This window comes from Scardinius erythrophthalmus, assembly GCF_964197995.2.
Source record: "Scardinius erythrophthalmus genome assembly, chromosome: 9".
NCBI classification, from domain to species: Eukaryota; Metazoa; Chordata; class Actinopteri; order Cypriniformes; family Leuciscidae; genus Scardinius; species Scardinius erythrophthalmus.
In genome coordinates, this window is record NC_138229.1 from 19,553,005 (window position 1) to 19,625,093 (window position 72,089).

Genomic DNA, 72,089 nt, shown 5'->3' on the forward strand with positions numbered 1-72,089 from the left:
TCATATGCTCATTGTGGGTTTTGTTTTCACCATCCAATGCAGTGGTAATTGCAAAAGCCAATTTTTTATGGTCTCTCTGTTTCATTTGATTTATACCTGGTTTAAGTTGTCTATGTAAGTTGGTGGGTCCCTTCCTAAATACTAAAGTACTCTTTATATTCTGCATAGAAAGTCTGACACACATTATTTAAAATTTTTGATATCTCTCATACATAAAAAGGAAAGCCTTATACGTGCATTTGTAGCTCCACAAAGTCTCTGCCCTCTTGTTGAAATGGTTTCTAGAGAGAGCTCATTGTTCTTAGCGGAAAAGCGGTAGACAAACAAGTCTCGCACTAGAGCACAATATATGTCTCGGAAAGGGCATTTAGGTCCCGGGAAGTAATTACCCTCAATCTACGCACAAAAAGGCTGTGTGTCATCTATGGGCCAGTAATGAAATGGTCAATTATGTAGTTCATTATTTTTAATGCAAGCTGCCATGTTGAACAGGGGCGTGGAGAATCCACCAGCGTTAGCTCCTGCGCCATAAAAGTAGTCATCAAAGGCAGCGTGGGAAATTGCTGCACACTAGCAAGCTCTGTGTCGTACAGCTCATCACGGTTTGATTCCCCAAGCAATTTATGCAGACGGGATCAAATACATTTGACATTGCGGGACTCATTCAAGGTCTATTTTTGTGGCAATAGTACATCTGAGGAAGACAAACAAAGAGGGCAAAAAAGGAATATGACAAAAGAAGCACTTAAAAAAAAAATCTAATACTTGCAGGGTTTCGCATGTATAATTATGAATGTGAAAACATTTTCAAATGTAAACTATTAATTCAAGATACTTTGGCCTGTTGTCACTTTGATATGGATATTTTCCCATCTTAAATTAGGATATTCACTACAGGTAAAAAGTTTGGGGATGTACTTTTTTTTTTTAAGATGCCCCCTCTCACCAAAGTTGCATGTATTTTTGTCAAAATACAGTAAAAACAGGAATACTGTGAAGTATTATTACAATTTAAATGAACTATTTTCTATTTTAATACACTTAAAGTGTAATTTATTCCTGTGATATTAAAGCTGCATTTTCAGCATTCCAGTCTCCAGTTCAAAAGAATGATATTTATTTGGAATAGAAATTCCAAACCATTATTATAAATGCATTTTATTAACAATTAGAACCATTACGTTTTTCTATATCTTTTTTTAATCCTTTAGAATACATTACAATGATTCACAGATCAGAAATGAGTTCATCTGATAGGTCCAAACATTAAGTGTGCGACTGTGGAACAGAACTGGGCCACTCGCCTCAGCCACGGCATTGATGAGTTCCTCTAACACTAATTGGACTGTATAATTAGAACAGTGCAGGCAAAACGAAAAAGCTGAGGGATATTAAAGGAGAATCCTGTCAACAAAATCTGTTGATTAGGATTTTTTTCTCTCTGAGGCACGGATATGAAATTGAACTGAAAGTCTATACTAATAGCCTGGAAACAGATGAGGTCAGGTCCGTTAGGGTGCCTGTCTTTTCAGTGCCATTCTATTTTCTTTATTCAAGGAATAAAAGGTGAAAACAAAAAACGAGGACATGAAATTTTACCCTGTTGATGTGAAAATATCATTGTGAGCAGTAAGAGTATTACAAATCTGTTAGAACAGAATAAAACAGTTCTTAGATAATCGCATAATGACAATAACAACAAAAAATGATGATGATGATACATGCGCAGGCAGGAAAGAACTTAAAAAAGATCATATCAACAATAGCTTTCACAGATGAATTTAATGCATTTGACTATTTATTTTTAAATGTATGAATACCTGAATACATCTTGTGTAATCCAGTGTCATTTGTAAGTCAAGGTTTACAGGCTTACAAGGTTTAAGTTGAGTTCTTTTAAAGTTGTCAGTTCCTAATAATAAACAATAACGTGTTATATAATTTTATAACTCAGTCAGCTCTAATGAAAAACATTAATAAAGAAATGTCTTGCTATATGGCTATAGTGGTTGATTTGTTCAATTCAGCGAATTGCCATTTTGCTTTCATAATGTGATGTTTTTTTCTGGCACAGGATGCAGGATATTCAACCAGAAAAAAATAATTTGAAGCTTATCCATGAATAACTGATTGGATTAAAATGACGATAATAATAAAAATAATATAAAAAAAGAATTGATTGTGAATTTTGGGTCCATGACATGCAAAGGTTTTAAATAAAATGCATTTCATTTATTTGAAAAAACACCATTCCAAAACATCCAAGTTAAAGGGATAGTTCACCCAAAAATGAAAATTCTGTCAGTAATTACTCACCCTCATGTTGATCCAACCCCGTAAGACCTTTGTTCATCTTCGGAACACAAATTAAGATATTTTTGATTAAATCTGAGCGCTGTCTCACTCCTCCATAGACTTCTAAGGGACTGAAACTTGCCGGCCCAGAAAAGTTATTAAAGAGATCGTTAATATAGTCCAAGTGACTAACGCCAACACAGACGCGCTACGCTTAAACACTACGCGAAAAGACTCGACGCCCAAGGAGAAGGAAATGAAAAGTCGAATAAAGTCGTTATTTTTGTTTGTTTTAGCGCACAAAAAGTATTCTCATCACTTTATAAATTTAGGATTAAGCCACTGGAGTCACTTGGACTATATTAACGATCTCTTTAATAACTTTTCTGGGCCAGCAAGTTTCAGTCCCTTAGAAGTCTATGGAGGAGTGAGACAGCGCTCAGATTTAATAAAAAATATCTTAATTTGTGTTCCGAAGATGAACGAAGGTCTTACGGGGTTGGAACAACATGAGGGTGAGTAATTACTGACAGAATTTTCATTTTTGGGTGAACTATCCCTTTAACTACAGCAATCATATCGTATCTTTTGCTAAAAGCAATTAATTAATTACTCTATTCTTTTGTCACTGATCACAGTTTCATTACAGGGACTTCTGGGATATTTTGCTCAATATGCGATTCATTAAAGAATTTGCAGCTACATCCATCAGACAAGCAGGTCAAAACTAGTCTGTGAAGAGTCACCAGATCGAGTCTAAATCACATGTAATTGTCACAAAATCAAGTCTCTCAAATCATCAAAATTGTTATAGTCCAATTATTAAATCCCCAATCTGTTTTTTTTTTTTTATATTATCGTACAATTTGAGTAGACTGGTCTTATACAATACCTGAATGATTTCCTTTCATGCTTTGAACAATAATTGGTGAATTGCTACATGCCAATTCGCTTTGAATTCAAATACAATTAAGAAAAGAAAAAACTAAAATCAAAAAAATCAAAAGAAGAATGAAAAGCGACATGGCAATCAATGTGTACTTCATCCAGCGTCAATCACTTGAATTGAACAGGTCAGTTACTATAAACCCAATTTGTGTTAAAACATTTGATCTGCTTTTGGTCGCATGATAATGATGTATTCGGCTCACGATAATCAGGGTCAGAGAGTTGATGAGCTGCCAGATTGTATAGGAAAAGTCCATGTCTGTGATGAGGCTAATCAACAGTCTAGATCATCGTCCCCCACCACCACCATCATCATTAACAGCAAAATAGCCACTTCACTTCAAACAAAAACAACAAATTATCAATCAACACTGAAGGCTGAAACAGGAGGAAAAATGCACTGGTGTGCGTGAGTAGGTTTTATTCTGTGTTTGGTTCATGGAGGCAGAGATATATAACAAATAAAAAAATATATATATATAATTGAAATTATATTAAAATATACATTTAAATTATATAGTATACATTTAAAGTATTATATTACAATTTCTTTAAATATTTTTATACACTATAGTAGCCTCTAATTTTTCAATACCTTTCATGTTTCAGTTTTAACTAAGAGTTCATAAGCAGTCAGATCAGTCAAGAAGGATGCCTGGGGCACTCTGGCCTGATTAGAGAGGTATGAGACAAAAATAAGAGCATTGATGCCATTATTATCATTGCAATTATGTTTTGCCAATTAAATGTCAGGGTCTTAAATACCATGACTCTTTGCTGGCTGTGCTGTTGTGTTCATGGCCAGAATGTAACACTTATAATGTACCCAGTCAGAGGACCAACAACCACATGGTCATGTAATAGATGTGATGTGAGCACTTGCATCATCCTTGCTATATTAAAGTTTGAGCTAAACCTTGCATAATTGTCTTACTCTTAAAGGGATAGTTCAACCTAAAATGAAAATTAAAACACAAATTACTCACCCTGGTGTGATTGTGATTAGAAGTAGGTTGGATTAGCTCAATACAGCGCCTACTAACTAGGGTCACATAATTCGGTGGGTCACAGAGTTTGGCACAACACTGTTCTGTAGATATTAACTCAGTGAAGAAAGTAAATGGATTTTTTTGGATTTCTTGGCATTGTATTTCATGTTGTGTTTTTATTAATCTTGATTTCTCAAAACTTGTATGCTTTTTCTGGCTGAGATGGAGTGAACTGCATTGCTAATGGAACGCGGACGTCGCATTGCCGTTGCACAGACCAACAGCCAAGGTCAGGATTTTCATTAAATAATACATTCAATTTCATATCATATACTTCCAGAACTCTTGGAATATTCAACACGTGTAGCATCATTCTGTGATACTTTTGTGTCCTTTTTTAAAAAGCTTGATGCAGGTCGCTATTTACTGCCATTATATGGACGAGCACAAACAAGATATATATTTTTTTTAATTCTCCTTTTGTGGTCCATAAATGAAAGAAGGGCATATATGGCATTAGAACAACACCAGGGTAATTTATAACTTAATTTTCGTTTTAGGGTGAACTTAAGATCAATTACAATGTTCAATGACACTCAAATGTATTCAATTAAAATGTATATTCTACACAGTAAACTCTTAATGAGTTTGTCCTTATTAAATGTAACTTGACATGGCATATTTTGAAATTATGCCTTACATATTTACATTTCTTTTCAACTTCTTCAGAATTTAAAGCTTAATAACTCAAAACAATCAAGTATAAAACCAAGCCTATGGGAATACCCATAAGCCCTTGTGCTTGAATAATTTAATTATGCATACTTGGTCAAAGCATAGGAGATTATGCGGACATGAAGTAGTTGTTTAATTATGTTAATGTTGTTCGTTACAGTTGATAGTCATGTTTTGTGACAATTTGCCGTTAGGATGATTAGTTTTCCTCTGGTGAACTTGAATCCTGTTGAATTCAAGCCTTGTCTCCCTATATACATTAGAAAAAGAATAAGAATAAGAATAAGAATATATATATATATATATATATATATATATATATATATATATATATATATATATATATATATATATATATATATATATATATATATATATATATATATATATATATATATATATATATATATATATATATATATATATATATATATTTCAAGATTTCAATAACATAATAAAAATATTGTTAGTTTACACATATGTATATATATATATATATATATATATATATATTTATATATATTTCAAGATTTCAATAACATAATAAAAATATTGTTAGTTTACACATATGTATATGTGTGTGTGTGTGTACATATAATGTACACTTATACACTAACAATATTTCTATTATATTTTATATTCTCATTCATCACATGAATAAACAAGAATAAAAAATATATATATATAAAATAGTTTAGTTTAGTTGTATCCTGTACACTTAAATGGTTAATTTCACTAATAGAGACTATTAAAATACCACATTAGGTAAACTTGATTATATGAGCCTTGATAGACTTAATTAATTTGGGGGGATTAGTTACCTGAAATCATTTGTGTACATTAAACCCATTAGGTCAACAGTGTATAAAAATATAGTCTTGACTCTTGAGGAATCAAGACTGTTTGTACAATTAACAATCCAGTACGTTAACCTGTCAAAAACAAGGTCCTCATCTTATCATTTTAACCAACTTAAAATCATTGATTTTGCTGTCAGCAGGTATGTTTCCGGAATTGGCTTACTAATTAGCTAATGCTGCTGTCAGAGGAAATGATCCCATTTTTGAAACTCCCTCAGTATTCAAAAAGTCGTCATCCTAAACAATCAAACACTACTAGTGACAGCCGAGCGCATTTAGATCAGTAAAAGCAGCCGTTGTGTTGTCATCATCATCATCACGCTGGCTATTAAAACAGTCTGTAGGCTATTTATCTGCATGTTGTGAGGCTCGTGGGAATTGATCAGGACTGGATTGCAACACAGACTTTTCACAGTTGATTTATAAGTCCTAGGAAAGTAATAAAAGGTGCCCACTCAAGCATTTGAATCCAATTATCTTTCACAGAATGCCGTTGTTATCCAATTAAAACTCTCTCTGCTCATGAGAATTATAATACGTTATTTTTTTGCTTTTCACAGAGGTGATTTATACTAAATGTTGCACACTATGTTCAGTGTCGATCTAGTATAGAAAGGCACATCATATTGGGTGAAAAATGAAAACTTAAACACTAGGCTGTGAAAACAGAAATCTAATTTCTATTTTGAGAGGGAAAATGATCAGCGCAGTATGAAAGATGTCATCACAAATCAGTCGGGATATTGAATTGGACGCTTTTGTAGCTGGAAAAGGAGGAATATACAATAGAGGCATGTTTTACTTATCTGGAATCATGAATTTTATTAAGCAATAGAAAATATACACCAGGGAAAATAGCTTCCTTTACGAGTTCTCTTTTTTTTTTCTCAATTTTAAACTTTTTCTTCAAAAATCAACTTACTTCCATTTGTAGAGGCCAGTGAAAAACAACAGTCAAATAATCCAACAGCAAAACTGGATGACAAAAAACTTCAGTCTTCACTGCAGTCCCCTTTGACCCGACATCAGGGAAACGACACACTACTTCTGGTTTACAAAACATGCGCAGCCATTAGGGGGAGTGCTGCTGGCCTTTCTCTTGATAGACTCTGCTAAGTATTTGTACCTCAGGGCCCCAGCTGTCTACCTTACTGAGGTCCAGCTCCGACTGAAGCTCCGGCAGGTCCAGAGAGCTGATGGAACCAGACGGGGAGCCGCGGCCCTCGTAAGCGTACGTCTGAAGAGAATCGTACGGCGGGCCGCTCGTGTCCCGGTCTGCCTTGACCACCTTGAGCTTAATCACCTCATGGATGTCCTCATCCGGTAAGGTCAACGATGGACTGAGAGCCTCCGTACCCATTGCCCTCCACTCCAACTGCAGGTCCTTCCTTATTCTCATCTCCTCCGCTGCCTCGGGGTTCCTCAGCGCCGCTATGTCAAAGGCCTCTGTGTCTTCCTCGCCTCCCCCCTCGTCGTCGTACGTGACTACGTTCTCTCTGATATCCTCCGATGAGATGATCAGGGGCTCCTTTTTGCTTTTCTTGCTACGCAGAGTGACAAACAGAACCACGATGGCTACAAGAGAGGAGACACAAGCACAGTTTGCTTGTCCATGTAAATGGTGATGTGAATTAGCTTTACAACTATTGTGAGTTAGTGACATATCAAATGGGAGTGCAGTCATCTGCCCGCTGACATTTTCATACAAGGAAAAGCTTTGTCTGGGTAAATAATCACCTTATAATTTATGTACTGGTGTGAAATCAATGAAGTTTTTTTTTTATAAATAGCCATGAGCCTCTTCTTTTGAACAGATTAGCCCTGTTCTAAAACCTAGTTAGCTGCAACATTAATATAATTATTGTTAAAGTCCCCCTGTGGTGAAAATCAAGTTTTTAATATTGTTTTTATGTCTATGTGGTGTTTTCAATGTGCTTTAAGTCAACACCAGTGCACCAACACCAGCAACACAACTGCTGTGAAAAAAAGTCTCAAAAATGCGGTTTGAAATTGCTGGTGTTCCTGACGTCTCAAACTACCTTGCAATCACATCAACGTGCCGGCGGGCTTTAGCATATCATTTACACCAAATTAGCAAGGGAGTCTCGAGAGATGCCAGGTCATCCCAAGATATTCTTTTGTTAAGAAAAATCGGGTAAATTTAGCAATATACTGTGTATACTGAGAGCCTCAGTATACACAGTTTACTGTGATAAACTATATGCCTTTCTCCACTGACGTTCTGAGTTGTTCAAGCATTTATGATGATTGTTTGAAGGCAGACTGAGATGGCGAACAGGAACATAGTTTGTGTAGCAATAGCAACACATTATTAGCTGTTTGATAACACAATTTGAGTGTCAGCAAAAGGCAAATCATATTAATTACCATTATGTGTCCGACGTTGTAAAGAGCGACACCATTGTGCACCGTTTACCCCAGTAAGTTGGCCGAGTGAATCTGTGAGCTGGCATGAGTGGAGGCAGGGCTAATTAGCATATTTATAGATCTGCTTATACTAAATGAAGCAAGGTGTAGAGTTGCATTCAAGCTATTTTAAGGGATGAATAATTTTTTTTTCCAGGGAAAAACTTACATACAGTATGTCATTTTGGTGATCAAAGTTGAGTTATAAGGGATTCAATTATTGACTACAGGGGGACTTTAATATAACCATAGAATCCATACTAAATAACACTGCTCATAAGTGATTGATTTGGAATGATTAGAAGTGATTAAATCAATGTGCCACAAAAAATAAAATAAATAAACCTCATGTGAAGGGCTCTGCTGTAGCATGTTGCTAACAACAAAATAGTTTAATATATTTACCCCCAGTTTCACAGAAAAGGCTTAAAGGGTTAGTTCACCCAAAAATGATAATTCTGTCAGTAATTACTCACCCTCATGTTGTTCCAACCCCGTAAGACCTTCGTTCATCTTAGGAACACAAATTAAGATATTTTTGATTAAATCTGAGAGCTGGCTCACTCCTCCATAGGCTTCTAAGACACTATAACTTGCTGGCCCAGAAAAGTTATTAAAGACATCGTTAATATAGTCCAAGTGACTCCAGTGGGCCAATCTTAAGTTTATAAAGCGACGAGAATACTTTTTTTTGTGCGCAAAACAAACAAAAATAACGACTTTATTCCACTTTTCATTTCCTTCTCTCTGGGCCTCGAGTCTTTTCACGTAGTGTTTAAGCGTAGCGCGTCTGTGCACGTGCTACAGCACTACAGCAACAGATTTAATAAAAAATATCTTAATTTGTGTTCCGAAGATGAACGAAGGTCTTACGGGGTTGGAACAACATGAGGGTGAGTAATTACTGACAGAATTTTCATTTTTGGGTGAACTAACCCTTTAAGCCTAGTCCAAGACTAAAATTAATGTTTGAGCTATAATTTAACTAAAATCATCTTGCACTGACATATCTTAAAATGTCACTGTCATTGTTTTATCTCAAGATGCACAACAGTAATGTGTGGGATTTTTTTTTAAGGAATGTTTATAAAAGATACGTAAATGTACTTATTGAACTAATGCCTAATCCTGGCTTAATCTAAGCCCTGCCTGTGAAACCAGGCCTTAGAATTACATAGCATACACATATTAGGTAAACTAGTCAACGTTCATTAGATGAAACATAACTATATTACAGACATTTCTCTCAACTGGATGAATGTTTTCACTGAGTTCCATGAAGGATATATGCAATAACTCAACCCTGTTGAAAACACCCAACCAGCCTAAGCTGGTTTTTTTTCTAACCAGCTTGCATAATGCTATCTTCAGAAAGGTAGGTAGGCAGCTCACTAGACTTTGGAATGGAGCTATTGTTTTAGAGTATTATGCACTGCTCAGACAAAATCATCTGTATTGTGTTTTGCCATAAATGGTAATGAGCATCTAAATTCAGGAAGACAAAAAGACTGTTTTGACCAATATTTGAATGTCTGTTCAGGTATGTGCATGTTACGATTGTTGTTCCTGGTTTCAGCCTACACAGTTGTGCAGCATTCCTGAGTAGTATCTATATTTGGTGTCTTTGTCAGTGGACCTGAGTGAGAGAGGGGGATTTCACATGTACTGCAAGGTGAAATTTCTCATCTACAACCAGTGAATTTCAAGCAGTGTTTCTTAGGATGTCAGATAAAATAAATAAGCAGAGGAGAACAACTTGGATATACTGTACATCCTCCCACGATTCCTTGGATCTTTATAACAAATGATCTGCAACAATGTAAAGTTCATATTTGCTTGGTTATCCTGCAGTATAAATCCATCCATCCATCCATCCATCCATCCATCCATCCATCCATCAAGAAAGAAAGAAAGAAAGAAAGAAAGAAAGAAAGAAAGAAAGAAAGAAAGAAAGAAAGAAAGAAAGAAAGAAAGAAAGAAAGAAAGAAAGAAAGCAAGAAAGAAAGAATGTCATGCTGATCATTTAATTTATAAATAAAATATAAAATAAAAATAAAAATATCTTGGCCCTATAGTTTTCACTCTTACCCAAGAGGATGATTACACATAGCAGGATGGCAATGAGGGCTCCAGTGCTGAGACCAGCTGAGGATAGGAAGGCTTGAGCCCTGCACACTGGTGTTCTGGCGCCGCGTTGGCACGGACACACCCTGAGCGTAAGTGTGCTGGTGCTGCTGAGGAGGGGCTCTCCTCCATCCCACACAACCACGGGCAGCTGGTACAGCTCCTGTTCTGCCTGGCTGAAGCCCTGCCTGCGCGCCAACACGCTCACGCTGCTATCTGTCAGAGAGAGCAGAGGTTTATTCTCGCTGGCTGCATGCATGACGACGCCGTGCAACAGAAGCCAACAAAACAATTCGCTCCCCATCTTCGGCAGTTGCCTCCAAGAATGGAGAACAGCTTTTCAAATATTGCATTCTGTTACTTCATTTTCAAGCTGTCTGATGTGATTTCGGATTTCTCACTGTTGAAATGACAACAGATATAAAACAGCATCCACAGCACTATGATAGACAACAATGTTTAATAAACAGTTACATTTATTAATAATGTGATTGTTGAATGTTGTTGGTTCGAGGCCAATATATTTAGGCTAATAAATGATTGCCAAATGACCATGGGACCCCATCATTTTCTAGTAGGCCTATCCACCTGATTTTGGCATGAGGAAGTAAGCTATTTTCTGTGAATGTGCGAGACTTATTAGCCGATATAACTAGAATATCAAAGTGCAGTAAACTGTAAAACTTTTTGTGCTACAAATCAGTGTGTTTATAATTATGACAATACATTAAAATAATATGTAAGAAATACCAGTTTGCATATCAAACAGCATAACAAGCTGTTTTGTACAGAAAATTTACTGGGAGTGGATTACACCGGAAGCCGGACACATTCAATTTATAAATGGACAAAAATAAGGTGGATACACAAATAAAATAAAATGTTTAATCAAGATTATTTTAAGCATGTGTATTGCACTGTACGGAATTTGTGGTGTCAATTTAATCAAATCATCAAAAGTGACAGTATAAGGTTCTTCTGAACTTTCTATTAATCAAAAAATCCTGAAAAAATATATCATGATTTGCACAAAAATATTAAGCAGCACAACTGTTTTCAACATAAGAATATTGAAATGTTTCTTTAGCTCCAAATCAGCATATTAAAATTAATTCTGACGGATAATTTGGCACTACTGAAAGTTCAGCTTCGCCATCACAGGAACAAATTATTTTAAAATATATTAAAATAAAAAAGTAATTTAAAATTGTAATAAAATTTGAAAATATTACAGTTTTACTCTATTTTGATCAAATATATGCAGCAATGGGGATCATAAGAGACTCCTTTCAAAAATATTTTAAAATATTAACAACCCCAAACTTTTGAACAGAAGCAGTCGGATCATCCAGTCAGAATTTAGAGTCAGAACTACATGTAGGCTATGTGTTTTCTAAATGCATTTTAAGATGGGTACACCAGAAAATAATGCAGTAAATAATCATATACATGTAGTTTTCTGATTCACATTGGTCCATTTTAGTTGTGTATGATTTAAAAAAACAAAAAACAAGTAAACAACTGTTTGCTTTTCTGCTGTAGCTCCCAAACAGGAGTATTGAAGCGCTGGTGTGCTGACAGACTGTAGCCTACTCCCTACGGTGCTCCAACTTTTCTCATTTTTTGAGAGGCTTGTGCAAGGTTTTTCACCTTCTCTCTAGCTGTCGCTAGCTTTCTTTCTTACATATGCATGCACCCACTGACAGGCAGGTCTTAAGCACCTCAGTGTATGCATGGTCATGCAGCTTCTTCACTTTGTAATTGTGGTTTGAGCTAGTGTCTTCTGACTCTGCAGCCTGGGAGGGTTTGAGGGGGATTGGGATGCAAGAAGATCCCTGTCTCCCTCTGAAATATTAGCTACCGGGAGAGCAAGAGCGTGGGTTTGGGTTTAACATTGGTAGGGACATTTTAATGTCAATCATGCTGTACAAATGCACTATGTTTAGAGAAATTGCCTGTTTCAGCTTATCAGGTGTATAGGAGTATTTACTGTACATAAGTATTTAGCCACAATCTTTTGAATACTAATAAAATCCAATAATACCAACAATACAATTATTATTATTATTTTTTTTAAAATGATCAAACCTCAAGAATTATTATTAGGCTGTAACTGGGAACCAATAAAGGGAACCAATAAATGACCAACATTGGTATTCTATGGCCTGGTTTCACAGACAAGGCTTAGATTAAGTAAGGATAAGGCCTTAGTTTAATTGGGACATTTAAAGAGATAGTTCTCCCAAACATGAAAATCCTGTAATTATTTACTCACCCTCATGTCATTCCAAAAGACTTCGTTCATCTTTGGAACACAATCTTTTTAATGAAATCTGAGAGCTTTCTGTCACTCCATTGACAGCTACGCAACTACCACTTTGACACTTAAAAAAAAAAAGAGATCGTAAAACTAATCTATATGAATCGAGCGGTTTATTCCAAATTTTCTGAAGAGACACAATCACTTTATACACTGAACAGATTTAATTTAGGCTTTTATATTCACATATAAACTTTCATCAACTCACACATCAGTTGTGGAAAGAGGAAGCTCAACCATGTTCGCTTGACGTGTGAGAACCAATGAGGCTCATTCTCGTGTGTTATGCAGCATGGTTGAGATTCAGCAAGAACTAATGAGGTTCATTCTCATGTATTACGCAGCACATTTGAGATTCAGCAAGAACCAATGAGGTTTATTCTCGCCATCAAACAGGTTCAGTTGAGCTTCTGTTTATGTTCGCTGATCAATGTTTATATTTGAATAAAAGCCTAAATTCAATCTGTTCATCATATAAAGCAATTGAGTCTCTTTAGAAAATTTTGACTAAACCGCTCAATTCATATGGATTAGTTTTTCGATATCTTTATGAACTTTTTGAAGCGTCAACGTGGTAGCTGCGTAGCTGTCAATGGAGAGTACAGAAAGCTCTCAGATTTCATCAAAAAGATCTTCATTTGAGTTCCGAAGTTGAGGTTTGGAATGACATGGGAACAAGTAAATAATGACTTCTTTTTTTTTGGGTGAACTATCCCTTTAAGTAGCTTGTATAAACATGCCTTAAAAAAAAAAACTGGTGTGCATCTTGAGACAGAACAATGGCACTGACATATTTTAAGATATGTCAGTGATAGTTACTTTCAGTTTAAACAGCTCAAACATGCATTTTAGTCTAGTACTAGGATTAAGCCTTGTCTATGACACCAGGGGCAAAAGAAAACACTAAAAACTAAAATCAGTCAATTGAATTATAATGTACATTATAATGTACAGTACAAAAATGGATATTCATTTTGAGATAAAGATATTTATGTGTTATTAAATGATTAGTGCTTTTAAAGATTCATTTTAATTGAGTGTTAGAGCTTGAAGGTAATCTAAATGTAAGAACAGAGAAATATGATTGCACAATAATAATAATAATAATAATAAAAAACTGCTAATATCTGCTTATAACTGATTTAGTACTGAAATATCATGCATGCAGAACCAGCAACTATTGTGCGTGCATTAGATACTACAGGAAGTAAGATTTTCAAACTCAAGGTTAGTTAACACTACCAAAATTAGCATCTCTGAAATATTTATTCATAAATCAGCCTTTCATGTAGTGACCCCTAGGTTTATCGCGTTTGTGTTTGATTTTGTGTTTTATGAAATGGCCTGCAGGTAGACTCCATTTAATCTGCCCAAACACTATTAAAAAATTAACATGAAATAACAGAGGGTGGAACGATCATTAGCGCATCTTTACAAACAACATAGAAAACGTGGTCTGTAATTATACATGGATGGGAAATTCACAGTTATGCTTTGATTTATGTAGCAGTGAATCGTAAACACTTTCCCTGTGAAAATACATGAGAGCAATTCATGCATGTACTGCGGATAATTAATCATCACTGTGAGATGTGTAGTGCAAAAAAAATATTCAAAAAATAAATAAATAAATAAGAAATAGCAACAACAACAACATCAACAACAACATATACTGCCAATACTGCAGTTCTGGCATGAGTCCTGATCACTCTGTTATAACTTAATGTGAGTGTTTAAATGGCGGAGATAAATGGCCTGAGAGAGAACTGCAGTAAATTGGCCCAGGAGGGATCCTCTCGATGTAATGTGTCCCATCCCAGATGACACAAACACAAACACTCTTGCCAAAGCCGTGGCATGCTGTCAAACTTGATGTAGGCTATCTGTGCGGATTCCCTCACCCATTCTACTGAAGCAGTGGAGAGCTTCATTACAAATGCTTCCTAGATTCAGAATATGAACTATGTCGAAAAACATAACAGGCAAGATGATTTTTATCCAGTTGAACTCGCTGCCATTTCCCAGGGGGAAAATAAGTGCACCTCCGGAGGGAATTTCCATCATATTTTTTTTCCGCCTCACCCTGGCAAGCACTATGGTCATGTGGACGCTGACATAATGACTGAAGTGCCAGGAGAGCACTACGTGAACATCTACGTGATCAAAGATGACAGCCTTACACACCCACCCAATCACAGGAAGCTCAACAAGGCGCTCCTCAAGTGTGTTCTGAGGAGTGCGCCAACCCCCAATGTGTAAAATTGTCTGTAATGGTAAATCCGCTGGGATATTATATAAGGATGGAGTGGCCTGGGGGGAGGGTAGGGGGCTTGGCTAGGATACAAATTCAAATAAAGCTCTGAAGCACTGGATCCTCTGAACTCTGGGCTTTTAGCATCTGCCTCTTATCTCCCTGATTGCCCTGTTAAACCCCGACCGGTCCACCTGTAGCCCCGATTCATTGAAGCAGCAGTCTGACATTAGAAGGAAATCATTACAGCCCGGCCGTCTCCACAAGGGAGCCTTGAGCTAACATAAACACAGACCTGGTTTCCAGGGAAACCTTGGCCTTGCAATGATTTAAAAAAAAGAGCAAGAAGATGAGGGGAAGGCAGAAAATGAAGGTGATCTGTGTGACACCATGTGGTACTAAATATGTTTGTGGAGAGGCACTGAGGGTTTGCCCTGAGCAAACATCAGGAAATCAGTTGGAAAACATTAGAAAGATTCCATTACAGAGATGCCATCGGAGAGGCTCTTTAGATCAGTCAGATCTTATTTGACTTTCATGAGAGCCTGTGCACAACTTAAGTACTGAATATGGAATTTGCTTTTGTAACCAACTCCTAAATTACAGGCTTGCCTCATCAAACTATTTCTAATTAGATGTTATACCAAGCCAAAACAAATCCTATGGGAGCGGTTTTGTTATTGTTTGTATTTTACCTTCATTGTCCTTCAGAGTGAAGTTTGGATTCTCTGGAAGGTCTTCTGGTAGAGCAAAGGTGAACCGTCCATTGGCAAAGTTGTCCTTGTCTGTGGCCCTGATGGTCTGAATGACCTACAAAGAGAAAGAAACCGAACAGAACAAGAGAAAACAAGCTCAAGCTTAGTTCTTTCTTACTCCAAAATTAATGTTGAATGATAAGCAGCACTAAAAATATCTAAAAGAGATGATTTTGCTTCACTGAGAGGCGGGTTGTGTCGCTCTTTATAACCCAGAAATGCAATTAGACCACCTGGGCTTCTTCTTCCTCTCCAATTTTGAAAGACATTAACTTCAGACTGCTGACCCGAAGCCCCTTGGCCAGTTGGGTGTTTAGATTACAGTCATTGAACAGATAGCTGGTTTGAAGCATTGCTCAGCCTCATGATGTTTTGTCAGCTTGTTAACCTAATTGGCTCCTGCTAGCACATCAGCTGCAAGAGGGAATTTCCTTATGCAGTGTCTGGACCAATTATTGAAGCCTTTCACCTGTCTGTGCTGCATGACCCATGTTAGACCAGGGGTTTCTCTCTCTAGGGCACTTTTACATCAGACCATCTTGTGTGGATTCGAGTTGGTTTTATGTAAGAGTTTGGACAGTTTGTTTGATGTTTCGGTAGTTCGGTTTATGTTTGTAATTGATATGAAATCAACCGGTTCTAATATCAGAATTGAACAGATATTCTTTAAATATAATGACACACCTGTGCAAGCTACTGTTCACTCTTATTCAAATATAATGCAAATTTTAAGCTACCCGTTTCTCAATAAACTGAATCTGGGAACAGCTCGCATTTGTTGCCGTTTTGGTGGTTAATCCAAAGGGATGATTCAGGACTAAACAATAAGATTTTTACCTGCCCTGTCAACATTTTTACTGGCTGCATCTTGTAAAAAATAGTAACAGCAGAAAAATATTACATTTTTAAATATTAAAATAGTAAAAGTAATTTAAATTGTAATAATAATTCATAATATTACTGTTTCACTGTATCAAATAATCAAATAAATGCAGCCTGTGTGAGCATAAGAAACTTCCCTCAGAATTTTTTTTACAAAAATTGGAAACACTTTAGGGTCCAATTCTCACTATTAACTAGTTGCTTATTAGCATGCATATTACTAGGATATTGGCTGTTTATTAGTACTTATAAAGCACATATTAATGCCTTAATCTGCATGACCATATCTACATCTCTTAATCCTACCCCATACCTAAACTTAACAACTACCATACTAACTATACGCAGCAATTAGGAGTTTATTGAGGCAAAGTCGTAGTTAATAGTTAGATTCTGATTCTGATTCTGAGAAAATAGTGAGAATAAGACCATAGACCATAATCTAAAGTGTGACCAAAAATTCTACTGACCACAAACTTAAATCTGCAAATTCAACACACTTTAGCTGTGAAGTCATGGCATATAATGCAAAACATACGGATTTCTCTGTTTTAATCACATTCTTACTGATTCTTTCAAGACTATCACATGTAATTTTTGCAATTTCAATGGTGCAAACATAGTACACATCACACATCTAAAAGTAAAATGTGAAATAAATGATGCTGTTACATGCAGAAGGGAGTAGAAAAAAACTTGGGTTCGGACCAAGCAAGAGTATGAAAACCACCAGTGTCACTGCATTACAGCTTTCTTCCCAAATTACAATGCATGGTTTCATGCAGCGTACTGTTGTGGATCAGTGCAGTGCAAATCAAAAGGAAAGAGCTTCCTGTGAGTTGATGCCAGTACAAGCAATGTGGTTCTGCCTTATCTCTGTGGAAACACTTAATCAAGGGCCACAGCATGACAGCAATCCCTGATTATCTTACAAAGTTACAATCACAAATTTCAGTAATTGGGAGGAGGATTTTATTTAGATGTTAGATGGACCGATTTGAGCAAAGCAGACCAAAAGTCATAATAAATGAGAGCCAATTTCTATGCTTATGAATGGACCTCTGCCTTATAAAAGACAGCAAATGGGTTACTGGGCTTGAATGAAACAGAATATGTATAAAAAAGCTCCATGGTGCTTTAAAAGCAGCCTTTAATTAAGCAAGACTCCAAAATAAAAACACAACTATCTATATTAATCACACACTTTCTTTCAGGCAGAATAATTGAACTTTATAGAATAACACCTTTAGACTTCGATTACCCATGCATATGTTTTCATTTTATGACCTTTTTGGATCTTCAAAGTTTTGGTTACCTGAACAATTAATAGAGGGACATAAACCTCTCAGGTTTCATGAAAAGTATATGTTAATGGCTTTGGAACGTGATGGTGAGTAAATGATGACCGAATTTTCATCATTTACCCTTCAAATACCCTTTATGGTTTAGCAGACACAAATGTCTGGAGTGGACCTTTGCTATTTAATCACCCCAAAAAAAGAAGTATTGTCGCCTACTGTGTGTGAATTGTGTGTGTTCAACCGCTTAAATCGTAATCTCATTCAAGGGTAAAGTTATAACGGCTATGCCGCGGCACATGGGCCTAGATTTCAACGTGCAATGATTAACATTTCCTGTGAGCCATTCTTAGTGCGCTTGATGCTGACTCCTATCTGCCGGTGAATACATTGGTACACGCTGAATTATGTATAGGTTTAAAAGCCTCCAAAATCTGTCGAGCCACAGATAAATCCATCCTTGATGGTGTCAGACATATCAAAAAGGAAGCGTATGTGTTTCTCATTTATGCATTATATATGTATCCATAGTATTTGTGTACATGGGAGTGTGTGGGTTCATACATATGTGAGAACTGAATGGCAGAATTAAAGTATGAAAAAAGATGGTTTGAGAAAATAATAGGGCAGGAGAAAAGGACAGGAGAAAAGTGCAGATAGGAAAAACAAGAGTTTCAAGGGTTCAGATGGGAGCTGACAGGTCGGAAAAGAGTGATAGGGACACACTGAGAAAAGGAATGAGAGGCGATAACTAACCTGGCCTGCCTTGGAGCCTTCACACACAACCAGAGTGCTGTCTGTGGCAATATAGGGGGCATTGTCATTAACATCCAAGACCTGGATTGTGACTGGTACATAGCTCACCAGATTTGGATTGTCTGGAAAAAAAATATGACAAATATTCAATCATGGATATTTTCTGTCTGGACAGTTAAAAAATAACCGGCAAAACAACGATGAATGATTGATGTATGAGGGATTTCACATGATTGAAGTCATGCCATATCAGGACACACTGGCGTGAAGTTTAATTGACTCAGCAATATTTGCTGATGAATACCACGTTTTATTTACAATATAGAGATATTGTAACCCTTTTTCGGGTGTTCTTTAACTGTGAGAACCTACTAGTTTATTTGTCCAACAGCAATATCCAACAACATACATCGGCGTTCTCACTGGTTCGCGTTTTTGAAGTTTGCGCAGAAAGAACTTAAGAGTTTTCTGCTAAAACGGTGTCGTGTTAGCAGCCCCTAAGTTAATAACTAATGTTAATACAAATACAACTGTTCATTGTTGGTTAATGTTGGCTCAGCTTCATTTAATAATATTAAAATATTATCAACTTTTGTTTTAATAATGTATTAGTAAATGTCCAAATTAAGCTTTACACTTTAAGGTGGCGTTCACATATCGCGCCTACAAACGCATAGAAAACGCTAGGCGCGCCGTGTTCTCCTTTTTCCAAAGCGCTCGGGTGGTTGCGCTCCGGAGGCGTCTGTCGTTGCTAAGCTTGGTTCTTGTCACGTGACCTGCGGTGCGCTTGCGGCATTCTGAAAAGTTGAGATGTTTTTATCTCGATGCGGCGCGGACGCGCTTGGAAAAAAACGAGCGCGTCGCACCGCGACCGCGTCGCTTCCATTATGAGCGCGCATACCGCGCACCTACATTTGAAATAACGAACTTGCGCGCGCAAAAGACGCGATATGTGAACAGGCCCTAAGGGTCCTATTTTAACGATCTAAGCACATGATCTAAAGCGCACGACGCAAGTTCACTTGTCTTATGGCGTGTCCGAATCCACTTTTGCTAGTTTAACGACGGGAAAAATGGTTGGCGTGCCAGGCACATGGTCTAAAAGGGTTGTCCCAATTCTCATAATGAGTAATGGATGTGTTTTGGGATTTACGTGCGTTAAACCAGAGTCTCATCTCCTATTCCCTTTAAATACATTTGCTTTTTTACAACGTGGCACAGGACGTGAAAATGATAACTGCGTCGGACTGAAACTAACAAAATACACTTGTGTCGCGCTTGCTACTGCATTGCGCCGGGTGTAAGATAGGGCCCTAAGTATTTTCCATAGTTTGTTGATGTTAACTATAGTGAACAATTAATGAAAGTAAAGTGTTACCAAAGTGTTGGGATGGAAATGACACCATTACACCATAATAATTTTCACACAATACATTTTGAGAAGAATCATTAAAGTTTTCAACATGCAATTGCTTCCTGTCAAGCCTCTGTCCTTCACACTAAAGGCAAAAAATGTGAAAAATAAATCCTGAAAAGCCTGAAGTTGAAAAAAATATATTTTCATGATATAACATTATAGTTATTACATTTACCATGTTGAAAACCTTACAGTGAAAAATAAATAATTCATGCTTCTCTCATGGGATTCACTGAAGCATGACGAGAATTTAAAATTGGTGTGGGAAACGTTAGACCCATTTTGGAGTTATGTGCGAGGAATGTCGTTCAGTATGATGGAACTGAGATTAACTAGTGACCTAACATTATCAGTTCACTATCAGCAATAACAGAGGGCAGTTTCAGCCCATTAGCTGAACACCATTGTGAAGAAAAGTGTAGAGGAAATATAATTGCTTAGATAAGCATCTGTAAAAAAGAAGAAGAAACAAATAGGAAAAAGAGAAGAAAATTGATTGACCCTGTCCACCTTCAAAGCCACACCAGCATGCTTTGCAGCAGCCTCAGCATCAATCCCACAATGCAACACTCCTTCAAGGAGACATTTGTTTTGGTCAGTATCGATGATTCAGACTTCAGGGCCTATGATTCCCTCTTAGACAAGGTGTTCCCTCTCCAAACTTCAAGAAGAATGCTTTATTCAAAATGAAGTTATCATTGGTAAAATGGTTCCCTGTGTTTTCCTCAGAAACCAACATAAAAACAAAAATCAATATATACAGACAGGATTCTGGCCCGAGAGCAGTACATACCAATCTCTGAAGCCATCACTGTGATGTTGTGCCAGGCTACCTCCTCTCGGTCTAGACTCCTGGTGGTTGTAATCAGTCCACTGTCAACATCAATGCTGAAAAGTGCATCACCTTCTGAATTTTGGTCAATGGAATACCTAAAATTGCAATACAGAAAAGTTAAACTTAAAGATATTGTTCAAGTTATGATGATATGTATTTTAGATTCATTTCTGAAGAGTATATAGTCATTTTAATGCTGAAAAAAAGTGTCCTTGAGTTAAAAAAAAACTAAAAAAACAAACAAAAAAACTAATTCTGTTAACCAATGATTATCAAAAAGCAGATTATTATAAGCCTCTAACACAATTTCTGGTTAGACAGGACTTCAAGATGCTTTGTCACACTTAACCAATTGATGATTAGTGAATAGTTTATGCATTTAGCTATAGCTGCAGAAGAAAATCCTCAGATCTCTTTGTACAGTGACCTAGAGGGGACATTATTGATATTTACTGATAATAACACACTTCATTTGAATGCTGTCTATAGGAAACATTGCGTGAGATATAATAGGCAATATGTTTAGAACCATTTCTTAATTCCGCATTTTTTCTTAATTAAAAATATATATTATTAAGGGTTTTTAATTATTATTAAGGGTATTATTAATTATTAAATCCATTTCTGATAATTTCCAGTTGCTATGGTCACGCAGGTTGTTTATGCATTTAACTCGTGGCCACGAGAAATACATTTCGTTCCCTGAACAATATGAAGTTGTGGGCACAAGCAAAATATGTCATTCTCTCAACATCTCGAGGCCACGACTTTACATCGCGTGGCCACGACATAAGGATGACGTTACCTCGAAAAAATTATCTCGTTGATATGAAGTTCCCACAAATTAATATTTCATGGTCACAACAAAACTAATTGAGCCAAACATGTCCCCTCCCGGTCACCGTAATAAACCTTCAACCTTTTTTTTTTTACAAAATTTTAAGATGAAGCTTGAAGGCTTAAATGTTTATATACCGCAGAGATCTGAGGGTTTTCTTCTGCAGCTAAATGCATCCATAAAAACTATTTACTAATCATCAACTGTTCAGGTTAATACATGTTTACAATAGTTGATAATATATATTATAATATAATAAGTTGTAATCAGCAGTAATTAGAAATATGACAGGAAGAGCTTGCCACTACTACAGTTTTCTATGGGAGAATATTCAACCCACATAGCACAGATTTTAGATTTTAACGCAATTTTAACGCAATTGCATGCTTTTCTCTCTCTCTCTTTTTTTAATTAATTTTGAATGTACGTCCTTAAAATCAAATTGCAATTCTGCATCCTATTTACTACCTCCATTTGAATTCAGTTATTGAATTAGAATTTAAAAGGCTTTCTCAATTTAATACTGAATGGTGGACAATATTACTGATTGTACATACTGCCAGAGGCAGGCAATGACATTTGCTATTATAGCCATTTAAAATATAGCTCACGGCCGTATATACCAGCATTATTCTCTCAGAAAACTCACATGACTTTGCTTCTAGTGCTGTCCGGGTCTTGAGCAGTTACCATGCCAACCTCTGTCCGAGCCGGAGCGTTTTCGTACACGTCCATTATATAGTAGTCCATAGTAAACACTGGAGCCTCATCAACATCCCCGATGATGAGCTTGAGCGTGGTGGTGTCTTTGAAAGGGCCCAGGTAAGAAAAACGAGGATCCAGATGGGTGTTGACACCTTCAATGTTCAAAGAGTATGCCTTCTTCTTCTCGTAGTCCAGAGGCTAGAAAGGACATCAGTAATAAGATCAAGGGAGAAGCAGAAATGACATTTTGGCCAGCATGGGAAAAGACAGGGCATGGCTGAATGAGCAGACATGGATTTACATGAAGCATCGGTTTTGTGTGAACATCTAGATCAGACCTTTCTGAGGGAGATGATTCCTTCTCTCTTGTCATTGTCTGTAGAGATGGAAAACATGGTAGCTCCTTCTTCATTCGTAATTCTGTATGTCATCTCAGCGTTGACGCCAAGGTCTTCATCGTTCGCTTTGATTTTACCAACTGCTTTCCCTACCTCAGCAGATTCTGGCACATAAAGCTGATAGTTCTCTGAAGTGGAGAATAAACACAAACAGAACAGATGTGATTTTATTAAGCATTTAAAAGCTTTTGATGCAAATATTAAAAAGTGTTGCTTGCGCTCAGCTAATTTGTAGGGTTTATATGGGATAAACCTGAGCAAGCTCAATAAAAGTTGTTTTTTTCACAAAATAAAGCTCAAACGAATTTGGGATAAATTCAAAGTACATTCACAGGGATTTAGGGATTAGATGGTCCCTGCTGAAGGGCCGTGCCTAAAATCTTATGTATGTATCTTATCTCAATGGTGAAAGAGACTGAGTGAAGCAGAGACTCATACTTTGAGGGAATCGTGGTGGATTGTCATTGACGTCTGTCAGTGAGATGTTGACTGTGGTAGATCCGGACAGACCACCAACAGAGCCGGCCATGTCTTTGGCTTGGATGATGATGGAGTACATCTCTCTAGTTTCTCTGTCCATGTTCGGCAAAGCCGTCCTTATGACACCTGTGACCCAGAGGGTAGAAAGCATAAATTTAGCTGCCACTGACCTAAATACCCCATATCCCATTGTTGGACGTTAAAAATTGTGTTCCCATATTCTGCAAATTAAGGTGTTAAAGTACAAATATTAAATGTAAAACAGCCTCTATTTTGGGGTTGCTTTATTCACATTATTTATATTATTGATCTGCCTTCATTGACACCATTATATGAGAACTGAACTGAGCTGGACGATGACATCACTGTTTTCTCCAGAGCGGCTATATACGTAAATTAACTAATTTAATAACTTTTTTACAACAAAACTGAACCATCACTGAACTTATTTAAGCTAGACTATGACACCATTTTCTTCTAGATCTGCAGTATGGCAGAAACAAACTTTGTTGCATTATTTCGCCAGCAGCCATATCACCCTGTAGCCCAAGACTGGTTGCCCACTGAAGCTAAGCAGGGCTGAGCCTGGTCAGTACCTGGATGGGAGACCTCCTGGGAAAAAACAGGTTGCTGCTGGAAGAGGTGTTAGTGAGGCCAGCAGGGGGTGCTCACCCTGTGGTCTGTGTGGGTCCTAACGCCCCAGTATAGTGACGGGGACACTATACTGCCAAAAGAGCACCGTCCTTCGGATGAGACGTTAAACCGAGGTCCTGACTCTCTGTGGTCATTAAAAATCCCAGGATGCCCTTCGAAAAAGAGTAGGGGTGTAACCCCGGCATCCTGGCCAAATTTGCCCCTTGGCCTCTATCCATCATGGCCTCCTAACCATCCCCATATACTGATTGGCTTCATCACTGTCTCCTCTCCACCAGTAAGCTGGTGTGTGGTGGGCGTTCTGGCGCAATATGGCTGCCGTCGCATCATCCAGGTGGATGCTGCACATCGGTGGTGGTTGAGGAGATTCCCCCCTTCTATGTAAAGCGCTTTGAGGTCTCAGATAAAGCGCTATATAAATGTAACGAATTATTATTATTATTATTATTATTTCCTGTTATCACTGTAAAGCTGCTTTGAAACAATCTGTATTGTAAAAAGCGCTATATAAATAAAAGTGACTTGACTTGACAGTAATTATGAATCTGTATATAGGCCTAGTAGTTATTATTCCTCCAGGAGGTATGTAAAAAAAGAAGTTACTGATTAGCTAATAGTGAACTACCAAATTCAACTGAGGACTTTTACGTACTAATTCATTAATCAGTTTCTTGTTAGTTAGTAGTAATTACTAGAATGTTAATATTGCGGCACTCATTTGTTCCTGTGTTGTTATTCATTAATGATGGAACAGTACTCTAAAGTGTTACCTATTATTTTATATTAGACTTGCACTGCTATTCAAAGGTTTAGAGTCATTAAGGTTTTTTTATTTGTTTGTTTGTTTGTTTGTTTGTTTGTTTGTTTTTAGAAAGTAATGAATACTTTTGTCAAGGATGTATTAATTTAATCAAAAGACAAAGACATTTAAAATGTAACAAAGATTTCTATCTCAAATAAATGCTTTTCTTTTGAACTTTCACAGTATCTACAACATATTAAGCAGCAACAATAAAAGTAACCTACAAGTCATCCACACAACTTGAGCACTATATTTTAAGTCCTTTTAAGCTATATTAGCCTATATCTCTGTGTGAGGATTAGGTTGATAAGAATTCATTATTCACAGAACATCTTGCTTGATAGCCATGGCCACCTTTCACATTCCTTATATGGAAAAGAGCTGCTTGAACATTCAGCCTAACATCTCCTTTTATTTTCCACAGATGAAAGGAAGTGAAATGGATTTCAAAAGACATTAGGGTGAGTAAATTCATTTTGGGGTGAACTATCCCTTTAAATCAAACTTCTAATCGTTTGATGGCATTTCCAGCAATAAGAGCCCTGTTCACTGGAAGAGTACGTGTCCAGAATATCACTGCAGATATTTGACCCCTATAGTTATTCAGGTGGTGAGCTCACAACGGTTATCCTCTGATTTGCCACAGCTCTGACCTGGTCCAGGTTCTTTTTGAGATTGACAACACGCCAGCAGGCGAGTGCTGACCCCTTACCTCTATGCACTGTTCTTCATGTGTCAACATGAACCCTACTGTCCAGATGTGCGCGCACACACATGTGCAAAAAGCATGCTGGTGATCATCTCCTGCATACTCCACAACTCTAAAGAAAAGTATGCCATCTGCTCCAAGTGTTCCCTCAGGAGATAGAGGATAAGACAGGGATGAAGGGAAGGCTGCAAAGCAGAACAGCTTGGGTTTGCCATGTGAACTTGCATTTGAGCCCCGTTACGCCATGCGATCCCATGGTGATATTTACTGTGAAATGAGCACCAACTGACAAGACACACTCAGGCACCAGTGCACCAACACAGCAAACAAAGGGTGTCTTTAAAAACAAATGGAAATCGAGTGCATCATTTTAAAAATCACAAACTCTGTCAATACATAGCACTAGGTACATTTTATTTACTTGTTAATGAATATAGCAGTATAGGATACTTCTTGACGGTTTAATCAAATAACTGTATGAAATGCCTTGAAATAGTCACACTCAAGGTTAGCCATACAGCTTCAAATGTAAGACACATACCATTCTTTTGTATTGGTGTTTTACAATTATGTAACCTGATGATGTACTGATACATTGTGTTTTTTTTTTTTTTTTTGACACACACACACACACACACACACACACACACACACACACACACACACACACACACACACACACACACACACACACACACACACACACACACACACACACACACACACACACACACACACACACACACACACACACACACACACACACACACACACACACAAATATATTTACTGTATTAATAAATCTAATTCTGCATCATTTTATTGCTTTCAGCTTCACAACAGTTAATTATTATTTAATTGTTTGCATATAAATGTCTTTGTGGTGTGTGGACACAACCACCATACAATGAAAAAAAATCCATTCACTCCTTTTTTTAATCCTCAAAAAGTCTAAACACTCTCAATAATCTGGCCGTTTGGATTTTCTGAGCAATATGATGTCATAATGCTCATGCTCCGCCCACGACCACTGACGGACTGTCCCATATTAGCATATTTCTGCCCTCAGCCATTTGACACCCTCCCATGGAAGAGAGGGGTGGGTGAGCAGTTGCTCATTAGCATTTAAAGAGGAAACAGGTCACAGGAACAGGAACAAAGCTGTTTTTGAGGAGGTAAAAAGGCTGTTGTTTAACACAACCATTGAGGAATTTTAACCACAGTATATTACAAACTGTACATGAACACCCTAAAGAATCATACCAACTTGTGGAAAATGAGCATCCAATGACCCCTTTAAATAAACTAAAATGGAAATAAAAACAAACTTCTCTGTGACTTCTTTTATAATTGCCATGGGTTTACCTGCACATAGCAATAAAGACGCTAGGGTGCTTTTTGCCCAATTGTCGTGGACATGCGACATTTATGAGAACTGGTTAGAGAAAGTGGTCTCTTAATTGTCTCCAAGGGCTGGTGGAGCATTAACCGGTCGCACAGTAGACACTAACATCTCACAGGCAGGAGCTGTGTTTGAAATCGCCCCCTGTACTCTCATTCACTATTCCCTACATTACTCCACTAATATACTTGAAGGAGTGAATGGAAATAAGTGGGTGAATTCGGACACTGAGTATGCTGAAAGGGCTGAGCTTTTGTATAGTTTGTGCTTGCTAATAATCATTTGAAACTGGCAGCTCCAGTAGTAATGAAGAGATTTATTGAATTATGTCATGGAAACACACCAGTCATGTCATTCTGTACTCGCATTCTCAAGTTCAAGGCGGCGGTCCAAAACAGTGAATCTAATCACAATACAGGCAAAAGTTCACTTCAAGAACGATCAGTCAATAAAAGTGGTGTCAATGAGTTTGAATTAAGGTATTTGGAAAAAAAACAGTATGAACGGAAAGAGAAAGTGCAATCTATGTTATTTCTCTAGGAAGCATATTTATTCAAGCCACAAAAACAAACATGCCTAATGAAAAATGCACAGTACACAATCATAGGGTGAGGTCAAAATGTACATTTGTCCTAAGTCGTTGTATTTTAATGGAAAACTATTTGAGTGATGCTGTGGTGCGGTTTTAAAAACACAGCGTTTCACTCAGAGTGCAACCCTCGTTGTTTACTCGTTGTTTTGCTAATGTTTGAGGCTCCTTTTAGCGGAAGGGGCCTGATAGCGATGCCATGCAAAGTGACAGAACATAATCCAAATTGGCTAGTGTGTTGGTATGCATTACCCACCACAGTGGATTTTCACCTACAATTGGCTGGTTGGTGGGTGTTAATTTCAAACCCTAATCGTAATCATTATGATCACAACTTGTAATAATTGGTTTAATGAGATCATTGTTTCTCCATTATGAATACATGATAATAACTAACTGCATGATTTGAATTATCTTAGAACTGTCCATTTTTTACATATGGACAGTACTTTGACACAGTCACCATTGATAATGGATCACTCTAAATTGTAATGTAGAAACATTACTTTTTCTGTAAAGCTGCTTTGAAATGATATGTATTGTGAGAAGCACTATACATATACTGAATGTCCGAATACATGCATGCACAACACAACACAAAACACAACACAATACATTCATAAGCAAGCCCAAAATTGTATCAAGGAGCTAACATATAAGGAGGACCTGTGAGACAATGACAAGTTGGGAATTTATATTTTATATTATGTGTGAAAGTGTGAGACGGACAGTTTATATATTCGAACATGCAGTTCCCTTTTTAAATGGACACGACCAGTGGGAGTGAGAAAAAATATGCAAACAGATACCTCAATCCGCCAGAACAAATAAACACACGCCAGTGTTCAGCCCCAGAGAATGTCATAGAGATTGCATCCAGCCCATTGAGAGCAGACACCACCTGCCAGGACAGGGGATTTCAGCAGACAACACAACGGAAAAAGCAAAATGTTCATGTTAAACAGGCTCTTAGTATTCAGCTAGTAGCCACAAAGCAGAGACAGAAAGTAAATAACGCAAACAGGACCAGACACTGATGCAGAACTGGGTAAGCCCAGCTCTATGTACTCGGGAGTTTGATTTCCTATATGGAACAACAGATAGTCAGCACTTCTTATAGTGAAGGTGTGAAACATCACGCAGGTTAAGCATCACCCACCGGCAAATGGGGCAATCTAACTTACACAAAGGTAATTCTCAGCTAAAGAGGATTAGACACAGTGACGCAAGTTATTGTAGTTTATATATAGAAATGAAAGGGTGGAAACAGTAGCTTCTACAGTTAAAAGAAAAACAAATAAAGAATACTCTTCTATATCAAAATATACAGTACAATACTACACTTTACCATACTGTATACACTATTGTACATCATTCTATTATATTATACAATACTACACCAATCTGTACTATACCATACCACACCACATTATACTACAGATATAGAAATTTTACAAGAATAGACTAGAACAGAAAATAATTGAATAAGCAAAAAATAACCTCTAATAATGTTATACTATTATACTGAACAACACATTTTAACTTCAAAGCACTAAAAATGGCACTGAATTAATATACTTAAAATGTTTGTACACTTGATGCGTGAACATTTAATTTTAACAATAAACATTACCAAATACAGACCATAAAAAAGTGATGGAAGTGGTGGTTGACTGATATGGATTTTTTAATGGTCGATGCCAATATCTTAGAAAGCTTTGTGGCCGATGACCGATACATATGATTTCACACTCTTTAATTTAATGATAGTAAATATAAATAACATATTAATCCTATTATATTATTTTTCACAAACAAAAAAATTGTTACTATTAACATGACTTAAAGGTACAATATGTAAGATTTTTGTAATATATATATATATATATATATATATATATATATATATATATATATATATATATATATATATTAAACACTTGCACAGTGTGATATATTTCATGCAGTTATGTACTTATATTATCCCAAAAGTTCCCAAGGATTTGTAAATCCAGTGAAGTTAGAGTTTTAAATAATGGCTTGTCCCTTGTCATTGTCATAAATCAATGACGTAATATCCCAGCCCGTTCTCATCCTAGGGCGTCATACATTGATTTAAACCTACCCATAACCGAACAAAGCTCTGTGCGTGTCATATTGACGCTAAAGGGTGCCATGTGCTAATGAGGGATCTATGTATAGGCTGCATAACTATGGTACAATATCTTGCACGCCGCTGTTGTGTCGTTCACAGAGATGGCAAAAGTACTCACTTCCCGTACTCAAGTAGAAGTACAGATACTTGTGTTAAAAAATACTCTGGTAAAAGTAGAAGTACTGATTTAACTTATTTACTCAAGTAAAAATAACAAAGTACAGGCTTGGAAATTTACTTAAAGTATAAAAGTAAAAGTAGCCTTGCGAAAGACAACCATTTTTTGCAAAGCTACCTGGACCACACAAATGTTACTAGAGTGTAAGCTGAGAAACTTAAGTGGATATGGAAAAAAGGTTCTTTATATGCCATTGCAAATGGATGTCTACCAATAGGCCTAAAACATCACATAGCCTATATGATTAAAGTGACAGAGACTAGGACTAGGTTAATGAGATTCTGACTGAGTAGCAAGATATGAATTCAATTGTGAATTCAATTGTGATTCTGTGAGAATTCACAGATCCAGTTTCTCTTTTTTAATCTTACTTCCCCTTAACATTTAAAGGAATCTACATATAGGCTATGTAATGATTTTTCCGCGAATGAATGCCGAATCTGTCGAGTCGTCAGAATGGTCCCAAACCATTCCCTTCCGTTCCCTTTAGCTACTGTTGCTATGTCTGACAAGTGACGCCGCTCTCATGCCACACCATGTTCTCACGCAGTGAAAAATACATTGCGGAGCAGAGAGGAGACTGAAATGGCGCTGACAGACAGGACAGACCAGATTATTTTTTTATATGAAACAAATTCTCACCTTTCAAATTTATCAATTTTTTAAAGAAATTTAAACAATAAATACAGTTTTGTGGCTCTTTAATGTGTCGTGACAGATCTCTGTAGAGCCTCAGTTAAAGCTGCTCGTGAACCATATCTACCTTCTAGTTAATTTATAGCATCAAATAAGAAGGAATGTTATTTTTAATGCGAAAAGACGTCGGTACACTTCGTTTTTCAAGTTTAAAAACCAATAGAGAGCCCAAGTCATGGGACCTTATTTCGGAAAAAATATGTATGGTAGTCAATGGCGAGAGACAACTTATCTTTTTATTCCGTCTGAATTGTGCCCTGAAATACACATATGATGTTTGTCAATTTAAAAGATAATTATGAAAGTCAAGAAAGTCGCAGTTTGTCATAAAACAGAAGAGTAACATTTAGTTTTATGTGAAAATCACTCAATGAACTACATCTCTCGTCTCGCACTATGTACGTCACCAACATGCATCGTATGTGTGCAGTCTGGTACAAAAAACTCAGGCATGACGGCATAACGTTACGATAATAACGTAAGACTATAGAAAAAATGACAGACATTAGCTTCAGTAAAGTTTGCTTCATTCATTGAGAGAAAAGGTGTGACGTCACATGTGCGCCTTTTGGGTTTGTAGTCTTTGTAATTACGTATTTTCATCTTATATATCTTATACCTCAACAGTTTTACATCAAACTGCGACTTTCTTGACTTTAAAATGTATATTTTAAATTGAAAACATCATATGTGTAATTCAGGGCACAATTCAAACGAGATAAAAATATTTGTTGTCTCTCGCCATTGACTACCATACAATATTTTTCCGAAATAAGGTCCCATGGTGGTCCACCGGAAGGGGAGGGACTTAGGCTCTCTATGTTAATCTACTAACTCTCCTGACTGCTTAGTCGGACAAAATGATTATGATTGGTCAGATCGCCTGTCAATCAAACTCCCTGCGAAGGGTTGATGACGCGGAAAAATAACGCTAACTCCACTGAAATTATTTTTATTACTGAAACTAAAGTAACGAGCCAATTTTGTAAAATGTAAGGAAGTAGTAAGTACCGATATTTGTGTTAAAATGTAAGGAGTACAAGTAAAAAGTCGGCACAAAAAAAAAATAGTAAAGTACAGTAAAAATATCTGAAAAATCTACTTGAGTACAGTATAGTATTTGTACTTTGTTACTTCCCATCTCTGGTCGTTCAGTCTTCATGGTTCACTATTATTGATTGGCGAGTACAGAAATTCAGTAAATACTATAGGATTAATATGTTATTTATATTTACTATCATTAAATCAACTGAGGCAAGCAGGCTTTGGGACAAACGGAGAAATAAAACAAGGATCAATATCGGCGTGGCGTTTTCGAGATGGAGAGAGCTTCGCAACTTGGACTTCATCTGTAGAGTCTATGGCAGTGAAGTTAAATACAGTATGTGTTGCACAAAAATATTTAGCCATTACTTGCAAATACTGTGGGTTTGTTCAAATGTACTTTTAGAACGATTGTTTTAAACGTGTAAAACTGCATATTTACCCACTAAATCATTTGACAAATAGTCACATATTAGTAACGTTTATTATGACCGCCGCTAGCGAAAGCGGTCATATAGGGATTGTCAAAGTTTTTTTTTTTTTTTTTTATCATCTAACTGAATTTTTCGTCAACGATACCAGGGACACCGCAACACCGGGGAACATGAAATTTGGTGGGCATGAAGCCCCACTAGACTTCTACGGAAAAATTTCGTTTGGTCCCCGGGGGCCACTCCCCCCCCGCGCTGGGGCCCGTGAATTTTTCGTCAACGATACCAGGGACACCGAAACACCGGGGAACATGAAATTTGGTGGGCATGTAGCCCCACTAGACTTTTAAGGAAAAAATTTGTTTGGTCCCCGGGGGCCACTTCCCCCCCCCCGTGCTGGGCCCCCCAAACCCAAAAAATGCAGTTTTTCCTAAATAACTACCTGAACCGTGGCACAGAGGATGAAGAATTTTTTTATGGTATGTTGGTCTACTAGACTTTTACGGAAAAATTTCGTTTGGTCCCCGGGGGCCACTTCCCCCCCCGCGCTGGGGCCCCCGTGAATTTTTCGTCAACGATACCAGGGACACCGAAACACCGGGGAACATGAAATTTGGTGGGCATGTAGCCCCACTAGACTTTTAAGGAAAAATTTTGTTTGGTCCCCGGGGGCCACTCCCCCCCCCCGTGCTGGGCCCCCCAAACCCAAAAATGCAGTTTTTCCTAAAAAACTACCTGAACCGTGGCACAGAGGATGAAGAATTTTTTTATGGTATGTTGGTCTACTAGACTTTTACGGAAAAATTTCGTTTGGTCCCCGGGGGCCACTTCCCCCCCCGCGCTGGGGCCCCCGTGAATTTTTCGTCAACGATACCAGGGACACCGTAACACCGTAGAACATGAAATTTGGTGGGCATGTAGCCCCACTAGACTTTTACGGATAAATTTCGTTTGGTCCCCGGGGGCCACTCCCCCCCCGCGCTGGGCCCCCCCAAACCCAAAAAATTCAGTTTTTCCTAAATAACTACCTGAACCGTGGCACCGAGGATGAAGAAATTTTTATGGTATGTTGGTCTACTAGACCTTTACGGAAAAATTTCGTTTGGTCCCCGGGGGCAACTCCCCCCCCCCCGCGCTGGGCCCCCCGTGAATTTTTCGTCAATGATACCAGGGACACCAAAACACCGGGGAACATGAAATTTGGTGGGCATGTAGCCCCACTATAGATTTTACGTTTGGTCCCCGGGGGCCACTCCCCCCCGCGCTGGGCCCCCCCAAACCCAAAAAATTCAGTTTTTCCTAAATAACTACCTGAACCGTGGCACCGAGGGTGAAGAAATTTTTATGGTATGCTGCTCTTAAGGGCCCACATCAACCTAGCCCATAATCACTCATTTGTGATTTGCGCCCCTCCCATAAAAAATTTAAATACAATATTATTCTGCTTTAATCGCCCCTATCTTCAGTTGAGATGTTCAGAACTGCACCATATTTCATGTGTATGATTAACTTGACATCATCTGGGGGTATGCTAAGTTTCGTAGAATTTCATCCATGGGGGGGTATAAAATAAATTCATTTAGTGACTGTACACTCATCGGCCTGTAGATGGTGGTGTTGAGCGAAGGGTTGCTGGTTTAGGATGATACTGTCACACACACACACATGCAGGTATACAAAAAAACGCAAGCATGCACACACACTGACATCCACACGCACAGACACACACCCACATACAAATCCACATGCACAGACACACACACACACAAACACACACGCGCACACACATGTACGCACACATACATACACGCACAGACACACACACACGCACGCACGCACACACACACACACACACACACACACACACACACACACACACACACACACACACACACACACACACACACACACACACTATGAATACATTTCATCAGTGTTATGGACATAACATGAAATACACACACTTTACAAGTGTCCTACAAACTCTGTGAATTATTAAACAAACTGCCGATGTAGCATGAAAAAGACTTGCTTGAACCTATTTTTTACAGTCTATGGCTTGAACACAATAAGTGTGTTTTTGATACTCATTTTTGTAATACATTATGTAGGGAAAACCACTGTTATGGATTTGACGTTTTCACATTACGGATGTTAAGTGTCTAAACTAATGACTTTTGATATAAAACTTAAATAGTAATGGCAAATAATTACAAAACTCTAAATTATCCATGATCCACAGGAATACTCCAGACAGTCTTTTAAAATATACAACTTATATACATAAACACGCAATACAGCCAAATTGCTCCACGTCATTTATTTTTGTGGAAAGCCAGTGCAGGCCTGAGCGGCAGTCATATTTTGTACCGCCATGCTATTATAGTTAATATAGCAGCCAAATGGATATAGTGCTGTAAAAAATTGTGAAATCAAGGATGACAGAGATAAAGAATCAGAGCTCATGTGCTTAGTTGTAAACTAAACTCATAGTTTAGTTGTATTCAAATTATGAATTGGTTAAATACAGAAAGTGTGCAAAGTTATGTACAGACACTGAATATTTTAAATAGGCTATATACCAAACCAAAATACTTAAATATGTACAAATATTTAGGTATTTTGAGAGTATAGAAAGAGCAACCCTGCAGCCTACAAATCTGTTGTGACTTGTTGGTTGGTGGAATTTTTCGTATGTCTAGTTTTTCTAAAAAAAATCCACTCACAACAAATTCCATGGGTGAACACGATTATTCTTAAAGGGGGGGGGGGGGGGGGTTGCATACTGCGTTTGCATGCATACTGAGTTTTTTACACTGGTAAAGAGTTGGATTCCCATGCTAAACATGGACAAAGTTTCAAAAACTAAGTTGTACGTTTGAAGGAGTATTTTTGTTCCAAAAATAATCCTTCCGGTTTGTCACAAGTTTCGGAAAGTTTTTTTCGAGTATGGCTCTGTCTTACGTAAGATAGAGCGGAATTTCCTTATATGGGTCCTAAGGGCACTTCTCCGGTAAGATCGCAGGCGCGCGCGCACTCGTAGAGCAGAGCAAGAGAGTGAAAGCAGTTCGCCATCAAAGCGGCTTTTGGGAAGTCAATGTCACCAAAGAAGTGTGTTTTTGGTTGCCAGGGCAAGACAACCCTGCACAGATTCCCAAAGAACCCAGCGTTAAGGGAACAGTGGATGGAGTTTGTTTTCCTGAGCATAAACGGAGTTGTGTAAGACTGTTGTTCCCTGCATTTCGACGATGATTGTTTTATAAACAAAGCCCAGATCGACGGATTTGCAGATCGTCTAATGCTTAAGGATCGAGCAGTCACAATGATAAAGGTTCGCGGTCGTGCGTTGGAACGGTGAGTAAAACTGTTGAACAAATGTCTCTGTGTGTTGTTAGCTAGGCGGGTAAGCACAGCTAAGCTTCGCCCACACGGCCCGCCCCCAGCCGCTCGTTTTTTTTTCCGGAAAGACTCGGTACAGCTTATCTTTCAATTAAAAATATAATAAAACAAAAGACTTTTTGGAGATATGAAGGATGCAATATTACTCTATAGGTACTCAAGATTAACAGGAGATTGAGTGAAAATGAGGATTTCACCCCCCCTTTAAAATAAGTTGAAATAATGCCAATAGATGGCTACAACAAAAGCACATACCATCGATTAACAACCTCTGAACTCACAGTAGGTCTGTCTTTAAACATTTCAAAGTTATTGTTAAAAAAAAAAAAAAATCCAAATCGACAAAATTAATTCGGACTTACATTCAACACACTCAACAAACACGTCTGTGATCGGCTACAAGGCTCAACGCTGAAAAAAACACATTGTAAACAGAAACATTTGATAATTTTAACAGAGCGCTCAGAAATTTGCATGGGAGCATTTGAAACTGCAAAAAGGCATCGTTAAGTTTTAAGATGTAAGTATCGACCTGGTACTGAAATAGAGGTCACCAAGCAAACAACTGGTAACACACTACACTGCAATGGATTGAAATCCTGCAGCACCCGCAACGTCCCCATGCTCAAGAAGGCACATATAGAAGTCTGTCTGAAGTTTACCCATGAACATCTGATAATTCAGAGAAGGCTTGGGAGGAAGTGCTGTGGTCAGATGAGACCAAAATTGAGCTTTTTGGCATCAACTCAACTCGTCAAGAGAAATGCTGACTATGACTCCAAGACCACCATCCCTACAGTCAAGCACGGAGGTGGAAACATTAAGCTCTGGGGCTGTTTCTCTGCTAAGGGTACAGGATGACTTCACCGTATTGAGGGGTTAATGGACGGGGCCATGTACTGTAAAATCTTGGACCAGAACCTCCTTCCCTTTGCCAGAAAACTGAAGATGGGTCGTGGATGGGTCTTCCAGTATGACAATGACCCAAAACATACTGCCAAGGCAACAAAGGAGTGGCTCAAGAAGAAGCACATTAAGGTCTTGGAGTGGCCTAGCCAGTCTCCAGATCTTGATCCTATAGAAAATCTGTGGAAGGGGCTGAAATTTCGAGTTGCAAAGCGACAGCCAAGAAACCTTAAGGATATAGATAGGATCTGTAAAGAGGAATGGACCAAAATCCCTCCTGAGATGTGTGCAAACCTGGTGAACAACTACAAGAAACTTGCTTGCCAACAAGGGTTTCTCCACCAAGTACTAAATAATGTTTTACTTGGGGATCAAATACTTATTTCACTCGCTGAAATGCAAATAAATTTATAACCAATATATAATATGTTTTTTTCTGGATTTTTTGGTTGATATTCTGTCTCTATCCGTTACAATAAACCTACCATAATAATGATTGACCCTTCATTTCTTTGTAAGTGGGCAAACTTACAAAATCAGCAGGGGCTCAAATAATTATTTTCCCCACTGTATATACAGTGGGGGAAATAATTTATATTATTTATACAGTTTTTTAGCTTTTATGTTTAATACTTGTCACCCTTATAGATCTACGAATAAACTCAAAACGTGATAAGTTTTATGGTGGTGATGCTCAGAGCAGAAAGAGGTGAGCCTCCATCAGCGCTTTATCCCTTTCCTAGAGCAAAAGTGTCTCTCTAGACCTGGAGTATTGGATTTGAGCACAATTCAAACACACACTGCTCTCAGTGCTAAGGGTACAGGCCCGTCCTGCCAAAACAAAGCATGCAACACTGATATGCAAGAGTGCAACGTTAAACCAACACCCTATGATAAACCCCCCGATGTGAACATTATCATATGGCCTCTTAATCCCATCAAAACCTTCATAATAGCCACAAACAGAGGATTAGTGATGAGAATAGAGTTGAAAGAGTGACCGCGGCAGGATTACAGTCCATCCAATATCATAGTTCTAGCACCAAAGACACCACTAAAAAAACAAACCACCATCAGAGATCCTGCTTCAGTGGAGGACGGCAACCATCCCATGGGTCCCAGTGGGAGGGAGACTGAATGAGCAATTACACATAATAAATAAATGCATAGTGGAGTACCCATGAAGCAATTCTGTGTAAATTGGCGTGATTCTGTGGCGGATATCTGAGGGATAGAAGTATGTATTGGTACTAAGCTGAGTCCCTTGGGTCAGCAGCTCATGCTGTTGCTGACAAGGCGGTGCTGAAGAACTACGCACACAATAACAGCTGGAACAGATGCTACTCACTATTTTACCTTGTACACTGCTAATATAGCCATACGAGCATTTGCACCACTACCCTGGCACACTCGAACGCATATAAGCCAAGCAAATTTATCCTGCATCAAATAGGCTCTATCATGGGATAAACACTCTGCAGGTTGGCGCTTTCAAACTGGGACAAACACCCTCCAGGCACATTCAACTTGACATAAACAAACACCACCACTGCGGAAATTGAACCAAATGGATACTAAGCACAGAATGAAAAAAAGGAGGGAGCAAGGGAAACATTAAATTAGGATATACACTGTAGGCGAGTGGTACATCATAACAAGTAGGCCATGGTGCGGGCGTTTTCTGCCACCACAAAACATTGTAGTCTGGGTCGCATGGTGCCGCACTCTCGATGTTTCAATCATGTGTTGATAATATTATGAAAATGATTTGTTTATCCACCCAGGCTTTGCAAGAGTAATTGAGTGTACCATGTAAGTCTCAGAAGAAAACCATCCATATTCATCGCCCTCAATGTAGGTTTATTGATTTATTTCTAAGAGACAACCGAGAGTGATATTTCCCACATTTCCCGCATTATTTAACAGAATTTCAATGTGTGTGCCTGAGTCTGAGTGTCGTTCGGAAGAGCATACAAATCCAAATATAGAATTTTAATGCTCAACTGACATCGCTGTAACAAAAGATGCATTCTGGTACTGGTCAGGATGGGTTTTTCCCTCACTCTTGGAGGCTTTTTGCTGTTTTTACATCAAAGGTTGAAGCAACATGTATGACAGCCCCTCAACAATATGAGAACCCATCAATTATTATCCACATAGGGTAGCGCAATAAATTAGGAGTTCCTTTGTGAGCCTGAAAGCAGTTTTACAGAGAAACTGTATCTGTGTTTCCTACAGCCTATTATTGTGGAATGACTCATCCTCTGGTGACTTTGCACAAGCTTGCAGGAACAATCAGAAAATATTCAAGTGGAGCCTTCTACAATCGAAGGCATCACAAAGCGTCCATAAAACAGGTTATTCTGAGAAAGTGAGGTCTTTGTGTACCGGTTTTGGGGTCAACGGTGAAGAAAGGCTGCCCTTGGAGAATGCTGTAGACGATCTTGGCACTGTTTCCATAGGTGGGATCATCGGCGTCTGTGGCAGTGATTTGGAACACTGATGTTCCTGTGTGGACATAAAAAATATGTCCAAATTAAACTGCTAAAATTATTCACATGCTCAGATTTGCATTCATTCTCATTAATGCATGCCACAAGCATGCTCCAACAGAGGCAGATGCAGTACTCAAATGCCGCTTGCTAATTCAAGTGATTCATCTCATGCCTCCTTGACCTGTACCAGGTTGAATTCACCTGTCATGAGCCTCTCTCCTCCAAGCTTTAAAGCATCTTATGCTATTATAAAGTGTGTGGGGCTTTGATGGTGGTGATAACGCTACTCTAGCCTGAGACACATTCTTGGTTTAGAAAGAAGAAAGAACACAAACACAAAAGAGAGAAGAGCCCCTCTTGAAAGGCCAGAGACCCTCAACTGACTTATATGGCTCTATGAATGCTGCTAGTGATTACTTCATCACAGATTGGTGAGTGGAGTCAGATAGCTTGCAAGCTCACTCGTGGTGTTTGTCATGTACCCGAAACCAAATATCGTATTTGGGAAGGCACAAATAATGACCTGTGGATAATGAATTAAACTGACCAATAGGCAAAAAAGCTAATTATTTAGCAAAGAATAAAGTGATATTTAAATTAACATATTTAAAATGATTATGAAATGGCATGCCAGTGGTGCTAACAAACTAAAGTTAGAAATATATGAATGTGCATGGTGTGATTTTAAGCTCAACAATTTGCTTTTATTGTGCACTAATATATTGTTGTAAACTAATATTATATATTATGTATATTATCTACATTTTGAAATGTTTATATTCATGTTTTAAACATTCTGAGAAAAAATAGGGAGAAAATGTTATTTTGAACTTTCTATTCATCAAAGAGAGAGAGAGGGGGGGGGGACGGGTGTTGAATGGCTATACAAATATTAAGCAGCACAACTGTTTTCAACATTGATAATAAATATATATATATTTCTTGAGCACCAAATCAGCATATTAAAATGATTTCTGAATGAAGCTGAAAATTCAGCTTTGTCATCATAGGAATAAATTACATTTGCAAATATATTACAATAATTATTTTCAATTGTAAACAGTTTTTTACTTTTTTACTGTATTTTTGATCTAATAAATGCAGCTTTGGTGATGTGATGATGAACCAGGTTAATGACATCATCACTGGAGTGCCAGCCTATTTTGAATTTACTTGGGGTGCTTCTCAATTCTTATTTGTGCATCCCCATTTCCTTTGGAAGCCTCCTCACTCCTTGATCCTCGCCTCCTCGCGGTGCAATTAGAAAACTGAGATGGAAAGGATGGAGGACGGATGAGTGAGGAGATGAGGAGGGATATTGAGAAGCACCCTTGGTGTGCTGATTGCAGGAATAGTTTATTATGTATTGTATGTTGAAAATGTATATTTGGATGGACAATACCAACATCAAGTGTTCAACGTGTTAATGTTTTGAATGATAATAGAGAGCCATTGTTTGTTTTAAATTATTTCTTTATTGTGTAAGTTTGCATATTATAGCATGTTAGATCTTATCTGTCTGAGCCAGTGTTTTGGAGGGGGGCTCTGGTAGTGCGCATAGCCAGAATGTACCATTTTTCAAGATGGAGAGAGACAAGAGTGCTATGAGGTGTTAAATGTTTGAGTTTATGGTTGTATGTTATGCATGTTTGTATAATGATTATTGCACGTCAGAAATGAGTTCTTGAACATTAGTTATATTTATGTGCCAATGTTTTGCTGGGGAATTCAGTGATGAGTGTAGCGGGGAAAGGTTCCACCATGTGACAAACCAGTGTTTGGCGGGAAACTTGCATGTTTGGGAGGAATGTCGCATCCTGGGTATTGATACTTTGCAGTCACGTGATATCTGGTGGGCAACAAACGCGGTTAGTGCATCCAATCGCACAACAACTATCTGACATGTCGTGTACACCTCAAAACACCAACTTTTGTATATTAAAACTTGCAACGTCCTGGCAAGATCCTTGATTAGTTTACTGGGTTTCGTTGCTAGAGAATGACGTTCTTGCCCGCCAGCCAGTACAACTGACGTCACGTGCAAAGTATCAATACTGTGCAAGCGCTTGAACATGTCTGAGGTGAGACATGTTGATATTTTGTGGATGTGCCACTAGGCATTGTTTAGTTTTGCTGCTCACAGCATTTATTCTTTTTGTTTTTAGCACCAGTATATGTTGCATTAAGTTTATTTTTATTTTTTTATCGTACTTTATGTGGACTGCACCTTGTGAAATGCAGCTTCTAAAATAAACCACAACTGGCATTTTGAAAACCACTTCATTGTACTGAGCCTTCCTAAACTTCTCCCAGGCCTCTCGACAACTCTCTACATGACAGGTGTGCATAAGAAACATCCCTCAAACATCTGAAATTTATATTTATATTTTATGTTAAGACATATTTTCTGTATGGAAACTATAATTTAGTTTTGAATTGTCACCCACATCCAGTTCTGCCCGAATACTGCACAGATAATTTTGGCATTGCAACAGATACATATAAAAGCCTTCTGTCTGTTTAATATTTGTAAAGACTCAATGGATTTCATTGAAAACATGAGAGCAAAAAAGAAAAAAAAAGAAAAAGAAAAGTGGTGGTGGTGGAGAGTGACTCAAGGCCAAAAGTGAGAAATAAACCTTGCCCTTATCCTATAGCTGTGCCCGGGGGGAACATTGTGCCGAAAGGTTGTGAGGAATGATAATTTCACAGCTCTTTGGCTTGATTCCAGCCAATTGATTCGGATAGGAAGGAAGAACTCTACAGACAATTAGCACTTTCCTGGGAGTCCATTTACTGCAGAGTTGATGTGACTGCCATTGATGCAAATTGCATGCTCTGTATGTGGATTACTCATGTATTAGGGTGGATAGCACAGGTCTATAAAACATTGATGTTTCAAATTGAGATGTGTAAAAGATGTAAACACAGCTGTTTTTGTTTATCAAATGCTGCTTTAGATTGGAAGCACTTCAAAACATTTGCACCCCATGTGTGAGTGAACATACTTTTGAGGCTTTTATGTGAGATTCTGGTTTGATTTTGATATTACTCATGAAATCACTTTTTCTACAACAGACAATACGCAGTATCCTCTTGAGAGGCTTTCTATAAGAAACAATAGCTTTAATAAATCCCACTATAAATCCGCCGCAACCAACCAGCAGCATGTGATTCGTCCGGGTCCAGGCCAGAAAGGCTCTGATCTGCAGATGGACTCTATGGTCTGAAACTGATGAGGCAGCTTATAAAACCTATGCTCTACTGACACAACGTTCTTGTGTTCCCCAGGCACAGCCTCAGACAACCCCCCCGAGCCAGGAGGTCCTGACTGTTGGCTCACCGATGTCTGCCATCTCAGGCACGGAGGCTGAAAAGAGACCGTCTGGGAATTTGGGGGCATTGTCGTTCACATCCTGGACCTTGATGATGAATTCCGACTCGGGTTCCACGGCTCTGTTGGTGAAGCGGTCGATGGCCCGAGCATGGAGCACGTAATGGCTCTTCTTTTCTCTGTCCAGGCTTTTCTTTGCATGAATATCTCCCGTTAACTCGTTGATTATGAATATGGAACCGGCACCTTCTCCAGAGAGTAAATACTGGACGGAGCCATCACCTTCGTCTGAGTTTGAGTGTAACTGAAAGTAACAAAGAGAAGATGGTTTTATTTTCCGTAACACTGCTATTTTGCCTTAAACCAAATGTAAATGTTCTGTGGTGTTAAAACCACATAATTACTTATTCTGACACATCGTGGTATGTTGAAATGCAGATTATTTGTGTAGTTTAGAAAGAGAGACAGTGGGATCAAAATGTTTGAAACCATATTAAAAACCTAGGCAGGGTTGTGACAAATTCAGAATTTGATCTATCTATCTATCTATCTATCTATCTATCTATCTATCTATCTATCTATCTATCTATCTATCTATCTATCTATCTATCTATCTATCTATCTATCTATCTATCTATCTATCTATCTATCTATCTATCTATCTATCTATCTATCTATCTATCTATCTATCTATCTATCTATCTATCTATCTATCTATCTATCTATCTATCTATCTATCTATATGTGTATCTGTCTGTCTGTCTGTTCTGTTTTATTTTTACAGTAGGTCCCACTAGTGACACTGATCATGTGACTCTCTGTACAGACAGTCATATGTTATTGCTTCCACTGAAGAACAAAATTATTTGGATACTCGAACCTCTGCTGAAGTTGGTCAAACCTGATGATCATGTTCTCCAGCATGATTTAGCCTATGTTAATTGCTAAATTCAACCTTTTATTCAAATTATGATGACACAACAGTTTCCAATAAAAATGAGAAAAATTGCAAAATAGCAACATTTTCCTTATTGGTCTCAGATTTTTGGTCTCCATTAGAAATACAGCAACTTCATAGAATAGTTTTAAATGTCAGTCTTTGCACTTTTAAATCACCTAGCTTTAAGAAAACAGGAAATTAAATGACAAAGACCTAGAAATAAATGTTTGAAGTCAGAGGAAAGAGACATTAAAACACTCCTGTCATAACCTTTACATATGTGGGATAAATGACATGTCATACAGTTCAAGCGTTTATTTTTTTTTCATGACAAATCTATCACGATAATGACTATGGCGCATCCCAGTTCCTGTCACAGAATGCTCTTGATTTGTAATTAGCATGCTCTTTTAAATAGAACTCACATTACGAAATGAGCACAAGAATACCCCATGTGTTCTGAGGAGATACTTTTCAGAGGGAATGGTTTCCTAAGGTTTTTTTTTTTTTTTTTAGGGGTAAAAAGGCATGGTAGAGACTCAGCTACCCTGAAATTATGAGGCTAAAGCCTGTGGCTCCGAACCAAAACAAAATTGAGTTTCATGTGAAATACACAAGCATCACAGGGGTGAAAGGATACCTCCTAATAAACATGGGTTAATCCCACCATATTCATATTAGTTATGCAATACGATATTCTGTAACAGAATATTGCTTTTACTGCCTGAAGGTAAGAATTTTCTGTGATCGTGAATATAAATATCCAAACAAGTATTTAGAATTTGCATAAGGAAATATGCAGTCTACAACTATTATGCTGATCCTTCAAAGACCTAATTTTGCTTATTTATTTATTTACAAAGCAAAGTAAGTTACAGCCCTTGGTCTGTTGACTTTTCTATATGTCTGACTACTTATTTTATCTTCATGTGTCAACCACAAATGCTGGTATAATACTATAACATTCTCTCACCTGCAAAATCATGTGGTGCAACCAATATGCATAGTAGCAATAGCATCACAAAGATATCTCCTGTACCTTTTTTATGACAAAACAAGGTTAGTTAAGGTTGTGAAATGTCATGTGGTACAGCTCCCCAAAAAAAGGACACTCTTGTATGTAATTGACCCATATGTTTGCAGAGATGTAACATAAACGATCACTTCTGTTCATGTCAGCTTTCAGTGAAAATCAATATATGAAACCATCTGTGGCACTCATTTAATTAGTATCACATATGCTATGCTCATGTAATTAAAGTAACACAAACCGGGAAAAAATGCATGCCAAACAGCAGAAAGCTTCAGATGTGAGACCACCTGAAACGGAGACACACACAGCTATTTTCAGGCCACTTATCCAACAATAAATGTTGCCATTTCAGTTACTAATTATCACTAATGTGGCCTCGAAAAAGGCAATGTGTCTGATCCAAAAAAATAAAACTCCGAGCAGCAGGAATTGGCAGAGCATGGCCCTTGGTGTGGAGAAAAAAAAAAAAAAAAACATTACTTGGCATGTTGCTGGGTTGCTATTCAAGCAGCTTTCTTTTCCTACCGTGTTCCCATAATTCTTGGCAGCCTGTGTAATCCCACCGCAATGAGCAATTAGTCAGAATGACGTTCACCTTCCAAACCTTTTCCCCCTGGCTAAGAGGGGCATTCACCTTCTAAGATATATATGGCAGGCGGGCCTGAAACCACACTATTTCTGGGGCTATTGCTTTATCTACAAAACTTTTTGTATATGCCTGGTTACAGCTGCAATGCAGCAGGGCACATACAGTATTAAACAGCACCAAACATGCGCTCTTATGCAGCACAGCTAAACCCGAGACCCAAACCAATGCCATTGTTTGAGCACCTTGTTTGTCCACCTCTTTCATCCAGCTATGTATCCTAATGTTCACCTGCTGCATCCAGCATTATGAAAGATTGAAGAATCCTCCTACATTGTACTTGAAAATGAGTGACCCTTGTTTTGAACTTGCCTCGTATTTATGGAAGCACCATTCACTCCTCTGAATGCATTAGGTTCCCGAAGAGATGGATAGAGTATTTGAATAATGTTCTATCACTACACAATTCCTTAAACAGAAAATGAAATAGATGTTTTTTTTTGTTTGTTTTCTTTTTTTTTTTTTTTTTTGGGGGGGGGGGGGGGAGATATTCTAATGCTGTTCATTTTTCATTTTATTTTTCTAAAAAAAGTATGCACATATACACCAAGATGATCTTCAACATTAAATTTACTCTATTTACTGACTGGTCCTGGTCTTATTGTACATGATCAGTGCATGTTACTCCTAAAGAAAAAAATTGCTTTCTTTTGTAATCTGAAACAAATGTTCTTTTTCTGCTGATGTCACTTCGGCCAAGCAGGCTATTGGTGAGTCAAGTTTACCACTAGCCAAATTACTGTTAAGCCATTACTTTAGCATTTATAAAAAAATATTAATAATAAAATAAATCTAGATGAATAACCTGTCACCAAAATAAAGACATTCATTATTACTATTATTATTATTATTAGAAGTAGTAGTAGTAGTAGTAGTAGTAGTAGTAGTAGTAAAGTCATTTTTGAAAATGAAAATAAAAATAATAAATATATATTTTTTAAATTACCATAATCATAAAGGATGATGTTTAAAACTACTTTAGTAAGAAGAATATCAAATTGGATATGCAAATTGGCATTGTGTTCTAAATAAATAATAATTTAAAAAAAACGTTTCGAATGCTGACTGGTATTCAAACGACTTAGTCAACATCCTGTCAACATCCTGTGTCCAAAAAGTCACAAAAAACAACAGTGAGGAGGGGAGGCAGAGGAGTGGGAGATAGAATGCATTGACTCGTCCTGCAGAAAGTGTGACGCTGTACACTTTCACAACATTACCACACAAATGAAAGGCTTTGATACCTGCCAGACAGATATAGACTCAAATCTGAAAGCAGGTAGCTTAGAAAATACAAATGCATCAAACGCGATTAATAGGATTATGAATCAAAGCAAACACTTGAGCACAATGAAAACTCATTAACCATTTGAAACAAAATGGGTGTGTTGCACATTTTGCATGCTAAGCAGACTGATCCGGCGCGAAATACATTCTGCCATTAAAGGTACAATATGTAAGAATTTTGCATTAAAATATCCCAAAATCTCAAGGCCAGTGTTATATATTTTGTTAAATTGATTACTTACAATATCCCAAATGTTTCCAACTATTTTTAAATTGTGAGAAAATTGCGATTTTGCGAAAACAAACAAAAGTCGCGCACAATGCGCATTCACCGTGGTTCACTGAGTTCAAAAATGAGAGCTCGGATCCATCGGTTTTCTTTCTCTGCGTCCAATTTTCTCTCCAGTCTCTCTCTCGGTTCCAGCGCGGCTTATAAGCGGTCTCTCCACGCCAATAATACAGCAATAAGACAGGTGTTCGTCATTTGCACTTGACCTACTTGCGTCCCGCTCGTCTCGTTTCTCTCTCTCCCGTTACAGACCGCGCTGAACCACGCCCCCCTCGCCACAAAAAGCATGTCATTAAATGCAACATTTATAAAAATAGAACTTTACCCCATGCATGAACATGGTTTTTCGATTCCCGTCTGGCTGATTTACATCCACGGTGGAATTTAAAACAACAGTTCCCATCATTCCACGCTCCTTCACATCGTCATCAAGCTACGCCGTTGTTGTTATTTTGAATGTAGCGCCCTCTAGCGGAAAAAAATTCTTGCATATTGTAGCTTTAACTTATAACGGTGACCACTGAGTATTTGCACACCCTCTCAAACATAACACATACACACACACACTCTAGTCTACGCTTCATTCAGGGCTCTAAGACATTTTATTGTGGTGCTAAAGTGATGCATTTAGATGCATTAGAGCACCTATTATAGATCAGAAGCCTTTTTAATGTATGCATGTTAGGAGGTGACACTACACAATCTTGCAGCACGAACATTTAAGTGCTTTAAAGGGACAGAGACCCTCATGGCGTTCCAAGCCTCTTCTTTCTTCTGTGGAACACAAAAGGTATTGTGGTAAACAGTTGGTAAATAATTTCAGTTCCAATTAACTTTCATTGTATGGACAAAAAATGGGAACTGAAACTGTCACAAACATTTTTCAAAATGTCTTCTTTTATATTCCACAGAAGAAAGAAAGTCATACAGATTTCGAACGACTTGAGAGGGAGTAAATTATAACAGAGTTTTCATTATGGGTGAACTATCCCTTTAAGAATACACTTGTGCACATATAAATGAGACTTTGAAGAAACAACCTATGTTGTAAAAACAAGCACCTCATTAGAGGTGTCTTGGTTTCGATCGACCTCATTCCGGAAGCTGTTTTAATATTCATAACAATGTCTACATTAAGAATGCACTGAAAAAAAAAATATGAAAAACATTTCTCTCTGCAGAATGCAGACATGACCGTGATGCAGGGTTTGCGGTTACTGCTGCTGCAGACCTGAGAGCACAGGTTGCCTTGTGCAGGGGCTTGATAAACTGCCCACGCTACAAGAAGGAAAGGACTGATTAAATCAGGGCTCAGCCTTCACCGCTAACCGCAAATTAAAGCCGGCGTGCTGATGGAAAGGTCAATTTTACACTGCACCAAGAGCCCTTCACGTCAGAATAAGGAAGTGTGCATGGGCGGCACTGAGTTTGGTAATTTGCCATTAGTGAGGAGGAGGTGAGCGGTTTATTGTAATCCTCTTTTTTAAAAGCTGCAGTGACAGATATTCATCAGCCAGACCGACTGTAAGGTCAATAGGACGACAGTGGACTGATCTCTATTGCTCTTCCTCTTCTCCAAAGTCTATTTTACTGTAGACCCTCTCTAGTTATCACACATTCACACTAATGTGTGCTACCAGTCTGCTGGTAGGCAGATTAACATTGAAAGAGACTATCGAGAGTGCCAGCAGCTTGCTAGCTCTCTATTACAAATTTCAAAGCTTAAGCTGTTTATGTGCGTTTGCATCTCTTTCTGGCTGTCTGGATGTGTGTATGTATGTGTGCTTTTCTACATGAAAAGGGAGCATATTTACCACAGCAATAATCTACAGTACGAAGAACAAATTGTATCTGCTAGGCTAAAATATACTAAGCAATTATTTTCTCTTTTGTTTTTTTTTTTTTTAAACTAAAAAAGCGCTCAAGTCAATGCTGGCAACATTTTCACATTATTTATTTGATATAAAAGAGAAGTGTGAAATAAATCAAAGAGCAGCTGAATTAAACCCTGTGAGAGTGTTGTGTCTCTCGCTCAGCCAGAAACTTCATCTGCTATTGTGTAGATTGCGTAACACACACACACATATATATATATATATAACACACACACACACACACACACACACACACACACACACACACACACACACACATATATATTTGAAGGATCTTGTGACACTGAAGACTGGAGTAATGGCTGATGAAAGTTCAGCTTTGAATCAAAGAAATTAAAATAGAGAACCATTTTAAAATGCAGTAATATTTCAGAATATTACTGTTTTTTTCTGTATGTTTGATCAAATAAATGCAGGCTTGATGAGCATAATAGACTTCTTTCAAAAACTTTAAAAATAGTAATGTTTCCAAACTTTTGACTGGTACTGTATGTGTATGTGTGTGTACATATTAAACCCTGTAGCCTATATGTATATATATATATACAGTATGTATGTATATATATGAAGAGTTCAGATGCAAAAGCCTCTAAGTGCCATCTGAAATTTTCTCCTAGAATGATCATTTTTATAAAGCTTGTATATTTAAGTTAAGTAATTTCACTTAAATTACAATTAATAGGTCATTTATTTATTTATTTATTTATTTATTTATTTATTTATTTATTTATTTATTTATTTATTTATTTATTTATTTATTTATTTATTTATTTATTTATTTGATATGGACATAACAACAGCATTGGACAAACCAGATACATTGTTTTTAGTGTTATAGCAAAACTACTAATTTGCAACACTTGTCCATAGGAGGCTACACATTTCACAAAACACAACGCAATACAGTATACAAAACACAATGCAAAACAGTACACAGTACAATATTTAAGAAGGTAAACAATACACACACACACACACACACACACACACACACACACACACATATACATATACAGTACACACATATATATATATATATATATATATATATATATATATATATATATATATATATAAACCCTGTATATTTGTACACAGTCACAGAAGCTCTTAGAAAAAAAATTTGGTGTTATATTACACAACTTGTCTTTTGATATTCATATTTCAAATGTTACAAAATCAGCCTTCTTTCATCTCAGAAACATTGCTAAAATATGGAACATGTTATCTGTTTCCGATGCAGAAAAGCTATAGTTCATGCATTCATGACCTCATAGATGAGATTACTGTAATGCACTACTAATGTGGTTGTCCTTTATCCTCAATAAACAAACTACAATTAGTCCAAAATGCAGCTGCTGGAGTTCTTACCAGGTCAAGAAAATATTATAATTTTAACCCCAATTTGATCATATCTACACTGGTTATTATGTTCTGTACCGATTGCAAAGTATTACCTATAAGCCCCTAAATGTTTTGGCTCCTTTGTATTTAACTGATCTTCTATCACCCTACATTCCATCAGGTCACAAAACTCTGGACTTTTGGTAGTACATCCCTAAATAACTAAAGAGTACGTCAGCTCCAGTTTGGATCCAGCCTCTTACAAATATTTCAGATAACCCAACACCTGAAGAGATGACACCAACTCTTGCGAGGGCTTCAGAAAACTCAACATGCACCACAGCCAAATTTTCTATATTTTGTAATTATGATCACAACTTGTAATACAATGCTTTAATGAGATCATTGTCTCTGCCTAAGTTAATACATGGTATTAGCTTATTGCATGATTTGAATTATCTTAGAACTGTGCATTTTTTACAAATGAACATTACTTTGACACAGTCACCTCTGAAAACAGATAACACTAAATTGCAATGTAGAAACATGCATTTTTCTGTAAAGCTGCTTTGAAACTATGTGTTGTCAAAAGAGCTCTACACATTAACGTGAATTGAATTAAATATATAATATATAAGTTTATTTTCATTTGGCAGATGCTATTTTGCAAAGCACAATACAGTGTTTTGCTCAAGGGTTCAGTGTTGAAAGAAGTGTTCAGTGTTCCTTAATTAACTATAATTCACCCTCTTATGGAGTCCTCCTGATTGAAAATTTGGTTTGGACTCTTAGAGGTTATTTTCATCAACTAACTATATAATGATATGCCATTTTAATCAGAAAAAAATAGACTCCAATTAATAAATGCTATATGATGAAAACATACTGATTAAATTTATAGGACATTTTTGTCCAAAAGACAAAAACTGTGTAAAAATACAAACATTTAACACGGTTCACATAATTTCCATGGAAAAGGGTGTCAAATTGTATTTCAGCCAACACATTTCAGGATATTTTTTTTTTAAACAAATATCATGTCAGGTCCCACTGAAATTTCTCATCTGTTTTTATAAAGTGACATAGTTTATGTTCCCATAACTAGATATTTGAGGACAGGCAGGGTTTTAGTAGAACAGCTCTGTCTGGGCCCCCAAAACCTCTTTTTGTCTGACCACTGAAGTGGAGAGAAGAAAAGATGGTGGTCTGAAGGGACCAGACAGGAGAAGGTGTGAAAAAAAGAGAGGAGTGTAGGAGGCTACTGAGAGCCTCAACCCATTTCTGTCACTGCAGTTTAAGAAAGCCTGAAAGAAAATATTCAGCTCACTCAAATCTCTTACAGACAGGTCACACCACAGCAGCATAAAAATTAAGTGGCACCCATGTGAGCAGAACAAGAGCCCTGTTTGGCTTCATATTTCGCAGGTCAATACAAGAATGTTCTCACACTTTGCTTCCAGAAAGGGGCTAAGGATGTATGTGTCTGATGTCTGCAACAACAGCTCAACTGAAATGACTCCACTGATGTTTAAAAACTAAGTTTAAAAATACTATTTGGAGTATGACTAGTGTAGTCCAATTCTAGTCAAATCTCTCCGATGCCTAATCTCTCTTATGAGTCAGTTCTTCTCAGTGAATCAAAATAATACATCGCAACCAGTGTGGTCAGACTTTCAAAAGAATCAGTCATATGAGCGTTTCTATTTAGTGAATCAAAATCATATAGCATGAATGAAGTCCAATTGCATAACAAATGACTCTAATGAATCAGTTCTTCTCAGTGAATCAAAACTATACAGCACAACTGATAGACCAATTACAGAACAAATGACTCTTACAAGCCAGCTCTTCTCTGTGAATCAAAATCAGTGTAATCCAATAACAAAACCAATTACTATAATGAATCGGTTCTTGTCAGTGAATCAAAACCATATAGCAGAACCAATAGTCCAATTACAGAAAGTGAATCCTGCGAGTCATTCTTTCTAAAGTTCTTTTCAGTGAATCAAAAGCGGGACAAGTGTAGTCAGACTCCTGAGCTGACTGTTATCCTTAACTAATCTAGAGTACTGTTTGTTCAAATAACAACTTTTTTCAAATTTTTTTTTTCTTAAAAGTACTAAAAAAAAAAATGTGAATGGGACCATTATAAAATGGGATTGTTTCACATCCCCAGCACACATACACATGTCTGTATAAGTGTGCAGATCTGAAGCAACCTGTCCAATGGTGCTTGAAGGAACATGGCACACACACACTTGGCTCAGTTCCTAAGGGATGTAGGTGTAGACAATTGATGGCTCCTCAGCCATTTCTTCATAAACTCTGCTATCTTCACTTAACCTTCACCTTGCTGAGTCAATGTCAAAAGCTGTCAGTGTCACCCTGTATTATTCCAACCCATGAAACAGTGGTTTCATCTGAGCCGACAGTGTTGGCCAGTATTCACAGAACCGAATGGGCAAAATAATAGATTGTACCGCTGCTGACGTTTATAAGCCGAAGAGGGATCTCTGGATTTTAAATGATTAAGAACATGTTAGCTGTCTCCAACTTTCCGTAAGAAGACAATGGAATAAATAGAGACAAAAAAAAAGGCTTCTAGATCCTCTAGTTTCTCTGTAGTCGACAGTCAAAATAATTATGATCTTTTTAGCAGGGTGGATGTCAGCCACAGGTCAGTCTTTAATTTGCAAGCCAAATCAATTTTCTGACAAAAACATGCTGTTCGGAGAAACATGGATTTTGATTCTGATTAGTCACCTGCACTATTTTTTCGCTTCCAAGAAAATATGATTACAGGAATAAATTGACGTCGCACATTTCAATTATAGTCCAAAAAACATGACGTACAGCCATTGTCTCTCATTTAAAACAGTGCTTTTTCAAGGAACCGTTTTCTCAACAAACCATACAAAGTTTATTTCAGATAATCACATGCACAATGTAATGGTAGGGTAGGCAATTTCAGAGAGGCTTCCCATACGGAAATGTAATATGTATGTATGTATGTATGTATGTATGTATGTATGTATGTATGTATGTATGTATGTGTATGTGTATGTATATATATATATATATATATATATATATATATATATATATATATATATATATATATATATATTTTGTGGCGGACTACCATCGTTCCGACATCAGTCGCCCCTGGCAACACACACAGAGCAGCTGACCAGCAATCAACGCACACACCTGATGGCCATCGACCAACTCAAAACTGGGGCCATATAAACACCAGTGAAGAAAGACCAGTAGAGTTTATGCTCTCCCAGACATTCACTAACGTCTGTTAACCCTTTCTCTTACAGAGAGTGATTAATGAGAAGGAACCTAGAAGCCTTGATAGAACTCTCTGCTGGTCAAGCTAACTCCCTGCTGTCTGGCTGAAGTTTGCAGTCTTCACTCCACTTTGTCCAGCACTCTCACAACAGAAGCACAAGAGCACCAATACTCCTTCAATCCTCACTTTTGCACAAGAAATAAAGCGCACCCTCTGGGTTTAACAACTTGCGTGTTTTCTTTCCTTTTTCCCCAAGTCCGGCTAATCTGGTGGAGAATGCGGGCAGGAGAACAGCGACACAAAGCCCCCCCAGAGGCAGCTTCCCTCCCCAGCATGGGGGAAATCATCCGCCACCTTGCTAAGGTTTCCGTGTGGCAGCAATAGCTGTCAGAACAGTTGCTTGCTGGCCAAAATCAGGTGGCTAGGGAGCTTGTGTGCCTACGAACAGAGAATGCCCGCGTTACACCACTTGAGCCAAAAGCTTCAGCACTGCAAATTCTCCCGAAAATGACAGACCAGGATGATGTGGAAGCCTATCTTCACACTTTTGAGGTTGTTGCGGATCGAGAAGAATGGAGCCAGCGTGAGTGGGCACGTCTGCTGGCCCCGCTGTTGACTGGTGAGCCTCAACGAGTATATTATTCCCTCCCGCTCGAGGATGCTGCAGACTATGACACACTGAAGAGGGAGATCCTCGCCCGGTTAGGACTATCTCCGGTGTGCGCAGCTCAGAAAGTGCATGAGTGGAACTTCGAACCCAGGGCCCCTGTACGTGTCCAGGCTGCCCAGCTTGCCCCGACTGGCCCGAGCAGCGCGAGGATGACAGACTCCGGCACTGCTGGAAACAGATCAGAGTTGTAGAGGGTAAAGACCATATACCACCTCCCCATCCCTCTCCGCACTTTGTGGTAAAGAACGGCTTGTTATATTGCGTGGCCACCAGGCGGGGAGAAGAGAAGGAGCTCATCGTCTTGCCAAGAGGGAAAACTGATATGGTGATTTTTTTTGGCTCACACACACCCAATGGCTGGCCATCTCACAGCGGACAACACTCTTCAAAGGCTCAGGGACCGTTTCCATTGGCCAGGAATCAATGCGGAGGTGCGACGGTACTGCCAAGCTTGTCCTGTCTGCCAAAGAACTGCTCCTCAGAAGCCAGCTCCGGCCCCCCTGGTGCCGCTTCCTGTTATTGACGTACCGTTCACACATATTGGGATGGATATCGTGGGGCCGCTGCCCAAGTCAGCTCGGGGTCACGAGCATAATTTAGTAATTGTTGACTATGCCACCCGCTATCCAGAGGCCATCCCCCTCAGATGAGCAACAGCAGCAGTCATTGCCCAAGAACTCTTCTTGTTGTGTGGCCGGGTGGGGATTCCTACAGAGATCCTGACTGACCAAGGGACTCCCTTCGTCTCCCGTATAATGGCCGACCTCTGCAGATTGCTAAAGGTGAAACATCTTCGAACCTCAGTCTACCACCCCCAGACTGATGGTCTAGTGGAGCGGTTTAATAGGACGTTAAAGCAGATGCTGAGGAGGGTGATTTCTGAGGATGGGCGCGACTGGAACCGGATGCTGCCGTATGTGCTTTTTGGAATAAGGGAAGTACCCCAGGCCTCCACTGGTTTCACCCCCTTTGAATTGCTCTTTGGACGGCAACCCAGAGGACTACTCGACATCGCCAAAGAGGCCTGGGAACAACAGCCCTCTCCCCATCGCTCTGTCATTGAGCATGTCCGAAACATGAGGGAGAGAATCGTCAAAATAATGCCTCTGGTAAAGGAACATCTGCTCGAGTCCCAGCGTGCCCAACAACGCCTGTATGACTGGCCTGCACAACCCCGTGAGTTTCAACCTGAGGACAAGGTCCTTGTCTTGATCCCTGACACTGCCTGCAAGTTCCTTGCCTCCTGGAAAGGTCCCTACACTGTCATAGAGCGGGTCGGCCCTGTGAACTACCGTCAGCGCCAACATGGGAGACGAAGGCCAGAGCAGATCTATCATGTTAACCTCTTGAAGCAATGGGTCGCAGCCCCCACCGCCACGGCCCTGTTAGCAGAGAAGGACAAACCTGTGGTGGAGCTCGGAAACCAGCTTTCGGCCAATCAGTGAAAGGAGCTTGAGTCCCTGGTTCACAGCTTCAGAGATATCTCCTCGAATCTTCCAGGTCACACCACAGTTGTCTCCAATGAGATTCGGACCCCACCTGGTGTCATTGTCCGACAAGCCATTGAGGATGAGGTCCAGAAGATGCTCCAGCTGGGGGTCATAGAACCTTCTAACAGCCCGTGGTCCAGCACCGATTGTCTTAGTCCCGAAACCTGATGGCCTTCCGAAAACTTCCGCTTCTGTAATGATTTCAGGAAGCTGAATGACGTCTCCTTGTTCGACAGCTACCCCATGCCCCGAGTGGACGAACTAGTTGAGCGGCTAGGGAGGGCCCGATACATCTCCACTCTGGATCTCACAAAGGGATATTGGCAGGTAGAAGACAAGGTAAAGGCAATCCATGAATGCAATCCATGAATCGCTGTTTTATACGGAGTTTGTCCTCTTTGGCCTCTCCTCTAACAGACCTGACAAAGAAAGGACAGCCTGACTGGGTGCAGTGGAATCCCGCAGCAGAGGAGGCATTCCAAAACCTAAAAGCTGCTTTGTCTTCCTCTCCAGTGCTTCATACCCCAGACTTCTCTCAACCCTTCACTCTCCAAACCGATGCCTCTGATTCTGGGCTAGGAGCAGTCTTATCCCAGACTGTCAAGGGAGAAGAACACCCTGTGACATACATCAGTCGTAAGCTTACCCTTCCAGAGACCCAGTATGCTGCCGTTGAAAAAGAAGCACTGGCTATAAAGTGGGCTGTTCTGGAGCTCCGTGACTACCTCCTAGGGCGCTCCTTTACCCTAGTGACCGACCATGCGCCCCTCCAATGGATGTCCAAAGCGAAGGATACCAACGCAAGGGTTACCAGATGGTTCCTTGCACTCCAGGACTTCCAATTTAATGTAAAACACCGGGCCGGAATGTCTCACGGGAATGCTGATGGTCTGTCCAGGATGTTCTCGGGCTGGGCTGGGCTGGTCAGGTCTGTCAAGGGTCATTTCCCCCCACTAACTTGTGTATTTATTTACTTACAGGACATCCGGCTCCACACAAAAAGGGGGGGGGGGGATGTGGCGGACTACCATCGTCGCCCCTGGCAACACACACAGAGCAGCTGACCAGCAATCAACACACACACCTGACAGCTATCTCCCTTCATCCTGACATCAGTCGCCCCAGGCAACACATACAGAGCAGCTGAACAGCAATTAACGCACACACCTGACGGCCATCGACCAACTCATCACTGGGGCCATATAAACACCAGTGAAGAAAGGCCAGTAGAGTTCATGCTCTCCCAGACATTCACTAACGTCTGTTTACCCTTTTCTCTTACAGAGAGTGATTAATGAGAAGGAACCTAGAAGCCTTGATAGAACTCTCTGCTGGTCAAGCTCACTCCCTGCTGTCTGGCTGAAGTTTGCAGTCTTCACTCCACTTTCTCCAGCACTCTCACAACAGAGGCACAAGAGCACTAATACTCCTTCAATCCTCACTTTTGCACAAGAAATAAAGCGCACCCTCTGGGTTTAACAACTTGCGTGTTTTCTCTCCTTTTTCCCCAAGCCCGGCTACAATATATATATATATATATATATATATATATATATATGAAACGTATTAGAAATTGGAAAAATCCCATATATTGATGTACATTTATCTCATATAAAATATATTTTTAATACATATTTTGACATATATATCTCATATATGAAATATTCATGCTCATATAGAGTGAAAACATACATATACTATGTTTACTTTTTCATATATGATATAAACCTATAGAAAACCTGTAGAAAATCATATAGTATACCAATTGTTTGCATATATACTGTGAATAAACTTAAATGAGACATATATTGTTCACATATATGGTCTTAGCAGCATACAGTAGTATTGAAACAGTATACTTTTAGTACATTGATATTAGTGTTGAAAACTTTTTCTTCGTCGAAGCAAGAGACCAGGAGACGTTGGGGATCACGTTCAAACAAAGTTATTCTTTATTGAGGACTTCGCTGTACGCGGCTGCAGTTCTTCCCAAATCATTCTGGCTAACAAACTTTACATGGTTTCTTTATAGGCCTTTCAGTGGGCTGTCCTTAAAGGTGCTAAACATACACACAGCCTTAGAGGTAACCACTAAATCTAATCATCTAAAGACAATAGAGGCAATTGCCCCCGACTGACTTCCCCAAATGTTATAAACACAAATGGTCCCGAGAACTAAGACTATGTAACAGTCACACACAGTTCAGCTCTTAGTTGGAAGATCAAAGATGGTATAAACAACAAATGGTCACGAGACCTTAGACTAGGTAACATTCACACACAGTCCAACTCTTAGTTGGAAGATAAAAGACTAACAAGACCCCTGACTATTACAATGTTTAGACAGCTGTCACCTTGAATGCCCAATACAGTGTAATTCACCTTAGTTTTTCATGTGTTATTATGTAAGGAAGTAAGATCAGCAGATCTTAAACATATTCTTAAATTTGGATTCTTCATTAGTATACTGATTATTATTGATAATTACTACATAAAGTATACTTAAAATATACTTGAACTTTACTGAACTTGAACTTTACTGATGTATACTTAAAATGAACTTGAAGTATACTTATTTTTTTTGTAAGGGAAGCTAGCTTTAAAGCATATAATCCCACCCTCCCTTCAGAGTGCCTTCAAAGCCACGTCTCTTACAAAGAGTCTGCAAAGCGTCATGAGACGGCGTTAAATTACTTCATGTCTCAAAGCACATAACATTACAAAAATAATGAACGTAAACAACTTACAGAGCTCTTGTACTACTTGACTGCTGCAGATTAATTTCAGCGTTAACAAGAAGCGCATCAATCTGAGTCTGAGGACGGCTTGGGATAGAACGTCACGGGTTGTCTTCTTGTACTTAAGGTTATGACGTGTCGTGAACACAGCATAAGCTCATTGTTTTGGTTCAGGAGGAACTGTAAAAGGTGGCTGCAGTTTGATTTCCAGCACTCTGTGACTGTCTGTCTACAGCTCTGCATAGCCTTAAGGAACACGCTGATTGTGTGTGATGTCTGCGCAAACAGGGTGTGCGGAGGTATGGAAATGCATATGTTGGCAGGAAGATTCGACATTATATCATTGCATTGCATTGTTTTTGGTCCTGAGACTTCCACAGAAGATATGTAAATAATTTAATTTTCAGACCACTTCTATTATTGATTGCTATCAAGATGTTTCAACCAGTCTAACAAAAGTGTTTTATTGAAAAAAAAATTGCCTACCCAACCTTTAAGCACGTTTCCCACACCTGCACACAGATCGAAACAAAGAAAGGGCTCTTACCTTCCCCACGTACTGGTCTTCCGGCCCGATGTGCTCTTCCAAAACAAAGAATTGATTCCAGATCCAGCCTTGTTTGGGACGATGGTGCGAGTCCTTGTCGCCGTCGGGCAGTTTGGTCTGGTTGTGGGTGAACGTGGGGCTGGGTGGAGAAGGGGTCCCATAGCTCCTCTGGAGCACACATAGGCACAGCAGTAGAGGGGACAGACCGGCAGGGCTGCTTACTGCTCTCATGTTAAAGAGTCGCAACGTTTGAACTCCCACTCTCGCTCACCCAGACAGAGGTCTCTCTCACGGTGGGCGGCTCTAGACACTGATCGGACCAGTTCGCAGGACTTGGCTGATGGCCATGGTTTAAAATCCTGTTGTAGCAGAGACCCAGCGGGCAGCACTCACATCGTGGGCCAAGAGCAAGATGTGTTGATTCGTTGGGGAGTCGCCGTCAACAGGAGACTCACTGGAGGCAATGGCAGATTTCCACAAAACATCTGTGTGAAGGAAAGAGGACAAACTGTACTTTCATGGAGGGAGAAATTAAACACAGCCAGCGATTACATTTTAATTCCACAGAAAATTTCAGATTAACTATTGCCTGTGAAGACATAAGATATGAAATTTGGCCTAAAACCCCATTGCGATCTTGCTGTTTGCCTTTCAATGAAACATCTAATACATTTTTGATAGAACAGCTGTTCCCGTATAATAGCAGAGATCATGACTGCTGGTGCACGGGACGTGTAATGAGAGCTCCAGCGTGGCGAGTTTATTCAAACGGCTGAACGGCATTACGAGGATCAATGGTCTGCAATGCATGTCCATAGATACCTCGTAAAAAAAACAAAAAAAAAAAACAGATAGCTCTCATCTCTTCTGCCTCCCTGACAATTCGGATTCATCACTTGTTGAAGAGAAACTTACTTGTCCTCTTCATTTCTCGACGGCATGAGGGTTATTGACATAAGTGAGTGAAAGCGCTTTAGGGTTAGACTTTTTCCAAATGAATGGAAATTGCGATGTTACTAAGATGCTGAAAAATCAAAGAACAAATAAACAGATATCAATGGACATTTTTTTTGGGGGGGGGGTGATGTTCCCTGTCAACTTAGCTACATCTGAACATTTCATTTCCAAGCCGTGTTTAAAATAGTCACAGCAATGCTGAAGCCTTGTCCCAGGGGCCTAACATTATATGACCGGAATAAATATTTCATGGTGCAACACAAACTGACAGTGAGATATCTGAGAAAGATTTTTGTGAGGAAAGATGTCAGCATGACATGTTGAATCTCTCAAAAATATTTTTTAATATTTTTTTTTTGCAGAAATTTTACAGAAAATGTGATGATATTGATATGATATGATATTGCCGAAATTCAGCATTTTAGTATGTGTATTTATTATTTGAATGAATTATCCCACATAGCCCAATAAAACAGTAGACAAAATAGAAGTGGTCTTAATGAATGATATGCGATATGAGTCTGAATGAATTTGAAGTAAAGTGCTTGTTGTTATAGCTATTATCTCAATGAAAGAGCCACTGATATATCAAATGATGAACATGCTGAGAGAATCGTTTTAGACCACCAACACTGGCAGAACTTTATAATTATTATTTTCTAGAAGTTTTAGTCATAACAGCTTGACTACAAGAGAATAATAATAATAAAAAAAAAACAGTTTGGTTAGGTTAGGTTTAACAGCCCATGTTCTTCAAGACTAAAGAGAGTTTGAGCATTTACAGGTCAACACATCAGTTTCTTTCAAAAGCAACTGCTATAAACCGTACTGTTGTGGTAACTGTATATTTAATGCATAACCACTCAGTAGGAGAATAAGTGCAACCATTCTGTCACTGGTAATTGTATTTTTCATACACTGTGAATAAAATAAATAATCACAAGGTTTTAGAAACCTCTTTTTAAGTTAAAAAAAGATAACTTTATATTCTCTGTGTCCTTGGAAAAGCATCAGTGTAATGGTGCTTTTAAACCACGAAACCTACTAATCAGAAGAGCAAACATCGGTTATTGTTAAGAACAGGGTTTTTACGGCCTAAACATGAATAATGTTTATTTTGTAGCATACAGAGTCATTCAGGTACAAGGCCGTATTCTTATAACAGTTGAATAAACAAGGAGTTAATACGGAGTAAGTTTAGACACTCTTTTGCCAATTTAGACACACTATTGCCAATTACTTCATCCATTTTTGCTCTGCAAATGAAAATAGATCCCAACGAACAGCGCCAAACAATCAATTGTTGTGAGTGTCCGAGCAACACAGCAGTGATGTTTCATTCCTAAAAGAATCGATTAAATGGATTACTGTTTATGAACAAATCAGTTAGCGAATGATTTAGTGACACTCTCATAAAGACAGGGGCTGCGTCCGAAATTTTATATCGTCTTGAGTAGGTACTTATTTTTAGTAAAAAAAAAATCAATTGGCCATCCGGGTACTTTTTTGCCTACTTTTTGATGAGTACTGTGAATTCGGACATTGTACTCGTCACATACTAATTTTCACCAACTGTAAAGTAGGGAAGTATTCAATTTTGGATGCAGTACAAGGCACTTGCACAGTTAGTTTATAAATGAATCAGTGTTTTTGATCAAATCAACTGACTGATTGATTTAAAGACTCACTTATTTAATTCCTGAATGAATCAGTGTTTTTGAATAAATCGGTTCGAGAATGTTTCAATAACTCACTCATAAAGACAGGGGCTTCATGGCCACCAAACAATTTCTATATAGAATGAATGTGTGTAGTATGAATAATATCTGGAGCTGTGATTATCGTGTGACCTACCAGCGTCAGTTGTGTCGCGTCACCGCCATTCACAAATCCTCTCCCATGGCCTCATGGGATAGTAAAGTGTCCGTCGTACGCACACTTCAGAATCTCGCCGGAAGAAGTAGGTCATCTGGGTACTTTTTGCCTACTCTTTTATGAGTACTGTGGATTCAGACATACTTTTGTCACATACTTGGTGCCCTATGAAACCTATGTATTTTTTTTTTTTTTTTCAAATTCCAATTTTTTTTCTGGATTCTGTTTTATTTATTTATTTATTTTTGGACTCATAGTGACCCTCAGAGTGGCTCTGGAGATGAAGTTTATACATTCATGTCCTCATATAGAGGCGGCAGAGGCTGAAAACAAGTGTCACGCGTGCTTCTCTGTGTGTGTGTGTGTGTGTGTGTGTGTGTGTGTGTGTGTGTGTGTTAAATGTAACCGCACGTCTGCACCATTCATTCAAACAGACACAAAGTTCATGCAGGATTCATATTTAAATAGTCTTTTTGCTGTTTAATATTCAGACACTAGTCTATATCGCAATTTGATTTAAGTGTACTGACTTTTATTTTATCCATCAAAATTGACAAATTCCGTGAAATTTCACGTTATACAGTAAATTCCGTTTTTATGACTGGATTCCGCGATTCCGGCTGCGTTTTTTTGCATTGCGAAAATCAAAGGGCCATACATACTGTTTTTCCACCTATAGAAGGGAAGTATGTGATTTTGGATATATACACAAACAAACTCATATGAAGAACAGTCTCCGACTTGCATTTTGAAATATAAAGGATTGTGATGAGAAAAAGAGCTCAAAATAAACATCTAAATGCAGCAACTCGCATCTGTGAATCTGGATTAATCTGTGTGATGACACGTAATTGATGTGAAGTTGTGAACCTGCCTGACTGAACTCACCGTGCTTGATGCTACTCTGAACACCAGTCTGATAAGAATTACCAGACTATTGGCCTCAGGCCACTGGACAGCGTGTTTGTCATATATGAATGGATCGTATTTTGAGATTTTTTGACAAGGAATCTCAGAATTTGTGACACCTTGTAACTCAATTAATGGTAGCATGAGTGGATAAATGTTGGATTGGACACTACTGTCTCAAAACGGAACAGAAAAAAACAGTTCCAGTTTCATAAATGCATGCTAATTACACACAAATGAAATTCTAATTATGTAAATTAGTTTATCTATTTTGTATTCCATAAAAAAAAAAGTTGCCATGTGAGCCAGATGTGCTTTTAAAAAACAAACATCTTTTAAAAGGAAAATAAAAATAAAAAAAATAATAAAAAAATGTGGTGATTGCCTTTTCCTGGCTAAACATGAAAGAAAAAGAGCAAAAAATACTTTTTCTTCTCAAAGAATAAAAGCCCAGGTCTAGTTTCAAAGGGAAATGAATATGCTAGCTTCTCATTCAGAATAATGTCCATCTGCTCAATCAGAAGCGCAATTTATTTACTGAGTCGTGCTGAAGATTTTTCAAGAGGAGGAGGGAGGGCAAAGCCTTTACTCACTCTTTCAAGCTTATTGTGTTGCCTTGAAAAGAAATTGCTTTTTGAGTGCATTTTGACTAATACTGGGTGACAGCTCCCTTTCCTTTCATGATGTTCCAGTGGTTCATGTTAAAACAGATGGTTGTAAAAGTTTGCAGGTGCTTAACCCACATCCTTGAAATGTGTCATGCAAGCTGCATCTATCTGTAATATTGACATCAAGACCAAGACGTAGACCAATGTGACCATTTTATATAATGATCAATTTCAATTAAGTTTAAGCCTTATTAAGGTGATTTCATTTGTATTTTTGGACTCATGCAGTAGTGTGAATTTGATTAAAAGAATCAATTCATTAGTTAAGTGAATTAAGCTGAGATTCACAGGAACTGTCAAAACACAAAGGTTAAATAATTAAATTTATGACCAAGAGAAAATGGTGTTACACATGTGAACAAAACACTGCTCCAGCAACACCTAAAAGCACTGTAGGCCAGGAGGCACTGATAACACGCATGCCCTTGTTCTGCACTTCAAAAGCAAAGGGGTCTCGAGTGATTCACGCAGGTTTCTTGAGGTCTTCAAAACAAATTTGTAATACTGATTAGAATCCAGAGCAGCTAATTAGGATGCTAATTGGAATGGAATGAGGCTCGGATGGAACAGTGGCTGAGAGGCGTCTTCTCACAATGACATTTTTCCATGTTTGTTCCTGTCGGCTCTCTACCCCACTCATTGCTTGAATTAATCTCTTTATACATGCAAATTAAAAGAAACATCACTGATGGAATTTTAATCTAGGAGTCATTCTGTATTGTGAGATAGTGCTAAACGAATATTTTCTGGGTTCAGTGCAAGTTAAGCTAAAATGACAGCACTTACTATACAAATTAGTTTCGACTTGCCCCTCCTTTTCTTTAAAAGAAGCAAAAATCTGGGTCACAGTAAGGGACTTACGGTGGAAGTGAATGGGGCCAATAGGCAAACATTAAAACCCCCTTTCTTTCAATAGTATAGCCAATAATATATATTATTTTAGTGTGATGTTCACACACTAACCTTATGTGTAAAGTTATATCCAATTTTACAACTAATTGGGCAAACATAACACCTAAAACCCTAAAATGACCATAAAAACGATGAGAAAAAATTTGCAGCTTAATAATACACGCTTTTATAAAAGTTTCACGTCTCATTTCTGCTTTTAAACTGGCCTCATTCACCTCCGTTTTAAGTGCCTCACAGTAAGAGTTTCTATTCAGTAAAATCAAAATGATGCTGATTGAGCTTAACTTGTACCAAACCTTAACTCACCTATTCCTTCCATGTATTCCTTGCATGTTGAAGTCGGCTCATGCATCATAGAGAACCTTCGAGACATGAAGCGGTAAAATTTCCCCAGTGTAGTTGATTCAGCCCACTTTATTCAATTTAATATATTTTTTTCTCTCTACTTCTCATGTCTTATTCACTTCTCAGCAGTAAATTGCAGTTCTTTATATAGAACTGAAGTGGTTTTATAACCTGAAAGCTCTCTGTCTGCACTAAATCCAGTGGCATGAGGAAAGGTGATGCTGAGACTGATTGCCAGCTACAGGATTAGTAATATCGGGGGAGGGACTCCAGGGATCCATTAATGTGCATTTGTCACCTTGGCATGTCCACTGCATGGAGGCACTGGTTGAAGCACGCCACTTCCCCCATGCATCAAATACAGGCTGGTCTAATCACTCAGTCATTGTCAGACAACCCTCAATGTCTGATTGTTAGGCACCCCCAATTTACTCTGAATGCTTTTCTAACCATAAGGAATGCACTTCTAGCACACTCATTAAAAAAATATAACACAATAAAGCATTTTCACATGTGGAGTTTTGAAGTCCACTGAAACCATTAATTTATCATCATAGCTGTAAATGATTAGCAGTAATTAAATAAAAAAATACATTAAATATTTGTAGAAAGAAAGCTTGACATCCGTTTTCACGAAGCAATCAAGAAGCACTGACTAGAGAATCAGACACAATGACTTTCAACAGCTTCACTTGCTGTGCTTTGTTCACTGGAAAGTGAGACAGAGCTCTGAAGTATTACATGTAGCCACGATAAAGTGCTGGAGTAATGAAAAAGGCACAGATCAATGGACAGACCCTTTCCTTCCCTCGTCCCGCTGCTTCGTTTCGTCTATGACCACATGTACACTAGAACAACTCCCATACTTTCTCTGAATGCCTCCTCACCACAAGCCAGGCAAACAGAGGCAGCACTCAAGCTTCAATCAGCAGATGAGTAAAGAAAAGCACACAGAGTGTCTCTTACCTTCTCAGTCTTTCCTTAAAAGATGACAAGGCTTTGGAATAAGGAGGAGCACTCCTGATGTTCCACCACATTTTTTTAAGTCACACAGAGAGTGTGTGTGTGCAGCAGCACAATCCAGTCCAGAACAGAACCGCTAGAGCTCCCAAATCTGCCAGCCTGCTGCAGCTCAGGAGGCGCGCTCTGATTGGCCGGCTACACGCGCTGTCATATCCACACACACACACACACACATACACACACACACAGGGAAAGTCAGCTCTGCTTTTTTTTCCCCCCTCTCACATTTCCTATCCGTTCGCTCGCTCTCTCCCTTTCTCTTGCTTTACATCTCTGACTCTACCTCCGTCACTTTATCTTCTAGTCTCTCTCTCTATCTCCCCCTTCATTCGCAGCAAGGAGAGGCACACATGTTCTCAGTGGTGAACAGTGCAGGCAGTGTTTGGTTTAAGGCAATAATATGGCTCCAGAAGGAAACCTAATTAATAATATAGGGAGCGTGGGGAAAGCAAGAGGGATGTGAAGCGTGTGTATGCTGAGCCCCTCAAGACCGAAGGCCAGGAGGAAGCTCTGTCAGCTCATAACATAACAGAGGGCATCAGGAACAGGGCAGTAGCTCTGTGGAAAGGTAAAATGAAAATGTGATAAAACAAAGGCCTTGAGGGAGAAGAAGGAGCTTTATGTACCGCAACTCCGAGTCATCAAACTCTCAGCTTGCTCTCGGAGGCTATCCATCATTTACCTCCAGGTTTCCCCCTTTCCTTTCAGCCTCAACACCAGCACAGGTTGATGATTTATCTTTTTGACTCCATTTATTTATTTGCATTCTCTCCACCATTTTTTCATCTCTGCTGGTGTCCTTGCAGGTGGGCTTGAGGATGGCTTATGTAAAATGAAGATGCAGAAAGATATCAAATGCTGTCATTAAATATAAGCATATTTTGATTCCAATTTTAAAGTATACTAATTGTACAATTGTAATTGTGCATAGATATAAAATAATATAATGTTAGAAGTGTTTTTCTTTTCTTTCTTTCTTTTTTTCAAAAACAAAACTATTATATAAGCATGGCATATCTAAAGCTGCAACAGAATTATTAAACAATTAATGACCAGGTGCCCAAGTTTATGCTATGATAAACACAGATTTGACAGATCATTTATAAAAAAAAAAAAAAAAAAAGGCTTGTTGCTTAGGAAACAAATCTGTTGAGCTAGTGACTTTTGTAAGTGGTATGAGGTTAAAATGAAACAACAACAAAGAACATCACCTTGACAGTACAACAGCTGGCTAACTATTAGAAACATTACTGATGGTGTTTGTGAAGATGTGCACAAGACAGCAAATGGGAGTTTGGATATTGAATAGACCAGATCATTGCTCAGCAAATTGTGGGGAAAGAAAACAGATTATTCACTTGGATGAATCTTATGTCAAACTTTAAGGTGGAGTTTAAGCATGAGTGGGTGTCAATAGTGGAGATAAATGACCACATTCACACACACATTTGAAATGGATTCCATTTTTTACCTCTCTTTTTTTTCTCCATAGATTTATTTATTTTTGCAATATTGTAACGTAAACCATAATGTGAATGAAGAGTATTTAAGTCTTATTTTTAAGACTGACGACAAATTTCCATTAAGTTCCATTACCATTTGAGTAATCTTTAAATGGTGCTCATAATGAGAATTCAGAATAAATGTTTTTAATAAAAAAAAAATCATACAAAAACATCTTTTTAAAACTAATTAAAGATAATTCATAAGTTTTAAACTATGCAGTTTTGATAAATTGCAAAGAACCCAGTTTATGTGGCCTTGAATTAAATTTAAACCATTTGTGTAGATAATTATTTTACAGTTTGGGTAATTCAGAGAAGGAAAACAAAGACTAATATATTCAGTCTGACAGCATTTTAAACTAAACAGATTCTTGAACCAAAAATAAATAAATCTAAACTCACAAAAATCTAACTTAAACTCAAAATCAACTCTGAGGACTAGTGAAAAGGTAAAGTCAAAGAACTGAGTCTTCACAACTGAACACCTGTTGACTTTGAGAGCAAAGATGCCTGCAAGAGGATTATGATCTGTACAAAATAGCATTTTAATTCACTGTGCAAATGGCACCAAATGCAGGCTATACATTCCAGTGTGAGAAAGCCTCTGATTTTACACTTCTACTTACATAATATTATATAAACATCTCAATCCAATATCTGAATTCCATTCAAGGTTCCATTGAGATGCATGTTTAATTGGGTTTTGGTGGAGGATTTGTTACGAGGCCCGTCCTCACATGCTTTCATATGTCACTTTAAGCCCAGAGCTGCAAAACAAAAGACCACATTGCACACTGTCCTACTGTTATTCTCTAAAAAAAAAAAAAAAAAAAAAAAAGATTATCCCAATGGGGGGGGGGGGGGGAGAGAGAGAGAGAGAGAGAGCGAGAGAGAGAGAGAGAGAGAGAGCGAGAGCGAGAGCGAGAGCGAGAGAGAGAGAGAGAGAGAGAGAGAGAGAGAGAGAGAGAGAGAGAGAGAGAGAGAGAGAGAGAGAGAGAGAGAGAGAGAGAGAGACTTTTCAGTGAATATGACATATAACATAAACTACTTGCTGCTAACAAATGTATATATTTTGCCATGAAGGTTCGGGTGGCTACTCATTTTCAAGACTGATGGACTGCCTCTTTTTCCATTATTCTTGGAGGAAATTATCTATATTCCCCAGACTGGGTTTATTCATTCAACATGAAATTATACTTAATGAAAAAGACAATCAAGATTTCAATTACATCCTTTGTTCCTTTTTATCTTTTCAAACATCCAGACACACAACAGGATGTATTATATTAGGGTAACCAACTATGAGTAATAACTGTGTCAGGGTGATAATGACAGAAGGTAATGCTTTATGGTTTAGTCAAGTGAACGTATACTATTCTAGGAGCTGCTTTTGAAATGAACTCTGTCTGAATAGTCTTTCCCAAAAAGCTGTAACAGTATGACCTCTTACATTTGGCCGATTCCAAATAGTCAACTTTGCAACTCTCCAATAATAACAAATGCAAATAGAAAAAGCATAAATATGCAAACTCATGGCAACACTATATGTTACATACAATAAATCAATTTAACAGGTGTCAGGTTAATGACCCGTGCTCTCAGAAGTGAACCATTAGCTTAAGCATTAGATTAAGCACTTAGTCAGTTCATTCATACTTAATGCATGAATAGCGTACTTGATGGTTTTATTATATTTTATTTATTTATTGGTAGACTCATTGTCAAGATAAAAATAGTAAGGAAGGAAGGAAGGAATTAAGGAAGGAAGGAATTGAGAAAGAAAGAAAGAAAGAAAGAAAGAAAGAAAGAAAGAAAGAAAGAAAGAAAGAAAGAAAGAAAGAAAGAAAGAAAGAAAGAAAGAAAGAAAGAAAGAAAGAAAGAAAGAAAGAAAGAAAGAAAGAAAGAAAGAAAGAAAGAAAGAAAGAAAGAAAGAAAGAAAGAAAGAAAGAAAGAAAGAAAGAAAGAAAGAAAGAAAGAAAGAAAGAAAGAAAGAAAGAAAGAAAGAAAGAAAGAAAGAAAGAAAGAAAGAAAGAAAGAAAGAAAGAAAGAGCAAATTAATTAATATAGAGCATTAATACTTGTCTTTAATTTGAATGTGTGGCTATTATCGATTACTTTATCACATTAATTATGTAAACCGTTTCAAGCCATTTTCAAGCCTTCTATCGACACATTTCTGCACTGACTGCATTCTGCAAACGGACATCATTTCCATTTAGTACAGCTAGGAGCCTCATTTTTGCAACAGTCAGATTCTTGAGTCAATTTCAATCAAGGCCTCGTGGCTCTAATTACTATATTCTTTCCTATTACAGAGGTAGTGTGAGAGTGTCACCAACAGCCCCATAAATCACTTGACATCTGTCCCTGAGGTTAGGCATTTCAGTGTATAATCTGAGCTATCTCCCACAGACACTTAACGACTCTCTAATGGTAGTGGATACATCTATGTGCAAGAAAACTCAAAAACTCATCTGATGGCCTTATATAGCATAAAATTCTAAACTTTTTCTAAAATAATTTATTAAATATAGTACATGTATTATACAGGACTATTACAGGACTTGTTTTATTTCAGAAATGTCTAATATAGTGTTTTGTGACAAAATACATCATAGCTGACATGGCCTGTGATGATAAATACATTTGGCTGCATGATCAGAGTATGTTTTAGGCTTAATATAAAGGGATCTGACATCCCAATACTTTCAGAGCGAAGTTAAACCAGACCCTCCAGCCATTGCAATGACTTAAAATGAGCAGATTTGACAGGGGCCCATTATCCAATCTCTTAATCTGGCATCTGTGTTACATAGTGTCAGAGAGCATTTATCCCTGAAGCAAATCAAAAATTTTAAAACTAAACTTGTTTTCATGCTGTACAAAATCAGTGGCAGGACTTTTCTTATAATTACCAACTTAGTTCTACTTTAAGAAATATGTAAAACAGTAAATCTTTGAAAGATAATTAATTATAATGAATTATGCCACATTTACTTCCAGTCCTTGAATTTGTATGGCTGAACAGAATTCCAACAGTGTTGATATACAGACTAACAGACTGGGACTTATACTGTTTGTTTCACTCTGCTTTTCTTTTTTTGTGTTCCTCACAGAATGTCAGTTCTTGCATTAGTGATGGAAATTTTGGTAACTCTTTACAATAATTGTCCAATTAGTTTATGTATTAATGTTTTACAATAATGCATGAACATAGTTATGTTACTAAATCGTACATATTTTACGAGTTGCAAGTGAGGTCGTACGAATTCATACGAATCAGTCACATTTTACTCACTCGTACAAATTCGTACAAATTGGACGCGAGATAGCGTTGGTTTTTGAGATAACTGATTCATTCAACCGATTCTTAAAAATAAGAAACAAAATAAGTGAGTGATTCAATGATTCGTTCATCATATTTGTTTAAAACACTGATTCATTCAAGAATGAAACAGGTGAATCATTGAATCATTCGTCCAACTGTAACACGCGCGTCCTACGGTCTTAGCATAAACCAGTTTCTAATGTCTTGGACCAGGTCAGAAGACTACGTTCGCTCTTGAGCCAGTGTTGCAGCAAGACAAGGGAAATAATCACAGAAGACAGATATAGTTGTCAGGTTGGGGGTGAAGGAAGAAGCGAGGACTCAGGTGCAGAATTGATGGGCTTTATTTTAAAAATAAAATAAAACAGGAACAAACAAAAACTACCCCGAAGGGGAAAACAAGACAGACTTGACTTTGACTCGACTCGACTCGACTCGACTCGACGGCAGGGAAACACACAGTGTAGATACGACAACGAACCAGCCCAGAACTGCAAACACAAGGAGAATAAATAGGGAGAGCAAACAAAGCAGGTAACAAGGGAGGACAGGTGGGGAAAATGAATCAATAATCAGGTAACAAGGTGGGCGGGGTTAGACAATCGACAGGAGAGCACATGGCACAAGGAAACACATGACAAGCCATGTGCTCACAACAAACAGGACTAGAACACAAAACGAGACATGAACACGCAGCTAGTGAAAACTCATAAGCCACGTGTTCACACAAAACATAACATGAAAGCACACAGCCAGTGAAAAACTAGCTGTGTGCTACACAGCACAAGACAAGAAAAAACACGCAGACAGAAGAGCGCGCGGCTCGAGCGAACTCGAAACCGCGCACGCTCACGTGACAAGACAGAGCGCACGAGAACGAGCGAAAGCTCATTCCGTGCGCTCACAAAAGAAAACAAACACGCGGAGCATTGATGTCCGAATCCCGACACAGAACCGAAACCGAACTAGACAGACATGTCGGGATCCAAACACCATGCCCCGCACATATAACAAGGCACATAGACAAGTGAGTGCACGGCCCGAGCGCGCTCGCAAACCGCACACTCACACAGAGACGAGACAAAACAGGGAGTGTCAGAGCTCTGTCACAAAACCAAGAAATTAACTAGACCGAAGTGACAGAACCCTGACACTACCCCTCCTCCAAGGGACGCCACCTGGCGTCCCAAAGCGGGACATCAAAAACAAGACAGGAACATGACAAGACAACTCACCAACAGACAATACAAGACAGGAAGATCAAGACACAGAGACAAAGTGGGGAGGAAGGGAGGGGAGCCAAGTCAGAGCCAGCAGGAACATCTAAAAAGTCAAAAAGAAGGACCAGGGAGGGACGGGCGGGTTGAGCCAGGGAGGCTCAGGCAGATCTGGGGTCATGGCAGAAGACCAGGGTGGAACCGGAGGGACAGACCAGGGAGATTCCGGCGGGTCTGGAATCCTGGCTGAGGGCCAGGGCGGTGCTGGGGGAACTGACCAGGGAGACTCCGGCGGGTCTGGAATCCTGGCTGAGGGCCAGGGCGGTGCTGGAGGAACTGACCAGGGAGACTCCGGCGGGTCTGGAATCCTGGCTGAGGGCCAGGGTGGTGCCGGAGGGACTGACCAGGGAGAATCCGGCGGGACAGGAGTCCCAGCTGAGAGCCAGGACAGTACAGGGGCCTTGGGTGGCGTCGACAGGGCAGGTTGCAAGGGCAGATCCATCAGGGCAGGCGGAGCAGACTGGCCAGACTTGGGAAAGACAGGGATTATAGTGAGGAAGGGAAATCCCACAAATATCACTGCTCCAAAGGATGCACAGTGGGCATAGGACAGACGGTCCTCTGGGACGGCCTCCGGGCTGGCTGCGGGCTCTGGGACGGCCTCCGGGCCGGCTGCGGGCTCTGGGACGGCCTCCGGGCCGGCTGCGGGCTCCGGGCCGGCTGCGGGCTCTGGGACGGCCTCCGGGCTGGCTGCGGGCTCTGGGACGGCCTCCGGGCTGGCTGCGGGCTCTGGGACGGCCTCCGGGAGCTTGTCCGAAACCGGCATGACAGGGAGCATGGGTGGCGCCGGCAGGGCAAGGAGCTTGGGTAGCGCCGGCAGGGCAAGGAGCTTGGGTGGCGCCGACAGGGCAAGGAGCTTGGGTGGCGCCGACAGGGCAAGGAGCTTGGGTGGCTCCGGCAGGGCAAGGAGCTTGGGTGGCGCCGGCAGGGCAAGGAGCTTGGGTGGCTCCGGCAGAGCAAGGACCCTGGGTGGCGCCGGCAGGGCAAGGAGCCTGGGTGGCGCCGG

The 72,089-nt window shown here is 38.7% G+C and overlaps 1 protein-coding gene across 1 annotated transcript; it reads right to left on the reverse strand.

Moving 5' to 3' along the window:
• Nucleotides 1–6,899: 6,899 nt before the first annotated feature.
• Nucleotides 6,900–58,515, reverse strand: LOC308695539 (cadherin-18-like; the record flags this gene model as incomplete). The annotated part of the gene is made up of 11 exons (XM_081373716.1): nt 6,900–7,402; nt 10,343–10,594; nt 15,645–15,759; nt 18,641–18,762; nt 20,851–20,987; nt 22,380–22,633; nt 22,774–22,961; nt 23,272–23,439; nt 38,667–38,786; nt 42,117–42,411; nt 58,285–58,515. The coding sequence occupies 11 exons, from the start codon at nt 58,513–58,515 to the stop codon at nt 6,900–6,902; spliced, it is 2,385 nt and encodes a 794-aa protein (XP_081229842.1).
• Nucleotides 58,516–72,089: the final 13,574 nt, after the last annotated feature.